Genomic DNA, 72,089 nt, shown 5'->3' with positions numbered 1-72,089 from the left:
GAAACGTACGAGCCTGTGATTAGGCAATCTTAGTGTCTTTGAAAAAGTCTTTGACGGAGAAAATTTTAAGCAGAAACCTCTGCGTATGTGTGTGTGTGTGTGTGTGTGTGTGTGTGTGTGAATGATTAGCTTGATTAGTTCATGGCAGATTCATAGTACATTTGCGTTTGACCTCAACTGTACATTTTCAGCATTTTAGCTAAGCAATAACAATATTCATCACCTAAACCCTGTTGTACACTTTGAACACTATCCATTACTGCACATTGAGGACCTGTTTGCTTCATTAGCAGGAGGACAATCTTTTAGCAAATTGGACTTGCCACATGCTTACCTACAAATGAGGGTCGAGGAGAAGTCCAGGAAGTAGAGGTCTTCTTGGGTCCAAAGAAATTAACCGACCCAAACTGGACCCGACTGGACCCGAATGTAAATGGCACCGACGTGTGTGCAGTCTGCAGCCCCGCACGCAGCAGTCAAACAGAAAGAAACCACGCTGGTCTCGCAACCAATTTGGTGAGCTGCTCTATTTGTTTTACTTTGTTATTTGAAGATGACACCCAGGTAACCGCTCAAATGTACATTGACTGACATGTCTGTCTCAACGTAAATTAACCTACCGCCAGCCAAACAATGTCGCAAGTGCTCTTGCTAAACAGAGGAGAGGTTTGAAAAGAACATTGACGCACCGCGAAAGAGTTAGGGTTTTCGGGTCCGTTCAGCAAAAACACATAGTTTAAATTACTAGAGACCCGATGCTGCTAATATTGTACCCAACCAAAATAGTTTTTTTTTGGCCAAAATATATTTTAAATATATTGTAAATATATTTTAGAAACGGTGAAGCTTGTTTAAATATATTTTTGAACTTGAAAAAATATTTATATTCAACTTTTATATCTCAAAATTTTAAAATGTATTTCAGCAAATATATTTTTTGGCCAATTATTGTATATTTTAAAATATATTTCTAGAAATATACAAAACTTGCCAAAAATATATTGATATGACATATATTTTCAACAATATATTTAAAAAAAGTATTTTGAGCAAATATATTTTTTGGCCAATTATTGTATATTTTAAAATATATTTCTAGAAATATACAAAACTTGCAAAAAAATACATTGATATGAAATATATTTTCAAAAATATATTTAAAAATGTATTTCAGCAAATATATTTTTTGGCCAATTTTTGTATATTTTTAAATATATTTCAAAATATATTTTGAAATATATATTTTTTGCCGTATGGGTCGCTTCGGCGCCAGCAATAGACCAAATATTACAGGGTTGGCCTAATGCTCATTGTTACCTGGATAACATTTTGGTTACCGGGAGGACTGAAGCTGAACATCTTGAAAATCTGGATGCAGTCCTTGGGCGACTGGAGCATTTTGGCTTGCATGCTGAAAAACACTGGGTGACATAATTGATGCAGAAGGTTTGCTAGCCTGACTACGTCACACTGTAAAAAATTTATATTTTAAAAAATTGTGGAAACTGAAAGTTAAGTATTGACTCAACATATTGCTTTCAAAAAATTCTCCCCAAACAAAAATATGCATTGTGGTAATTAAAACAAAGAATTGGCTTAAAACAAAAATGTATATTCACAGAACATATTAAACTCTGCACAATTTATCATGTCAAATGAAAAATCTGAGTTGACTGAACATAGTTCAGCCAGAAAAGCGTATGGGAATGCACCTGAATTTAATTGGCTTCAGTGTGGATGTGTGGGAGTTGATGATCGACAGTTTCTACAATAAAGTTATGGTAAGTACTTAAATATTTACATTTAAGTCATTTTTAAGTATTTTTAAAGTCATTTTCTAGTTAAACTGAGTGAAAATCGGAATAATTACAGCATACAAACAAAAGCATGTGATGTTTTCTCCTCAGTGTAACGCACCGAGCAACGCTTCATTTAGTGAGGAAATGGCAAGGTCACTACAACTTTCACAGTGAGTATATTATATTTGTATTTCTTATATAACATATTTGTATGAAAACTGTTAGCTTTTTTTATTAAGAGCCGCTGCGCCGCGCCCACACGTGCACACATAGACATGAAAGGCTGCTTGCAACCTGCGCCTTTCTAGAGAGAAATTGTCGTGTTTTTTAAATAAATGAATATATAACGAGTGTGGGGGCATCTGTATTTGGCCTGGACTTCACGAAAAGGGCGCATTCTTTACATGTATTTGACTGTATGCAGCACTGCGCAGACAAATCAACATATGACATCAAAGTTCCGCGAGAGCCATTCAAAAGCTTATATCTCACGTTACATTGATCTCATGTGCCAATCGATCTGCGCCGCGCATGCTGCCGTCGTCATCTTACGTCAGGAAATCCACAAGGGTAGATATGAATAGGACGCTCTCTATCAGCTGGTGTTGTAAAGCTGCTGTTTATACTCAACGGCGCAAGTCTCAATAAGTGCAGGGACACCGCCCAAAACGGATGAGATGTTTAAATAATCAGCGCGTTGACCTTACTGTAAGTAATCGAATATAAAACCAACACAAAGTAGCTTAACATTAGTACCTATAGGTTTGCTTGAAAAATTCATCTCTTAGAAAATTAACCATAGTTTTACAAGTGTTTGTGTTGGATAACCATATAACCACACATTTACCATAGTCGCACTAAAGGATATTTTAAGTGAAACTATAGTAATGAAAAATTTCCAATACCAAAATAACTGTACTTCTATATTAAAACTGTTTTATTTTCATAATGTTGAACAGAAAAACGTCTGCTATTAGCTATATTGCTATGTTCAGAAGTGTAAACTTTGAGGATATTCTATATTGATCTGGTTTTATTTATTACATTGGCTTCATTTGGTACATGAATGCTCGGTGATAATTTTTTACTTCTTACAGAGTAGCAAGGCTTTGGTGATTTACACACGTGACATGAAAATGGGAATTCGTGAAACACTGAGCAGTTGCTGTGTTAACATGTCATTTTCCCTGTATACTGTTCTTTACGGTAAACGGTGTTCATGTTACTTGGGTACTAGGTTGGCGCATGCGCAGTGTGTGGGGGTGCGCATGCGCAGTATGTGGTTGGGCACACAGTGTTGTTGTTTTGCACGGTGCTCTCGTGTGTACCGAGTGGTATACTGAATAAAGTGAACCATTTGAAATAAACGTTGTGTTTATTAGAATTAACATGGTAGCAGAGGATGGCTGCTAGTTATAAAGTTCCGCCGAAGTTTGATGAGGCCAGGCCGTACGAGTGTTGGAAAAATGAAGTCAATATCTGGATGCGGGTCACTGACCTCGACAAGAAAAAACAAGCCCTTGCTGTTGCTTTGGGGCTCGAAGGAAGAGCTCGGGAAACGGCGATGGAAATACCTGCGGAGGACTTGGACAGTGATAACGGTATGGAAACGTTAATGGCAAAGCTTGACGGAATATTTCTGAAAGAGGAAAAGGATCGAGCATATGAAGCCTATTCTTATTTTGATAGCATAGCAAAGAATAGTTCAGTTTCCATGTCGGACTACATAATTGACTTTGAACAGCGATATAACCGGATGAAAAAGTATAATATGACGCTTCCTGACGCTGTCCTGGCTTTTAAGCTATTGGACACGGCTTGCCTCGACGAAAAAAGCAGAAAGTTAGCATTGACGGCTTGCACCGAGTTAAAGTTTTCCTCCATGAAGTCGGCTTTAAAACGGATTTTCGGAGGAAAAATTGCGATAGGCTCGTCACATGGAATACAAGTGAACCAAGACACGGCGTTGTTCACAGAACAAAGACCACAAGGAAGAGGAAAACGGAACGCTACGTTGCAAAGTGGGCAACTAAAACAGCCGCTACCGGGGACAAATCCACTGGATAAATTCGGTAAGCGATCCAGATGTGCTATTTGCCAGTGCACATATCACTGGGCTAAAGACTGTCCACATAAGAAAACTGATCAAGTAAGAATAACTGAAGATGCAAATGTAGAGGAATGTAACATTACATTGTTTACAAAAGCCTCGATGTCCGACTCAGAGATATTCATGACTGAATCGTTGGGATCAGCGATTATTGATACTGCTTGTACTCGTACTGTTTGTGGGGAGAAGTGGTTGCAAAACTATGTTAAAGACCTCACCGGGGATCAAGTGAATCAACTGATGCAGACAGAAACCCCCAGTTGCAGGCCATTTCGGTTCGGAGATGGGAATTTAGTGTATTCAACGAGAAATGTGAAACTACCAGCTAAAATAGGACTGACAAAATGCCAAATTGATACTGAAGTTGTTAAGGTTGACATTCCACTACTGCTGAGTAAAACATCCTTGAAGAAAGCAGGGACCATTTTGGACATGGAAAAGGACAGTGCAGTGATGTTCAAACAATTAATTCCTCTTGAATTTACTAGTTCTGGACATTACTGTGTTGATATCAGAGACAAAGAAAACACAAAAGATCAAACTGAAGAGGAAATCCTAACAGTGACAGAGAAAATGTGACCAGTCACGGAAAGTAGGGACACAAGTCGGATCTGGGGCATTTTGAGTTATTCATAGATTCTGAAAGTGCAGATTCTAAGCTTTCCAACGATGTGTAACACATGGAAATCTGATAAGATTTGGAGAAGTTGTGGCCATTTGAATGTAACACATTCAAGAAAGAGAATGCTGAGAAATTTGAGAAAGAAAAAAGTTAACACTTTCCCTTTTCCCTGGCTGGAGAGACAATAGGGCTCATTTACATCTCATTTAGCTAAGCCATACCCCCTGTAAAGCCGTTTTGAGATACAGAGGTTCTACCATCATATGTAGTATTTTATTACAGAAGTCCGAATGACAAAATGCAAAAATAAACAGGACTTTTAACGTTACCTTTGCGGGGATCACAAGTCGAATCCAGTGTGTTTCAGATGTGTGAATCATCCAATGATTTTGTCCACAAATGCGTATAATCCGTGAAATATAGATATATAGTCTATTTCGCATGAACTTCTGGTAATACAATATAATATACAATCTGCGGACTATTTACATCGTAACATGTAAGGGTATATCAGATTACACTCCGGTATTTACGTTCCGTTAAACACATGAACCCGCCTTCAAAGTTTGTATTTAAAATAGATAATCCAAAAACAGCACCGTCGAAAACGTGAAGTCCTTAAGAGATGTTACCAATCGCTCGCTCGTTCGTCCATCAGCCAATGACTTCATGGAAAATATTGATAGACAAAACATGTAGCCAATTATATAAAGAATACAACGATCTCTTTGTAACTTCTGTGTGTTTGGACAAATAACAGTCAGCCGCATCACTGACTTTATGGGGCACCGCAGTCGGATGACGTCAGAGTACCGCGAGAGCGAGTCGAAATTAAACTACTCCGTAAGATTTCTTAAAGAGCTCTCGCGGTACTTTGGCGTCGTCCGACTGCGGCGCCCCGTGGGGTCGGTGACGCGGCTGACGTATATGCGGTTGACTGTTATTTGTTCCGCCCCAGCTTCTTTTATATTTCTTTTGTTTTGTGCGCCCGAGCTTCATTTACAGTCTGGGGAGACGCACGCTATAAGTTTGAAAAAAATAAATAAAACTCAGCAAACATGTCTTAAGGGACAGAGCAGCCACGTCACTACAGTCACGTGACTTCACCCTCGAGCCGGAAGAGAAGACAATGCTGAATAAAGTCTTATTCTTGCTATTTTTGGACCAAACTGTATTTTCGATGCATCAACACAATTTTACTGACCCACTGATGTCACATGGACTACTCTGATAATGTTTTTATTACCTTTCTGGACATGGAAACCGTACATAGATTTTCAATGGAGGAGACAGAAAGCTCTCGGACTAAATCTAATGTTAAAACATCTTAAACTGTGTTCCGAAGATGAACGAAGGTCTTCCGAGTTTAGAACGACATAATGGTAAGTCATTAATGACATTATTTTCAGTTTTGGGCGAACTATCCTTATTCAGTAGTCACGCTGTTCCCTTTGGGGGCGGAGGCGAAAACACAAGCTTATCCAGTATGTAAATATACACACAGACAATGACGCCCCCCGCTGCACGCTAGAATCTCCGGAAAACAAGCCTATTTTAACCGCAAAATGTACGCTTTTAAATATACATAAACTGCTATCTCAAACATGGAGAGGCTTCTTCGTGATCTCAACTAACAGATTCTGCAATAAAACGAAAATCACAAATTTTGAAAAAAAAAACTTTGTTTCTCATTTTCTCGAAACTTGTGCTGCCGACTTGTGTCCCTGGTTTCCGTGACGGGTCACAAATGTCTTCAGATGAGAAACGTAAAGTCCTTTTAAAGCTCCATAAACAGTTTGGTCATGCGTCAGCAGACAGGCTGCAGAGGCTAATACTTAGTTCAGGAAACAAGGATGAAGAATGTTTTACTATTTTACAGCAAATAGTAAATGACTGTGAAATTTGTCAGAAGTACAAAAAAACAAAGCCAAAACCTGCTGTGGGGTTGCCCTTAGCTTCTGAATATAACGAGACGGTGGCAGTGGATCTGCACGAGTTGGAACCGAGTGTATGGTATCTTCACATCATTGACCATTTCACACGTTTCAGTGCAGGAAGTATTGTGAAAACAAAAAAGTCATCTGAAATTGTGAACTCATTCATTCACACTTGGATTAGTGTCCATGGCGCCCCCAAAGGTTGTACAGTGACAACGGTGGAGAATTCAACAATGAAGAGATCAGAGACATGGCTGAAAACTTTAACATTGAGACAAAAACAACAGCAGGTTACAGTCCCTGGAGCAACGGACTGCTCGAGAGACATAATCAAACACTTACCGAGATCGTCCAGAAGGTAAAACGAGAGAAAGGATGCGACTGGCAAACCGCCCTTGATTGGGCCCTCATGGCTAAGAACAGTATGTTGAATGTTCATGGCTACAGCCCGTATCAACTTGTGTTTGGACAGAATCCTAATCTTCCTTCTGTATTAACTGACAAACCACCTGCTCTAGAAGGTACTACTGTAAGTGCTAGAGTGGGAGAACATATTTCTGCTTTACATGCTTCTAGGAAAGCATTCACAGAATCAGAGTGTTCTGAGAGGATAAGAAGGGCATTGCGGAAGCAACTCAGACCTACAGATGATATGTATGTGACAGGAGACAAGGTATATTACAAGAGAGCAGACTCTCCTGAGTGGAAGGGACCTGGAGTAGTTATTGGTCAGGATGGAGCTGTTGTATTTGTAAGACATGGGGGGACTCAATCCAGGCTCTGTAAGACAAATACACAGGATCAGGGATCTCAGGATAAGAATACTGTACCAGACAACAGACAGATTGCAGATGAAAAAGGCAGATTAAACAATGCAACAGAAAGCACAGATAGCGAACATGAAGAAATAAATGACAGGGAGGTTAACACTGAAGAAGTGGTTAATCCTAATATGACACAAACTGAAACAGAACACGAAAGCAACAGTGACAGGGAGGTTACTACAGATAAAGTGGTTCATCCTAGTATGACACAAACTGAGACAGATCACAATGTCTGTGTTAAGCCTGTTTCTTATGCCTGTGTAAAGATAAAACCAGGACAGACTGTAACATTTATGAAACAAAGTGGTGGAGGTTTACAGAAAGCCAAGGTTCTAGGCAGAGCGGGCAAAGTTTCTGGGAAATACAAAAACTGGTTTAATCTGCAACATATTGAACATGATGGTAGTGATGGGCAAAAGGAGACAATAGATTTGTCGTCTGTTAATAATCTTCACATTGAATCAACTGATAGGGAGGCTGATGTACTTATAACAAAAGACATGTCATTTAACACAGCCAAACAGGATGAAATAATGAACTGGTACAAAAACAATGTGTTTGAAGAAGTTGATGATGCAGGCCAAAAATGCATATCTACCAGATGGGTCTGTAGTCTTAAAGAAACTCCCAATGGTATTGTGCCCAAAGCACGTCTAGTAGCCAGGGGTTTTGAAGAGTTTCATGTTCAAGAACTGCAAAAAGATTCCCCGACCTGTGCTGCTGACTCCCTTAGACTATTGTTGGCAGTAATCTGTCAAAATAAGTGGCAAATCCATTCTATGGACATCAAATCTGCTTTTTTACAGGGCATGCAGTTGTCTAGAGAGATTTATGTCCGCCCACCTCTTGAAGCAGGAAAGGAAAATATTCTATGGAAATTAAACAAGTGTGTTTATGGCCTTGCAGATGCATCACTATATTGGTACAACAAAGTGAAAGAAATCATGCTGAATACAGGTGGTAGGATGTCTCAAGTTGACCCAGCAGTATTTTATTGGGTGGATGAACAGTCTAATGTTACTGGATTACTTGCATGTCATGTTGATGATTTTCTTTGGGCCGGCTCACAAAGCTTTTCAACAGATGTGATACCTATACTAAAGTCTGCATTCCAGGTTGGACGTGAGGAGCATGGAAATTTCTGTTATGTGGGTATGAACTTTCTGACTATTAATGGTGTGGTTCATGTACATCAACATAGTTATATTGATAACCTACAGCCTATTCAACTACAAGCGGCACGTGCAGTACAGAGAGATGTTTCTCTTAACGAGACTGAAAGAGAGCAGCTTCAGTCAAAAATAGGTCAGATACTGTGGGTTGCAAAACAAACCAGACCAGACATTATGTTTGATGCAAGCAGCTTAGCGTCAAATATAAAGGGTGCCACAATTCAGTCTATTCATGAGACAAATAAGGTCATTAGAAAACTTAAGTCTGAAAAAGTCACACTAAAGTTTCAACATTTGGGAAAACGTGATGCTTTGAACTTTGTAGTTTTCAGTGATGCTTCTTTTGGAAATCTCCCTGATGGGGGTACACAAGGGGGAACATTGATTGGACTCACAGGAGAAGGAGGGAAGTTTTCTCCTTTGTGTTGGCAATCTAAAAGAATAAGACGTGTTGTGAGGAGTACTCTGGCAGGGGAAACGCTGGCCTTGTCAGATGGAATAGATAATGCTATTTTTCTAGCTACCCTGTTTTCTGAGCTCACCACTGGAAATGCCAAGCTAAATGCTCCTCCGTTGGTCTGTGTTACGGACAACCACTCTCTGTTTGATGCCCTTAAGTCCACAAAACAGGTCACTGAGAAACGACTTCGACTGGAAATAAGCAGCATAAGAGAGCTCATAGAAAGTAAAGAAATAAAGGAGATACTTTGGTCAGACACAAAAACTCAACTTGCTGACTGTCTCACCAAAAAGGGAGCATCTGCCCTTATGTTACTGAAAGCACTCAGTGAAGGACTGTGGTGCTACTGAGAGCACTCAGAGAAGAACTATGAAAAAAAAAAAAGGAAACACCTGAAAATGTTCAGTTTATATGCAACAACAGTTTTGGGTTTAACTGTGACTAATGTAAAAGAAACACCTGAAAATGTTCAATTTATATGCAACAACAGTTTTGGGTTTAACTGTGACCAATGTTATGTGTTTTAAATCTATGTTTTATTATTTTATTTATTTAATTTTAATTTTGCTTTTGTTTTCTCGTTTAAAGTATAGGGAGATTGTTAACATGTCATTTCCCCTGTATACTGTTCTTTACGGTAAACGGTGTTCATGTTACTTGGGTACTAGGTTGGCGCATGCGCAGTGTGTGGGGGTGCGCATGCGCAGTATGTGGTTGGGCGCGCAATGTTGTTGTTTTGCACGGTGCTCTCGTGTGTACCGAGTGGTATACTGAATAAAGTGAACCATTTGAAATAAACGTTGTGTTTATTAGAATTAACAGCTGATCCATGTCAAGATTCATTTCCAGTGAGCCGGTTGTGCTGGAAAATTTGTGAGACTTCAATGTAGAATGTTTTAGGTGTTTAATGTTTAAACTGTTATGAGGCATTGTTTAAATGTTTAAGTGTTTAAAGTAATTTCATAAGCTCTTTTCTTCGTGTGAGAATGTTAAATTCAAGTGAAATTGTGATTAACATTGGGTGAAGAACTCTCCCCACTTTTATATTGGTGTTTTTGGAGATATTTGTAAAATATATTTTCTAAACTTTTTATTAAAAATAATTATTTTCTAATGTCTACTGTGCAATTGTATGCAGACCATTTCTGTATGTTTACAATTTTAAGGTATTACAAATAAATAAAAAATGAATAAAATGTTACAAAATAGTTTGTGGGTTTCTTTTTCTATTAGGACAACGGGAAATAAACAATTCAGCATGGTTCCTTACCAATATAATTTTACCAATATACATTTTCAGATTGGGTAAATTAAAAAAAGAATGCTACCACAATTTAAAAAAGTGAATTGGGCAAAAAACATGGTTTCTTATTTTCAATTGGCTCAACCTGTTATTTTCCATTGAGCTAATGTTTAAAGATCGCTGCCACAATTGATAAAATTCAATTCACAGACAATCTATTGGCCCAAGTTAAAAATGTCGATGTTACCAGTCACTAGAAAATTTTGAGTTAGGGAGGCAAATTTTTTTTACAGTGCAGACTTTGTACTTCCGCTAAATTTCATTATGCTTCTGTACTACGTCTGAGATATCTCCCATTCTAACCGTTTCCGTTTCCCGAACAAGAAGAGTGTTTGTTAAACATTTTAAAATGGAGATGATGTTGTTGTCATCAGGGCTTTGAACCAGAATTTTTTCCCAATTGGTTCCTTCTGAACAGAAACAGTATTTTAACGTTTCCGGTTTTTGGTTCAACCCTAAAATTGACGTTCCTGAACCGGTTAGAACAAAAAATAAAGTTCCCGAACCGGTTAATAACATTCCATGTCAGCTGTGGGACATACAAATAAGTAGGCTGATCATTAGGACATTAAACTTAAATTATAAGTCTACATAATTTTCCTTAAGTCTCTATCTTGTCATCAAAAATTAAAAAAGGCTACATTATGTAAGAGGCATAACTGTAATTCTGACATGCCTACATTTGTTGAGTGCACTTAAACAAGCGCACACTAACAGATGGAGGACGAATTCCAAACTGCGTTTCGGGAAGAATATGCAGCATAAACAGTCGCTCAACATAAACTGAAAATTACATTGTTTTTCAGTGCTTTATTCAGCAAATGTATTTTAATGGACTGCAGTATGAGACACAGTAGCACAACTCTCTCTCAAGTTTATACATCAAGAGTTCTGATCTTTGAAGGGCGGAGTTGGACCAGACACATTCAACCGCATCTGCTAACAGAAAATTGCTCACTTTAGCGTCTTTTAGTGGTTAAATTGTTTAAAATCATCTAAGTGTTAATATTTGCAAGCCTTTGAAACACGTGCAAATGATCAACTTTCACCCTATTTAAATTTGCATATTAATCCGCAAATCGCATGTGAGCCAAACCGTGGGTCGTGATCTGTGCGGATCACGGATCAACTGCGATCCGTTACACCACTAATAAGTAAAAAAACAAACATCTTGAGATACTTGGTAGCCTCCAATATTTACCTCTTATGATTGAGCATTAGAGACTTGGGCTTGAGTAGGCTACTTGCTATTGGCAAGCTTCTCATTTCCCAATTAATTTATCAACCGATCATCAGCGAGAAACTGTGTGCAGCACAGCTTGGCATGCACAATGATCGAGAAATCATGGAGGGGAATTTCATTGTTCAGAGTTAATGGTGGAGGACGTGTGGGCAAACATTCTTTGGTGACATTCCTAATTAACCAGAAAATAAGGTAGGAAGATGTAATTTACATATGGTTAGGGCTGTCTGGTGGAAGAGTTTGAGAGGAGAGAGGGGTGTTCCTACACTTAGACGTGAGTGGAAGGACACAGTAAGGATAGCGTTCAACTATCACTGGCCCGATCTACATTACATAATCTGCGAAAGTCGTTTATAGCCATGTTTACTCTGGTATTTCATTTGATAGCTTTATTTTCAAATCATACGTGTGTTTTACAGCAGAAATTCGATGTGGATGAGCCGGCACATAACGCACGTCATAACCAAACGTGTGATTGGTTTACGTTTACTCCTCTGATATTAAACTTCAGAAAAGCCCCTCCTACGAGAAGTTAAACAATTGTCAATTATGCCCAGCCAGACTCTGTCTATGAAGCGTAGCGAATTAGCAGAGGATGGTATTACCAGACTAAAAGTTTGCACAAGTCCCCTTAAAAATAACATGCAATTGTCAATGCGCGCATTCCATCAAACATCACACAGCTAAGATAATTTCTAGACCTCTGATTGCCCTGCTGTATAAAGGGAAAAGCTTGTAGTGATGACATCAGCAGGAAGAACAGTTTAAGTTTTGTTGAACCTTTTCCACCATTATGGACTGCCTGAAGTCCTGGTGAGTGATAATGGACCAATATTTGTCTTTCAGGATTTTGAATCTTTTCTGACAAGCTCTGAAGACATCTAGGGGCTCTTCTACTCTTCGGTGATGGCTGGAAACATCCGACAACTAGAGAGTCCCCTTGTTATTTTTGTGACGACAACTGCGCACATGTTTGGATGTTTTGAAACCCAGTGTGGCAGCTGTCGTGCAACTGTCACAGACCTCCCAGGTCCTCCACCGAGCTGGTCATTCAAGGCCAAGACAGTTTGACACTTTTCTGACAATAATAATACCCAAACACTATTTTGTGTAAAGTTGCATCTGACCGCCCAAATAACAACGTATCCAATGATCTTGAAGCTCTTACTTCTAATCATCTGCTCGTAAAAGGAAAGCCTGCTTTAACACATGGTCTTCTTGAAAAGACACATGTATGTAAAAAAGCTGCCAATATATAGTACAATATATAGCAAATCTTGTTTGGACAAGGTGGATTCATCTATCTGTATCAACCTCTTTTGCAGAGGCATAAAAATGGATAAAGGAAGAACAGCCTTTTATGCATGTTGACACTGTACATTAGAGATGTAATCCAACTGCCCCTGCACCATGGGCAGACTGGCCATCTGGCATACCGGGCATTTCCCTGTTGGGCTGTGGTGCTATTTGGGCCAATAGTCCTAAGTCCGGGACTTTTTATCTATATATTATTGTTTCTGACACACCCATAAATCCAGACAGTTGATCAGCAGCCCCATTGACATTGGGTTGGCCCAATCACATCGTTAAGCTTAAGCACCAACCCCTTTCGCTTTGGTCCTATCTTGGCCAGGACACTCCAGCAAAAGAAATTTTAATCTCAGTGAGTTTTTATTTCCTGGTTAAATAAATAAAGGATCTGTCGGCGTAATGCATTAAAAAATAGTCAGTGCAAGAGTTGGTTTCCTAACCACCGGCCCTTGACACACGCTCTGTAGTTACAAGGCTCACCTTAATTAGCTGCTTCAGGTGTGTTTGATTGGGGTAGGAGCTAATCTCTGCAGAGACTCCGCCTGTGTCCGAAAACTCTAAATTGCTGCCTTCTGAGGCAGCTTTCCAAGGCATGAAGGCATCAAGGCATGTCCAAATTCAATGTTAGGTTTACTTCCTGTTTCCTGAGATACTTATTCGTGGGCATAAAATAAGAATGTGACTGGTCGAGCCTGGTCAAGTTCGAAAAAATAAAATTGCGACCAAGGAAGCGACTGGAGCACAAATTAGTGTAAATAAAGGTAGATTTTCACTTTTTACACCCTTTAATTGCATTTCTAGTGAGAAATTAGTATTGTAGTTTTCAAATATGTGATTAGTTATAACAAAGGCGCTCTCTGTTTATATTTCAAACATGCTGCCTTTGAAGTGTGTCCGAACGTCTTTCTCTGAGCTGCCTCCATGCCTCCGAAGTAATTTCCTCATGAGGCAGCGAGGCAACAAGTCACTGCCTTGATTTCAGAAGCAGGATTGGAGACCCCTGCCCAATAAGATGAATTCTGTTTAAATATCCATTACTGTGATGGAGTGGTAGAGTATACTTTTTGAACTGTTATTAAGTTACACTTTATGAAGTATTTAATTTGTCCCCTCTTTATAATCCCTGTTAACTTATTGCATGGCTTAAGGTACATTGTTCTGTTCTTAAAAGAGACATTTAAGTAAGCATTGTGTTTGACATTTCAGAAGATGAACATTCTTTACGTTTAGCCAGAATCCTAATGTGTTCCAATTTAGGTCATTGTCACTTTGCAGTTCGTACAGTTCTTATTGTCCTACTGTGTACCGGTAGTCAGCAAGTATGCATTTACGCATTTCAAGCGTTTTTGCTCTCATTTTGTCTCAAAAGTCAAGTCTCTTATATGCATCACATACATCTTATCGGTCTTCTCCTTGTGTTTGGCATAGCATCATTGGTATGTATATTTTGTTTTTTTGTGAGATTGTCTGGAGGAATTCTTAATTATTTTCATCAATATTTCAAGTTTGTAAAATTATTTTTTTTACAACGGTTTGATTTTACTATGACTATGCAAATGCTAGCTTTAGTTGCACTATAAAGGTGTCATAAAGAAGAAAAAGAAAAAATGAAGAAAAGTCTAGGTGGCTGTCAGGATATTAAGTAAACATATCAAGGATGGCACATAAGTTGTTTTAAAGAGTTGCACAGTTGGTATATAAATTCAAGAGACCAAAAAGACCGAAAATGTGTGCATTATCGAATGAGGGGCCGGTCTGGTCCAAAATGCCAAGACCAATTCAAGACCAAGCTTCTATTTTTGCCGGATGCCAGAAAGCTCCACAGCAATACGTCATAATGGGCGGAGACAGGACTACATATCGCATGATCATATGTGAATTTGCAAGATCTTGTGGGTCCTCGAGACGTTCAGCAGTTGTTGGAAATCCGGGGACAGTTAGGGATTGTAAATGGACAATACAGTTATTGACCGTGGGTAAAAGCTTGCAAAGAATAAGTAAGATAATTATACAGTCTTGTTCAAAACAATAGCAGCACAATGTGACCAACCAGAACAATCAAGGCTTCCAGTACATTCCTTCATTGCTACGTGGCAAACAAGCCACCAGCAGGCCCAGCAGACCCCCAGAAAACAAACGAGACCCAGCACCCACGACACGCACGCTCCCAAGGCTGTGCAACTGGGCAACTAGTTGAATTAGTTGAAAGGGGTGTGTTCAAAAAAACAGCAGTGTGGCATTCAATCACTGAGGTCATCAATTTTGTGAAGAAACAGGTGTGAATCAGGTGGCCCCTATTTAAGGATGAAGCCAACACTTGTTGAACATGCATTTGAAAGCTGAGGAAAATGGGTCGTTCAAGACAGTGTTCAGAAGAACAGCGTACTTTGATTAAAAAGTTGATTGGAGAGGGGAAAACCTATAAAGAGGTGCAAAAAATGATAGGCTGTTCAGCTAAAATGATCTCCAATGCCTTAAAATGGAGAGCAAAACCAGAGAGACGTGGAAGAAAACGGAAGACAACCATCAAAATGGATAGAAGAATAACCAGAATGGCAAAGGCTCAGCCAATGATCACCTCCAGGATGATCAAAGACAGTCTGGAGTTACCTGTAAGTACTGTGACAGTTAGAAGACGTCTGTGTGAAGCTAATCTATTTTCAAGAATCCCCAGCAAAGTCCCTCTGTTAAAAAAAAGGCATGTGCAGAAGAGGTTACAATTTGCCAAAGAACACATCAACTGGCCTAAAGAGAAATGGAGGAACATTTTGTGGACTGATGAGAGTAAAATTGTTCTTTTTGGGTCCAAGGGCCACAGGCAGTTTGTGAGACGACCCCCAAACTCTGAATTCAAGCCACAGTACACAGTGAAGACAGTGAAGCATGGAGCATGATATGGGCATGTTTCTCCTACTATGGTGTTGGGCCTATTTATCGCATACCAGGGATCATGGATCAGTTTGCATATGTTAAAATACTTGAAGAGGTCATGTTGCCCTATGCTGAAGAGGACATGCCCTTGAAATGGTTGTTTCAACAAGACAATGACACAAAACACACTAGTAAACGGGCAAAGTCTTGGTTCCAAACCAACAAAATTAATGTTATGGAGTGGCCAGCCCAATCTCCAGACCTTAATCCAATTGAGAACTTGTGGGGTGATATCAAAAATGCTGTTTCTGAAGCAAAACCATGAAATGTGAATCAATTGTGGAATGTTGTTAAAGAATCATGGAGTGGAATAAAAGCTGAGAGGTGCCACAAGTTGGTTGACTCCATGCCACACAGATGTCAAGCAGTTTTAAAAAACTGTGGTCATACAACTAAATATTAGTTTAGTGATTCACAGGATTGCTAAATCCCAGAAAAAAAATGTTTGTACAAAATAGTTTTGAGTTTGTACAGTCAAAGGTAGACACTGCTATTTTTTTGAACACACCCCTTTCAACTAATGCCCCAATTGCACAGCCTTGGGGGCGTGCATGTCATGAATGCTGGGTCTTGTTTGTTTTCTGGGAATCTGCTGAACCTGCTGGTGGCTTGTTTGCCACGTAGCGATGAAAAGTATACTGGAGACCTTGATTGTTCTGGTTGGTCACATTGTGCTGCTATTGTTTTGAACGGGACTGTATATCTGTACCTAAATGGTCAATATTAGGACCCATTTGAGGGGTGCCGTCCCAGTGACAGCTTTTGTACCTTTTGTTCTGAGAGTGTAGGGCCCAAAATTTATTCAAGCCCAGGGGCCTCCACCCTGGTAAGTCCTGCCCTGGGTGTTTGTACATAACTTTTGATATTTATTGCATGTCAACAGACAGCAAGAGGTTTATCCTGCACTACAAGTATTATATTTGTAAGAAAAGTAAACAGTTACACCATATACAGATGTGGCTTTTAAAACGCGCATTTTCTCCCGCAGCATTCACCAATTCGTCTCGCAGCATTCTGCAAGTGCTTTCGGGGGGCTACTTTCCCTTTTCCCTTAATGTGTTTCGCTTCACAGAATGTCCACCAGGTGGCGCATAAAAACATTGTCATTGCTGTTGTTTCTAGAAGTTAATAAGGGCATTGCTGAATATTTTACATTGCTATTAAAACAGCAAAGTGATATGTCAACCCCTTCTTGCCAGCATAACAGCGCATACAACTATTAAGATGACTGTACGTGCAATGCGCATTTATAGTAAGTGCAACAGAGAATTAAGTGTGAGCCTAATATTTAAAACGGACAGTGGGCAAGCCTTATGCTTACAGAATGCAGCTTCGGTGGAAGTGGGGCAGCAAAAATGTGGATTTTGATTTAATTTATGCTTCACATTGTATTAACTCCCTGGGGTCCAAAAACGCAGAATTAACTTAAAATACTCCATCATTAATAATCATACACTTACGTGTTATACATCATTTGAAACTGTGAAGGGTCTTCTTTAATTTGTGTACATTCACAATAACAACAAATCTTTGTGTTTTTGTCAAATAATGAAAATAAACAGGGTGTGCATTCAGACATTTCTGTCTCCGCTAGCTGTCTCTCAAAACACGTTACAAAAATCAGCTGAAACTCCGCGAATACTCGTCACACAAACAGCACTGCAAACTGCAGGCTTCGGAATGAGAAAGCATTGTTTACAAACGAGGACACGTGTACTCGTATAATGGCGCATAAATCTCTACATACCGTGCAGTTTAGACATAGTGATTCACTTTCGTAATTTTTCACACACTATTTTGTGTGAAGTGGAATCTGACAATCCAAATAACAACCTATCCAATGTTCTTGAAGCTGTTACTTCTAATCATCTGCTCGTGAAAGGAAAGCCTGCTTAAACACCTGGGGCCTCATTTATCAAGTGTGCGTATGCACAGAAGTGTATATGTCACCACTAGGGGCTGGCTGTGTTTGACTAAGCCACGCCCCTTTTTAACTCCCACCTCGAGGAGGTCCCCAAAGCCGACCCAATGAGCAGACAAACACGGAGACAGGTGAGTAAAATTTAAAACAAGCTTTAATGAATTTTTAAATACTTAAAAGGACTGGGGAAATTGGGGAAGGGAAATTTAAAACTAATGGCTTCTTCTACTCCCTCCAGGGGACTACAGCCACGGATGACAGGGATGGAAACAACAGGGGTGCCAACCACCATCAACGGGGGCAAGGGGGAAACGTCAGGCTTCCGCCTGGACCCTGCTGGCCGTGGCGCCCTCCTTCTTCTCTCCTGGAGGCAGACAATTTCTGGTGTGACTCGTAGGGATCTTTCCCACTGTTCGTACCCAATGGCTCACTCTCGCCTTCTTCTCTCTCCACAGGCGGCCACTAGGACGACAAAGACACTGTTACTGACTTTGAAAGGGGTCTCACCGGCTCCGCTGCTTACAGCTTCTGGGTAAGTATCACGTTCACAGTCGGCTCTTCACTGATTCACTCTCGTTTCCCTCTCTCTCTCCACAGGTGATCGCTAGGACACAGAAACACTGTTATTGGTCTTTGAATGTTTCTCACCAGCTCCGCTGCTTACAGCTCTCTGGGTAAGTATCACGTTCACAGTCGGCTCTTTACTGGCTCTTGCTCTCGTTTTCCTCTCTCTCTCCACAGGTGATCGCTAGGACACAGAAACACTGTTATTGGTCTTTGAATGTTTCTCACCAGCTCCGCTGCTTACAGCTCTCTGGGTAAGTATCACGTTCACAGTCGGCTCTTTACTGGCTCTTACTCTCGTTTTCCTCTCTCTCTCCACAGGTGATCGCTAGGACACAGAAACACTATTATTGATCTTTGAATGGTTCTCACCAGCTCCGCTGCTTACAGCTCTCTGGGGAAGTATCACGTTCGCAGTCGGCTCTTTACTGACTCTCTCTCTCTCGTTTTCCTCTCTCTCTCCACAGGTGATCGCTCGGACACAGAAACACTGTTATTGGTCTTTGAATGTTTCTCCCCAGCTCCGCGGCTTACAGCTCTCTGGGTAAGTATCACGTTCACAGTCGGCTCTTTACTGGCTCTTACTCTCGTTTTCCTCTCTCTCTCCACAGGTGATCGCTCGGACACAGAAACACTGTTATTGGTCTTTGAATGTTTCTCCCCAACTCCGCGGCTTACAGCTCTCTGGGTAAGTACCGCGTTCACAGTCGGCTCTTTACTGTTGGTCAGCAGGGGGGCGAAGGTCACACACCACCTCGCCGGGTCGAACGCTACCCTATTCCCACTGTCCGTAGGCCGATCGAATCCCGGATAGGGGCGCCCTTTCGTAGAGACCACGGGGGCAGCGGACCCGTTCGCCTCCAACTCTGCGACAATACAACACGGGTAAGCTTACACCACAAATGCTTTTAAGATGTTACTCACAGTCGTTTCTTCTGTAGGTCAGCAGGGGGGCGAAGGCCACACACCACCTCGCCGGGTCGAGCGCTGCCCTATCCCCACTGTCCGTAGGCTGATCGAATCCCAGATAGGGGCGCCCTTTCGTAGAGACCACGGGGGTAGGGGACCCGTTCGCCTCCAACTCTGCGACAATGCAAACACAGATAAGCTCACACCACCAATGCTTCTAATATAATACTCACAGTCCTCCACAGCTCTTGGCCTGCGTCTCTTCTTACTCGTAGAACAGCACACCGTGTATAATAGCAATGAGGTCTACGGTCGTTGGCCCCTCCGTCCTCCCTCCAGGGAAGAGAATGGATGGTGCGGGGTTTCTCTGACAAGACACACAGCAACCCACAGCAAATGCACAGCACCACTCTAACGTGAAAAAGCTTATGATATGTAAAATCTCACTCACCACACTGCAAGTGCAACACCACAAGGGAAACGCCCGGTCTCTTCCACTGTGCTTGGGGCTAACGTAGAGGCGATGACAAAACGACCAGACCAAAGTCGCGTCGCGGTGGCTGTATGAAATGTATGCCCCTAGCGGCTCGCCCACCACGCTAATGATAGGGGTAGGGCCGCCTTCCTAATCCTGGAGGATTCCAATGAATCCCACAATGCAAGTTTCTGCTAGTTGTACTACACCATGGGTATACTCACAGCGGATAGCCTTTGTGTACGTTGTGCAATGTGATTAAATCGCTTCTCGCTTTACTCCTTCCAAATTACTAGTTGGACCGGAGTTCCTTCTATACCCGTAGGGTTGTTTCTTAAATCCAGCCGGTCCACCGTAACGGCAACAAGAGAAAAGGGAAGAGAGAGAGATATATCCAGTCACCACGTCTAATAATGAGCACAGCTCCGTTCCTCAGCACACACTAAGCACCCCAACTGTCATCTAACTGTGCCTTTTGTACTTCTCCTTACACTCCCGTTATCCAATTACCCGGCGATCTCGTCAACTAGGCACAGCTGTGTTCAATCCGCTGATTACAGCCTTCGCAAAACTGCCGGATGTCCGGTGTTTCCATTTTTCCGGTCGGGGCGGAAACATCCGGGCGGAACCAACTTCTTCAATTTTTGGTTCCGCCCTGAAAAGTCGTCACCTCGTGACATCCTCCCCCGCCAATACATTCCAGTCCCTGGAATGCCTTTGAGTAGTCCACTCACCATAGCGGGAAGGGGGCCGGCCGCGGTTCTCCCGTTGGGAGCGTCTTACAGGGGAGTCAGGTGCAGCGGGCTCGGGCACAACCTCAGGTTGTCTTTGTGCAGCCAGGGGTTCGGCTGGCTCTGGTGCTGGTCCTGGCTGCCTCTGGACGGCTGGGGGTTCAGCTGGCTCAGGTGCAAGTTCTGGCTCTCCTGGGGCGGCTAGGGGTGGTGCCACCACAGGTAAACCTGGTACCACAGCCCATCCTTCCATCCAGGAGGCCGTCGGTGCCGGCTCCGCAACTACCTCCTCCGTGACCTCGGGAAAATTTGGACAAGGGCGGATCATGTTTCGGTGAACAACCCGTTCCGGGCCGGCCTTTCCTTCCGGCCGGATGGTATACACCGGCTGGCCCGGCCTCTGCTGCCTACAGACTACATACGGGGTGGCCTCCCAACGGTCGCTCAGTTTTCCTTTGCCTTGTCGCCGGTTATCTCGTACCAGGACTCTCTCTCCTGGCAGCAAGGGGGCTTCTCGGGCCGTTCGGTCGTACAACCGCTTGTTCTTTTCTCCGGTGGCCCGTATTTTCTGGGACACCTGTTCATAGGCAAAGTGCAGCCGTTGGTGGTGGCGCCCTACCCATTCAGTCACGCTTCCTTCTTCCTGGCTCGCGGCCGCTCCCAAGACCAGGTCCGTCGGCATCCGCACATGCCTGCCGAACATCAGATAAGTGGGGGCATACCCCGTCGTACTATGGATGCTGTTATTATAAGCTTGTAAGAGGTTCGGTAGAGCACTCACCCAATCACTCTGCTTGCGTTGGTCCAAGGTCCCTAAGAGCCCCAGCAGGGTTTGATTAAACCTCTCGCAGCAGCCGTTTCCTTGAGGGTGGTAGGACGTCGTATGGGTCTTCGTGCACCCATACAGCTGGCATAATTCCCGGATCACCTTTGATTCGAAGTTTGCCCCTTGGTCTGAGTGTAAAATTTCTGGACATCCAAACGTTTGGAAGACGTGCCGCCATAAAGCCGTTGCGGTGGTACTTGCCGTCTGATCGAGGGTGGGAATTGCCCACGCATATTTCGTAAATAGGTCGGTGATTACTAAGATGTTCGGATAACGGTCCTGTGGCCGGCCCAGGGTCAGGAAATCCATCGCCATGATGTGAAGGGGGGCTTTGGCACATATGGGTATCATCGGCGCTCGGGCCTCTCGTCGAGACTTGAATAACGTACACCTGGGGCAAGCTTGGACCAAGCTACGCACTGATGCTTCCAGCCCCGGCCAGTAGAAGAACCTGCGTAGCAGGGATACGGTCCGTTCTTGTCCCTGGTGTCCCAATTGGTCATGGTAGGCGGACACCAGGGCTGCTGTTTGGTCGGCGGGCACCACGATCTGGCGCACCTCCTCGCCCAGCTTCGGATCACTTACTTTTCGGCAAAGCACCCCCTCCTGTATCTCTAGCTTGTCCCACTGTCCCAGCAGTCTCCTTCCCGTCTCTGTCTGGGTCAGCCTCTCGGACGACGTTGGTCGCCGGCCTTGCTCCACCCACATCTTCACCTGCCATAAATCCTGATCCTGGGCCTGTCTTTCCTTCCACCGGCAGGGGTCCCAACCCCAGCTCCCGGGTACCGCCTCCTGCTGGCCTCCTGGTGCTTCCACAACCCCTATCAGGTAGCCTTCCCCCTGGCCTTCCTCTTCTTGGCCATCACAGCCACCGGGGCCGTCCACCTCTGGCAATCGGGACAAGACATCCGCGTTCGTGTGTTCCCGGCCGGGCCGATACTGCAGTTGGTAATCGAAGTTGGCAAGTTGTGCCACCCAGCGCTGCTCCACAGCCCCCAACTTCGCTGTCTCTAAATGAACCAGAGGATTATTGTCTGTAATCACCGTTACCTTAGCACCCCAGAGGTAGTCCTTGAACTTCTCGCTCAGGGCCCACTTCAGGGCCAGCAGTTCCAACTTGAATGAGCTATAGTTCGCGTCGTTCCTCTCTGCTGGGTGGAGGCTTCGGCTTGCGTAGGCGATCACCCGTTCCGTACCCGCTTGTCGTTGGGCCAAGACTGCTCCCAGCCCCAGGTTGCTAGCGTCTGTATACAAAAGAAATGGCTGGGTAAAGTCTGCATAGGCCAAGATGGGAGCCTGTAACAATTCCTGTTTCAACCTCTGAAATGCCCCTTCACAGGACTCGTCCCAATCAATAGAGGGCGACCCCCGCCCCCGGTTTCGCCCTGTGCCGACCAGTAGCTGGTTAAGGGGTTTGGGAATTTTTGAAAAGTCTTTTATAAACCGTCTGTAGTACCCCACAAACCCTAGAAATGACCGCACTTGCCTCACAGTCTTGGGTGCACTCCAGTCTCTCACCGCGGAGACCTTCCCAGGGTCTACGGCCACCCCAGCAGCGCTGACCACGTGGCCCAGGAACTGGACTTCCCGCCTCAACAGATGGCATTTGTCGGGTTGCAACTTCAGCCCATATTTCTCCATCGCCTGGAAAACCTCTTCGAGGTGTCGGAGGTGGGAATCGAAATCTGGGGAATACACAATTACATCATCCAAATATACCAAGACTGACTCCATTAACTGACCTCCCAGACAGCGCTGCATGAGGCGTTGGAACGTGGCCGGAGCGTTACAGAGCCCGAAAGGCATCCGTTCCCACTCGAATAGTCCGAACGGGGTCGTAAAGGCGGTCTTCTCTCTATCGGCCTCGGCCACTGGCACCTGCCAATATCCACTGGCCAGATCCAAGGTGGAGTACCAAGCGGACCGTGTGAGACCGGCAAGGGAGTCTTCAATCCGGGGTAAGGGAAACGCGTCTTTCTTAGTCACCAGGTTAAGCTTCCGATAGTCCACGCAAAACCTCCAAGCTCCTGACTTTTTCTGCACAAGTACGATGGGGGCTGCCCAGGGGCTACTGCTTTCCCGGACGACTCCTCGCGCCAGCATACCCTGCAGTAGTGAGCGTACCTCTGTATACAAGGTGGGTGGGATCGGCCGGTACCTCTCTCTACTGGGTCCTGCATCTCCAGTCGGTATATGGTGTTCCACCACCTTCGTACACCCATAATCCTCCTCGTGTCTTGCGAATACATGTTGCCATTTCTGAAGGAGGGCTTGGAGTCTTTGTGTCTGCGCCTGTTCCAACTCCTCCCCTTGCAGGGACTCACCTGCCAAGTGCCTCGGCACGTCCCTCCTTCTGTTGTTCGAAGGGGCTTCCATCTGGGTCAGGGCCACCTCGATGACAGTGGGGCACACCTGACGGAACCTAACGTCTCTCTCCTCCCTCACCTGGTGGGGCGCAACCCCCGTTAATCGGGCCAGCCGCTGGTGTCGGTGTAAGTATACTGGGTAGGGGTGGTCGTTTCGGACCTTCACAGGGACCCTCCCCCGGCGGACCGCCGCTAGGCCTCGGGCTACTTCCACTTGGGGGCAATCGGCGTGAGGTTCGACCAATACCCATTCTTCGGGGCCAACTCCTCGGGGGGCTACTCTCACCCACACCATGGCCTCACTCCTAGGGGGAATAGACAGAGCAAATCGACACATCACTCTTCCTACCTCTTCCCGGCCTCTGCGGACCTGGGTCATCTGGACCCGACGACAGTCGGCCACTACTTGCTCCCATAGGGGCCTCTCGACAGGGGGGATCCTAGGGCCGGGCTTAGCCCGAAATAACTTCTCCCAACATTCGGAGAGGACGTTCATCCCTAATAGGGCTCGATGGGCACCCAAACATCTGTCCTCCACGATAATCACTCCTTTTTGGGGAACCAACACCCCGTGAACTTCTAAGTCCGTCAGCCGATAGCCAATATAAGGGATCTCTAGGCCGTTGGCGCCCCGCAACGTCAGCCAGGGGGCCTCCCCTCCTTGGGCACTCTGCTTCCCAAATACTTCCTGCGAGAGACTTTCCGCAAACAGTGTCACTTGAGAGCCCGTATCTACTAGGCACTGTATTGTCTTGCCACATACCTTCACCTCCGCCACAGGGCTGTGCCCAACCATCTGGTCTCTAGAATCCTCACGTCTTCCAGGGTCTTCTCTGGGGGTCCCGGCCACACGACCCACTGTGGCCGGTCGTCTTAAAAACCCCCCTCCGATGCCCTGCGAGGCCCACACTGGCGACTGTAATGCCCCGGTTCTCCACACCGATTGCAGATTGGCCGCCCTTGGTCATCCCACTCAAAGCGGGGCCGGTTCAAACGGTTCGGGCGTCCCGGTGGCTCTCGGCCCCTCTCAGAGTAGACTCGCTCTCGGGGTGCCGGCCTCGGTTCCTCTCGCGCCCTACTTTGGCGAAGTTCTCCCAAGAGGGTCTTAGATAGCTCCGACATCTGCTCTCGGACATCTTTCAACAATTCCACCCTCAGGGCTTGCTTCCAGTCTGTATGTTCAGGTGGCGCTGCTGTGTTTCCACTTACGGCTGCACACACGGGGGCTTCGGTTACTTCGGCCTCATCACCCTCCAGGGCTAGCGCCTCCTTCTTTAGATCTTCGAAGGTCAGCCCGGGGTCCCTCCGGAACTGGACCCTCAGACTTTGCCTCACGGGGCCTTCTTTCATCCCCAGGAGGAACTGGTCGCGTAACAAAGCTTCTCCATCTCCTAGCCCATGGTCGCGTCGGGCTTGCAGGCGAGTGAACTGCTCCCGCAGCCTGAGGGCGAAAGCTCGAATAGGTTGTCGGGGGCCTTGTTTGCAATTAAAAAATTGTGAGCGGAGGACAGCTACGGGGGTATGGTCGCCATATTGTTCAGCAAGGAACTGGAACACAGTCTGGGCGGTGGCTCTGATCGCTTCGGGGGCGGCTTGTACCTCTCGCCGTGCTTCTCCTTCTAGGGAGTTTAACACAAATTGGAGCCGCTGGGCGGCGCTAAGGCCCTGCAGGTCGGACAAGTACTCCAGCTGGGCCTTCCATTCGGTCAGGCGTACCTCCGACTCGGCTCCTCCATATCTCTGGACCCATGGACTGCCCATGATAACGGGTGTGGCACGGGGTGGGGCTGCTGGCCCCGCGTTGTCAGTCATTGGGTGACCTTGGTTACTCAACTCGAGGTGGGATCCTGCCGACTACGCCAAAATCTGTCACCACTAGGGGCTGGCTGTGTTTGACTAAGCCACGCCCCTTTTTAACTCCCACCTCGAGGAGGTCCCCAAAGCCGACCCAATGAGCAGACAAACACGGAGACAGGTGAGTAAAATTTAAAACAAGCTTTAATGAATTTTTAAATACTTAAAAGGACTGGGGAAATTGGGGAAGGGAAATTTAAAACTAATGGCTTCTTCTACTCCCTCCAGGGGACTACAGCCACGGGTGACAGGGATGGAAACAACAGGGGTGCCAACCACCATCAACGGGGGCAAGGGGGAAACGTCAGGCTTCCGCCTGGACCCTGCTGGCCGTGGCGCCCTCCTTCTTCTCTCCTGGAGGCAGACAATTTCTGGTGTGACTCGTAGGGATCTTTCCCACTGTTCGTACCCAATGGCTCACTCTCGCCTTCTTCTCTCTCCACAGGCGGCCACTAGGACGACAAAGACACTGTTACTGACTTTGAAAGGGGTCTCACCGGCTCCGCTGCTTACAGCTTCTGGGTAAGTATCACGTTCACAGTCGGCTCTTCACTGATTCACTCTCGTTTCCCTCTCTCTCTCCACAGGTGATCGCTAGGACACAGAAACACTGTTATTGGTCTTTGAATGTTTCTCACCAGCTCCGCTGCTCACAGCTCTCTGGGTAAGTATCACGTTCACAGTCGGCTCGTTACTGGCTCTTGCTCTCGTTTTCCTCTCTCTCTCCACAGGTGATCGCTAGGACCCAGAAACACGGGTCTTGGTCGTTGAATGTTTCTCACCAGCTCCGCTGCTTACAGCTCTCTGGATAAGTATCACGTTCACAGTCGGCTCTTTACTGGCTCTTGCTCTCGTTTTCCTCTCTCTCTCCACAGGTGATCGCTAGGACACAGAAACACTATTATTGATCTTTGAATGGTTCTCACCAGCTCCGCTGCTTACAGCTCTCTGGGGAAGTATCACGTTCGCAGTCGGCTCTTAACTGACTCTCTCTCTCTCGTTTTCCTCTCTCTCTCCACAGGTGATCGCTCGGACACAGAAACACTGTTATTGGTCTTTGAATGTTTCTCCCCAGCTCCGCGGCTTACAGCTCTCTGGGTAAGTATCACGTTCACAGTCGGCTCTTTACTGGCTCTTACTCTCGTTTTCCTCTCTCTCTCCACAGGTGATCGCTCGGACACAGAAACACTGTTATTGGTCTTTGAATGTTTCTCCCCAACTCCGCGGCTTACAGCTCTCTGGGTAAGTACCGCGTTCACAGTCGGCTCTTTACTGTTGGTCAGCAGGGGGGCGAAGGTCACACACCACCTCGCCGGGTCGAACGCTACCCTATTCCCACTGTCCGTAGGCCGATCGAATCCCGGATAGGGGCGCCCTTTCGTAGAGACCACGGGGGCAGCGGACCCGTTCGCCTCCAACTCTGCGACAATACAACACGGGTAAGCTTACACCACAAATGCTTTTAAGATGTTACTCACAGTCGTTTCTTCTGTAGGTCAGCAGGGGGGCGAAGGCCACACACCACCTCGCCGGGTCGAGCGCTGCCCTATCCCCACTGTCCGTAGGCTGATCGAATCCCAGATAGGGGCGCCCTTTCGTAGAGACCACGGGGGTAGGGGACCCGTTCGCCTCCAACTCTGCGACAATGCAAACACAGATAAGCTCACACCACCAATGCTTCTAATATAATACTCACAGTCCTCCACAGCTCTTGGCCTGCGTCTCTTCTTACTCGTAGAACAGCACACCGTGTATAATAGCAATGAGGTCTACGGTCGTTGGCCCCTCCGTCCTCCCTCCAGGGAAGAGAATGGATGGTGCGGGGTTTCTCTGACAAGACACACAGCAACCCACAGCAAATGCACAGCACCACTCTAACGTGAAAAAGCTTATGATATGTAAAATCTCACTCACCACACTGCAAGTGCAACACCACAAGGGAAACGCCCGGTCTCTTCCACTGTGCTTGGGGCTAACGTAGAGGCGATGACAAAACGACCAGACCAAAGTCGCGTCGCGGTGGCTGTATGAAATGTATGCCCCTAGCGGCTCGCCCACCACGCTAATGATAGGGGTAGGGCCGCCTTCCTAATCCTGGAGGATTCCAATGAATCCCACAATGCAAGTTTCTGCTAGTTGTACTACACCATGGGTATACTCACAGCGGATAGCCTTTGTGTACGTTGTGCAATGTGATTAAATCGCTTCTCGCTTTACTCCTTCCAAATTACCAGTTGGACCGGAGTTCCTTCTATACCCGTAGGGTTGTTTCTTAAATCCAGCCGGTCCACCGTAACGGCAACAAGAGAAAAGGGAAGAGAGAGAGATATATCCAGTCACCACGTCTAATAATGAGCACAGCTCCGTTCCTCAGCACACACTAAGCACCCCAACTGTCATCTAACTGTGCCTTTTGTACTTCTCCTTACACTCCCGTTATCCAATTACCCGGCGATCTCGTCAACTAGGCACAGCTGTGTTCAATCCGCTGATTACAGCCTTCGCAAAACTGCCGGATGTCCGGTGTTTCCATTTTTCCGGTCGGGGCGGAAACATCCGGGCGGAACCAACTTCTTCAATTTTTGGTTCCGCCCTGAAAAGTCGTCACCTCGTGACATATATTATCAAATTGCACTTCTACGTAGAAATGTGTGTAAATACGCACACCTCGGAGAATGCTTACGCACAGAATCTAGTGGTAGAATAGCGATACTACACAGGATCATCTCCAGTGAGTAAAGAAGTGTGCATTTATTATCCACAAAAGCATGTGTTAAAAGTGATTCATGTCAATATGGTAACAGCAAACCAGTGTTGAAGTTAATGATTTATTTGTGATTTGTATAAATTAAAGCTCTATTTGTGATTTGTATAAATGAAGGCTCCGACAAATGCTTGATACAGTGGCTTATCTTGCATTATTGGAAGACTTGGAAAATCATCCATTCCGCCGGGAGCGCGTTTTTAAAGATCGCGCCGATGATGCTGGTTATGCGACTGTCAAAGGAAAGTTCTGTCGTTGTCTGTCCTCCTCTAGTTGCACCTATTTCACGTCGGTGTGCTGTGACGCGTTTTTTTTTTTGGCTGATAATTTCAAACCACTTTTTTATTTCTGGAAGTGTTCTCTCCTCACACCCAACGGAATTAACCGCACTGGTAACATGATGTTCCCATGCAGATTTGTTTTCTTTTGTTAGTCATTCCTCCCGCACTAAGTGAACCAAATAGGATGTGTTATTAAGATTTAACCTCATCCACCAGTAAAGTAATTTCTGTGTCTGTAAAAATCCTCTTTTTCGCTCTCTTTGCCATTATTGCGGTAAGGGAAAAAGCAAAACCACGTGACTTATAAAGGGAAGTGTTGTCACCACGGTTCATTGGAGGCGTTTCGGAATGCACATGACCATGAACGTGCACGAGCATGGTGCTTAAGAACAAGTGGGATTTATCATTAAGGATTACTTAATGCACAATAAAAAACATGTATGTTTAAACTTATCCAGCTGCATGGACTTGTCACACATTAATACTCACACCTGCTACCAAAGCAATGACTTATTGAGAAGTTGTAATATAACATATTTTCTCTTTAAAAATATTGAAACTTTGTAAGCTCAAACTAACTGTGTATATAGTTTCTCATATTATTGAATCACTTTGCTGTTTTCTTCATTTTTGTAAGTTGTTTTGGATAAAATGCCTACTTGTAAATGATATTAAAATACTGAAATAAGCCAAGATTTTGCAGCACCCACTTTAGAGATCACTGATATGATTTGTTCTTTATTGACAAAATTCATTAAATTAATTATAATGGATTAAACATTAATTCTGTGGAATATGGTTTCTCTGGACCTGTAGGTCACATGAATTGATTTTAACTTTATTTTACTGCATCAGTTACGTATCAGGACAGACAGAGACCTCTGCTGTTCTACTGTTTAAATTTACTGCAGCTACATTTATTTAGGCTATTACTCCACATAAAAAACATTAAATGTTTTTATGATAATATTGATTCACACACACTTCACTCTTAATTACAACTACAAATGTATTCAGATCAGTGATAAATGTGAACTCACCTGCTTTGGCTGCAAATGTATAAAACAGAAGGATGAATTGTAGTGTAGGCAGAATCTCAAAGGTCACCTCAGTAAAAATGTCCAATACATAAATTAATGCATGTTTTATCCTTCCAATCACGGCCACTCCAACTGTAAAATAAATATTGATATTGATATGATTTAATATAATTTATTCAATATGTCACTGATATATGATCATATATGAAAAAATATTACTACAGATATACTTACTGTAAATTATTTTACCTAAGCAGAACTGAAAGATTATTGAATAGAGGATATAGATCAAGACCATGTCAAATACTGCAAAATTCAGAAGTTTCTCCCAAGTATTTGTAAAAAGAGCTGAAGAAAAGAGAGAGAGAAAAAACTGACTTTAAATTAATACAGATCACAAATTACAAAAAACAACTTAATTGTTTTAACAATCCTTTACATCACACTGTAATTCTGAAAAGTTCAATTTTTACAAATACATTATTAAAATCAAACGTTTTTAACACTAAAAAATGCACCATGAACTAGCACAAACAATTATACTAGCATTAACTAACAGGAACTAACCATGAAAAATATAGTTTTTCATCATTTATTAATCTTTGATAATCCTTTTTTCTGATGTTAACAAATTTAACCTTATTGTAAAGTGTTACGTAATGTATTCATTATAATGTTTATTGAATGTGTTGGAATTGTTTACCTGAATAAACAACAGCTGTCAAAACAAAATATTCTGCAACATAATTGTTCAAAATAAGTTCTTTAATTATGCCTATAAAACAAAAATGTTGTCATTGTTCCATTTATAATAGTTTTGACATTTTTTGGCAGATTTATATTAGATTAGATTTTTTTGGCAGATCTCACATTGAAAACAGATCGAGAGTCTAAATATCTTTTAATTCATTTCACATCATACCTTTAAACACATTATATATGGAGCCGCCCAGAGTAAAGTGAGAGGTCTGAGTAAATAAAGAGCACAGCAGCAGATCGTCTCATTCACAGATCCTAAAACACAAACACAGAGTAATAATGACTATCATTCAATAGCTGCTTCTTTACATGAACAATTTTTTGTCTAACTAAAATAAGAAACAGGAAATATTTTGAATATTTACAGAGACGTGTATTGAATATACTGATTGATATAGTGATTAGAAACACTGACCTTCAGAAACACCCCAGAAGATAAAAGCAAAGAACATGATGAGATTTGGACAGAAGTTTAGACACATCCGAAGACGATAAACTGAATCTGAAGTTAAAAACAGAGAACAAGAATAAAAACATTTTCTCTGCTTTTATGAGTGTCAGTTACAACAGAAGACAAATCCAGATACATGATGGGCATTTTATACTAGCAGAGCTATGATTATTACAGCTAAAACACATTTAAGTATAACATTACATCTCCTTACATCACATCTCCAAATCTAAAACAAAATATAAAAAAATGCAAACTATTTTTTTTTTACAAATTTATATTTAACATAAATAATTTTAAATTATATTAAGGGTTTATAAAAAATATATTATAAAGACATTTTATGCAGGACATTTTATGACACATGCAATACAGTACTTCAACAAAACACACACATTCCCCTGGTTATCATAAGTTTAACTTATTTTTTTTTTAATTCTTCTTTGTAGAGCACTTTGGTCAGCCTGCATGTGGGCTGTTTTAAATGTCCTCTAAGAATAAATAAATGTAACAAGCGAGACGTGTGATTAGAATCCAACAACCAATCAGGCAAACAAAACAAAAGGGCAATCCAAAAAGCCAATAAGACCTGGATTATAAGGCAGTGACAGACCTGGATCATGAGGCAGTGGTGGTTTAGACACCTTGGCAACGTCCTCTGTGTACTCTGCCTCATCCATCCTCCTAGGTACTACCCCCCCAAAAATACTCAAGGGATTACCCATCTTGGGAACAGATTTTGACATAGAGGTTGCCATCTTGGCTTTGGTGCCAGACATGGCGGGGAGACGGCCATCTTGGCTGTGGCGCCAGACATGGCGGGGAGGCGGCCATCTTGGTTGTGATATTGCAGGCATGACATGAGTAGACTGTAGCATAGCAGCAATTACGTGATCAGGCTTAGCAAAAACAGGCACTGGTTTAACAGGAGTAACGTGACCAGTCTCTGGCTTGAAAGATTTGGCATCAACAGGTATAGCAGCATTAAACACTGCACCCACAAAATCCGCCAATGAACAATCACAGTCCAAAGCAACTCTTTTACGTAATGTGAGGTTGAGTCCCATCCAGTACCACACCCTGAGGCATCGTTCAGGGCAATCAGCCTGGGACGCCAAACCTCAAAACTTGGCAGTAAAGACCTGAAGATCCATGGTTGTTGATGGAGTAAACAAACTTTTGTTGAATTCAAGTTTGTGGCAAAGTATTCTGTAACGAGCGAGACGTGCGAGGAGAATCCAAGTGCAGAAGTTTATTAACAATCAATCAGGCAAACAAAACAGAAGAGTAATTCAAAAAACAAGCGTAATGGCAAAAACAAGCGCAGTGGGAAAAACAAGCGTAATTGCAAAAACAAGCGCGGTGGCAATGAACGCAGTAAAACTGACAATACTTTGCAATGATTTGAATGTTTGACCATGCTTTATACCAAAACCACCAGGAAGTAAACAGTGAAGAAGAGACACACATTTTTAGAATGTATATGTATAATATTCAAATCTGCAGTGAGTCAGTAAAGATAGCACCTATTTGAACATTTGTTTAGAAAGATTTGAACGCGAGATCCAGATGCGGCCAGCGGGCATCAGTGTTCGCTTTAGAGGTCTTCTTGGGTCCAAAGAAATGTACCCGACCCAAAATGACCCCAATTATTTTTTTAAGAAAGCCCAGAGTCCAACCTTAACCAGTGAAATTTTTTAAACACGACTGGACCCGAATGTAAACGGCACCGACATGTGTGCAGTCTGCAGCTAACAAATTACATTTACTTCGTTACATGTACTTGAGTAAATGTTTTGGGTAACTAGTACTTTTAGGGGGGGTTTCCCGGACCAGGATTAGCTTAATCCAGGACTAGGCCTTAGTTTAATTAGGAAATATAACTAGTTTTAACAAACAGGCCTTACTAAAAACACTACCTGTGTGCATTTTGAGGTAAAACAAAGGGCACTGATGTATTTTAAGATATGTAAGTGCAAGTTGTTTTCAGTTTGGGACTAGTCTAATCCCTGTCCGGGAAACCGCCCCTTAGAGTATATTTAAGGATGGGTACTTTACTCTTACTCAAGTACATTTCTAGTGAAAGAAACTGTACTTTTACTTCGGTACATTTGGTGGGGTTACTCTGCTACTGTCAAATGGCAATAATTTATACATTAAAAAAGTCTGTATGGCTTGTTCGAAAGTCTTGCGAGCTCTTGAAGAGGCTGCGTGCGTAGCGAGGGGTGGATATGCAACACCCTTTAGCACGCGTAAATGAAAGCAGAGAAAGATGTGAGAGAGTTTCTAAAAGAAACAAAACTAGCGAGAATACTTTAGCCCAATTAATAATTATTATTATTTTTTGTATATACACATTTATTTTTGACTTCCCAATGTGATCACACCTTAATCCAGTAGATGGTGGTAAAACACAAAGATTATAAGCTGCCAATAAAATTCACTGTAGAGGAGAAAGGTGTGTGCGAGCTATCGGGGCAGATCACATGTGGCCTCAAGTTCGCTCTATGTTTTCATATCAAGAGGTCAAAAAGAACAGTTTCATAATGTGATGCATGCTGTGTGCACCAAAATGCATATCAGCATTCAGGAATTCAAGCTCCAACCTGAAACCACACGTAAGTGTCACAACGATTTGAACACTTAATTCTATTAATTAACTAGTGTAAAAACAAAAACACAAATAAAAATGGGATTGGATTTTATTTAAATCCTACCTAAAGAATGTATATAATATGGGTAGAACCGGGGCAAAAGTAACGCAGGATGAAAGCAACAAAGTGATTTTCTCCGAGCCCTGATAACATTTGCATTCCAAACTATGACAGCATCTTAAGCACACAGCCCTTGACAGAGCTGACACATATCGTGTTATTTACTTTCTGGGTGTAGATCCAGAAAGGTTTTCTCAACCATGGTAAATAAATTCCTAAAGCGGTCATCTTTTTTATAACGCATTGTGTTTCTCGTTTCATGTGTTACAATACTGATCAATCTACAGGTTATTTAAAAATAAACTTTTGTCCCGTTGCTAATACTGTTGTATATGTTGAAAATTTATATGATTCTATTTTCATTTAATTTCATTTTCATAGTGTTCAAACTGTTGAAAATTCTTTATTCTCAACAATTTAAGTTTTTACTGTTGGTTGCTTTTGAAACATTTGATAAAAAACATTTTTATTTTACATTTCATATTTTTTTTTACAAAGATAAATTACAAAATATGTTTGCAGTTACATATTAACAAGGTCATATAGTCATGTATATTTAATAAAAACATGTGTTACACAAAATCTATCTTGTTTTGTTGCATTACTTTTGCCTCAGCTTTGTGTTACGTTCATCCCAGCTGACAGGGTCAAAAGTAACAATGCGCTACTTATGTTCAAAGTGAAATTATACTCATTTTACATTTCTTAGAAATTCCACATGGTATTGATAGACCACACTTGTGAGTTATTGACCACAGCAAAAATCTCTCTGTCTAAAACATTATCTTTTAAAAGTAAGTTTTTCTGAAAAATGATACTTTGCCCCTGCTCTCCCCTACTTATTAAAATAAAAGAATAAAGAATGTTTTTAAAGAAACATGTATTATATATTATATTATACAACAGTTCTTTCTGGTTCTCGAATCTGATTGGCTAAGAGCTATGCAATATTGTGCTGATAACGGCACTGTAACCGCTTCACCTTTCGTATCATTCCGCCACCTAGTGAATGGAGGTCCTAAGCCAGGGGCGGAGCGGGGGGGGGGTGGCTTTTGAGGCTCGAGCCCCGAATGTTTTGTCAAAAGCCCCGAATCTTTTCAGATCTGTAAAATGAATTCATCCAGGACGCTAGCTGGCGGCACTCAGCTTTAATTCTCCGGTCCCCCACTCAACTGAAAACGAATAAGAGATGCGTGTTGAAGGCAAAATAACATTCTGAATCTCCCCACTTTCAAAGTGTCTTTATTATTACAGTGCCTTCGTTATTACTGTAAGTGTATATTTATAGTTATGTGATGTAAATACTGTTAAATAGCGTCAACTGATATATTATCTGCATGGCTAACGTCTAACTTACTGTGGTGCTCTGGTAGTCTGCCTCATTGGTCATTGGTAACGTTGTATTTAAAGTACATTTAATAACAGTGAATTAAAACTTTGAAAAAACTTGCTCATTGTTGCATATATACTTTTCTATAGATGGATATACGATTTATATTTTTAAAGACGTCAGAAGTAAGAAGGTGAGAAAGTATATAGTTAGTTAGGTATGTTTTGTCCATATGCATTTGAAATTCGCAATGATTTTACCTCAGAAATACATTGATAGACAGTTATAAAATGTGAATCCCCAATCTCTTACATTAAAATATCCTTATGTGTGATAACTGTCAGTGCAAATAGGAAGAGAGGAGGGTGGAGAGAGATCACAGACAGACAGACAGACAGAAAGAGAGAGAAATGCTTCCATAAGCAGGTGAGAAATTGTTCTGTCAATGAAGTCAAAAATTGTTATTCTTATGTAGCTTTATAGTTACTGGATTAGCCTTCAGCAAACATGTTTGCCTATTTTTGGATAAGAGAAGTTAAAGTATCATTGTCAAAATTTGTTATGTTGCAGTTTCAAAATGACAATACCAGTGTTGGGTAAGTTACTCAAAAAATTAATTAATTACTAGTTATTAATTACATCTTCAATCATGTAATTAAATTACTTTACAAATTACTCCAAAAAGTATTTAATTATTACTAATTACTTTCTAAATCCTATTTAGTACATAGGAGAGGCTTGAAATGGCTCGAAGAAACAATATATAAAAGTACATCAATTATTCTGGTCCCACTTTAGGGTTCATTTCTCTCTATTAATTAACTATTAACTACTTTTGCCTCAATATACTCCAACTACTGCTTATTAATACTAAAGTAGTTGTTTATTTTAAGTATTTGTAGAAATGGGGAGGGTTTAGGGTGTAGAATAAGGTTTTGCAGAATCAGGCATTAATGTGTGTTATTTAAGTAGGCCTACTAAAAAACAGTCAACATCTCAGTAATATTAATGCTAATAATCAACCAGTTAATAGTGAGAATTGTAAACTAAAACCATGTTAAATCCACTAAATTAAATTACAGTAACAAATTACTTAGTAACTAGTTACACCCAACACTGGACAATACAGAGAACACTTAGATTAAAAAATAGTTTATAAAGCTGCCGTAAATGGAGAAAAAATATCAACAGGGGACCAAGCTTTGAAACCCCTAGATTTGGGCTAAGCCCCCAATGTCTACAATGTCTGGCTCCGCCCCTGTCCTAAGCAGGCTCATCTCTGAATGGAAAAACACAGACGCCCTGATCCATTACACATATGTGCAATGTATACAGTAGGTGGCAGTAATACTCCCAAGGAGTGAGCAGCCATTAAACGAAAAGAAGAAGAACAGACGCCCTGTTTTGAATCACTCTCCGTAGGTGCGTTCCATTCGACCGTAAGTGGACTGCGAAGTGGACTTCACAGGGTATTCCGCCATCTTAAGTGAGATTCCAATCCGAAGGGAGCGAACATGTTCAGTTCGAAGGGCACTGCGCATGGCATAGGGAATCAGGGAACATCAATACATCACTTCACAGGAAGTGGAGAGCGATAATCACCCAACTGTCATTGCGCGCCTCACGTAATCGCCAATCAGAATGGTCAGACCGCTATTCAATTATATGACAATCGTTTAAAAACACATAAATACACATAGTTAACCAAATAAAAGTTTACTTTCATATTTGCATGACAGTTACAGCAGGGCTTCAATTCTGTTAATAGTCAAGTAATAGCAGCAGTCAATTTAAGTGTATAATAAACATACGTTTTTCATTACGTAGTGGGCTACTCAATGTTTTTTGTTATTGTATAGTGTACATATTTTAAATGTGATAGTAAATAAAAATTAAAATATGAATGTAGTCCTATATATATTTATGTTATATCAATCTGCGCGACCCCGTTGTTGACTTTCTTTGATGACGTTTGAAGGCTGTTCCAAATGAGCGGTTATTGTCCGTGAAGTCCACTTCAACTGATATACCGTGCTCAGGGAGTAGGGAGCAGTGAACACTCCGCAGGGACCCTGTCGAATGGAACACACCTCAAGTGTCTCATTATTTTACTAGCTCATAAATCAGTCTGTGAATCCCCAATCGGAAGTTATTATTCCGTTAAAGATCAGCGCTCTTGGATGTTACGTTAAAGTTAATGGGAGAAATGTCTTGTCACATCGTGTGGACGATTAACACTTGGAAAGAGGAATATAAACACTTGTTTTTTTCAGAACCTATTATCTCTTATCAGAACGCGAAAACACCGTGGAACTGCAGGTAAGCACCGCAGCTTTTAAATGTGGACATTGATCATTTACTTTATCATGACGTGACTATTAAAACATGTTATGAGATATCGCCACTGGTATATTTATAAGCAGCATGCAAAAACATCTCTCTGACACTTATAAAAAACCGTTTTATATAGTACTGACAAGAACAAAGTTTAATAATAATAATCAAGTGCTCGTATCGCGTTAAGAATAAATGAGAAAGCAATAGTAACGTTATACAAGTATAGTTTTATTAACTTTTACCTCGCGCCAAAACAATAACAACACTAAATATGAATAAAAAACAAGTAATAGTTTGATCATGACACCAAATACTGCTGATTTGATCTCATTTTGACGATCATAAACAAACAAGGCCAACATGAGAGCCAGGCAATCCCTGTCAGAGATGTAGCCCAGAGAGGGCGGTGGTCAGCGGGGCGAGTGAACACTGACGTCCGCTCATGCTTTGGTTCTCATACGTATCGAATCTCACTAAGCAAACGTTCAAACAGGCGCTATCTTTACTAATCGACTGCAGATTTAAATATAATACATATAAATTCTCGACTGAACTAATCTTAAAACTACACTTTGTGACCAAGAAACGGTAATATAAAGTAACGGCTTTTCCGTCCATTGAGTTGTTTTGAGCTTCAAAGCAGCCGAAAGTTTTACCTGTCATTCTGGCCGCACTCAAATCCGTGGCGGAAGAAGTAGTTCTCAAACAAAGAGGCTTTTAAAATAACTCCGTTGTTGTTTTCTAGTTTTCGTTTTTCAAACGTGTGCCGTCGAACTGTTGTATAAAAGCAATATCGCTCTCGGAGTCGTGCGACACAGCTCTATATCATCACGGCTGTGATTGCCTCCGGCACTCGGCCTACATAGAGCTATATCACACTCCTACTCGAGCGACATTGCTTAAATAAATGTATAGTTGATTTGCAAAAACATAAAGTTCCATATAAAATTCTAAAATGAGCATTTGTATCAAGCTCCTGTTTATGTTCAGTAATGCATCAGCCTCGCTATAAACTTAAAATTATGGGTGGGAGGTCGTTCTCGTGTTGCGCCTAAGCTGTGGAATTCTTTGCTTTTTTCTATTAGGAATGCTCCATCTTTAACTTATTTTAAGAAATTACTTAAAACACATCTTTTTAATGAATCTTTTTTATATTCTTATAGCTGTTATTGCCATTGTTTCGTGTGTTGTAATCATGGGGTAGTGTTGTTTATTTTATTGTTGTTGTAGCATCTTGAGTGTAAGAAATGTTCTCAAATGTTCAAATGTTCGCAAACCCAACAATGGCTGTTATGTCCCGTACGCGCATTGTGGTTGTTGACAGAAGCGGCGCTACAAAGTATTACCAGTATGGAAGGCCATTTGGTCAAAAAAAAGCATAAATGTTTTCTTTGACCACCCTCCACTTCCTTGGCAGCTGATGTTGCGGAGCATCGGCTGTCAGCCTCTCAATAGCTGCATCCTCTGTGTTATGTGTTAGGCTTGGGCCTCCACGTGGCATCCCCTAAGCGGGGTTCCTTTGTGAGCATTTTCTGTGGGGTTAATCCGACAAGCTCACGTTTTCCCTCAGCAGAGCCCCCTCTGCATCTTCCTAGTATGTCTTATTACGGTCTATTTATGTCAACCCATCAGTTGTTCATATCATATACCACCCATTTACCCCTCCAGGGGTGACTTTTACAGCATTCCTAGCTCCGCCCGGAGATGAGTGCTTCCCAGTTGCTAGTTCACTATCGTGGGTTGTGGAACAAGTAGTGACCGGAAAAAGGGGTTTACCGCAGGAGGCCATCTCCTAAGTGGATTCTGAAGGTTTACACAGGCACTGGAAGGGACAGCTTCAGTGGCGCTTTGGTAGGGATTCCCAATTCGCTGGTCACGCCAAAGTTTGCTGTTCTATTGCTGATAACCAGCTGGGCACTGATGCTCGGTTTTCTCAGCGAAAATAGTGATTTGGTATCGCACCTGCCTCTCTTTAAATACTCAACCGGCAGGGCGGTGCCAGAAGATGCAAATACCTGCATGCCAAGTTCATTAGTGTTTAAGTAGCTTCTTGAAGTAGATTGGTCCCGCGAAGAACTTTCCCAATTCGTCAGTCACAACGTGATGTCTTCGCTCCCTTCCTTCAGGGAACGAGGGTTTCATACGCAACTGAGACGTTCTGTGCTGTGTTTTCAGATATGAAATTAATATTTAGGTTCTAGCTCTAGGACACTACATAAATAATCTTAGTCATGGTAACTGCTAACTGTTTTAGTAGCAGTCATAAAATGGCTGGTTTCTTAAAATATTGTTATTGTAAAATTTTACGGTCATGTCCTCGGTCTGATCAGCCGGGTATTGTTGTCATTTGTGTCGTGTCATGTTTTGTTTTGTGTTTTAGCACATGGTTCGGTTTGAAAGCTTGCCATATGCTGTGTCTAAGTGCTCATCTCTCTCTCCTCGTTACCCCACTGTTTTTACTCTTACCTCATTAGTTTCCCTTTTTTTCCCGTGTTTGCCCTTGTCTGGTGTCAGATCGTTATACAAGTTTGTTTCAGCCACCGATCAGTTCGTAGTATATTGTCTTAGTCATAGTCACAGTTCTTGTCACTTCATAGTCTCAGTCATAATTTTGTCTTGGTTTTGCATTCCACGCTCACCTTGTCTTGTCTCATTGAGGCTCCAGAGGTTTTTCTGCAGTTCACACAATTCCCTGTCCTCTGGGTTTCTCCAGTGGATCTCAGGCACCCGGTGCTTTTGCTGCTGTTTGCGGTCGTCCTTTTCTGTATTGTTGAAACAATAAACTGCTGAAGTGTTGATACCGTGCTTTTGAGTCTTTTTCCATGACATTTAGAAGATATCGTTATCTTGTAAAATAGTATTCTGCCTTGTATCATTTTGTAATGTAAAATAAAAATGTGCATTTTGACAAAGTCATGAAAAAATATAAGGGCCTGTGGCCCAGTAAAGCTTTATGTGTAGCAATGCCCCCAACTTATTTGTATTTATATTCGTCTCAGTGTCATGAATTACTCTCTGAACAGGGGTGCGTTCTCCGATAACGTTGTCTCTTAGCGCGCTACGAAGACTCTTAAGTTAAACCTTAACTACAGGTATACCGTTCCTACGTGTGTTCTCCGAACTATACCTTAGGATGTTGCTTAAGGTAAACCTTCTTAAGTTCGACCTTAGCGGGTGCTGTCCATGGTGGAGGTGCTGAATAGGTTGATATCGATTGCTCGACAATCAATTATTCACTTCATGTAATAGGTTTCGCTGCGTTATGAGATAGCGGTGTTCTTTATTAAATAAACATTTTAGAAATAGTTCAAGTTCAATTTATTAGGAATATCTGGTAAAAAATATTTCAAATTGCAAACAACTAAATTCAACCTTCTATATTTTATATCAAACCCGTGCAAAACCCGCAACTTTATTTCCAAACGTATCATGTTTAAACTGCTCCAATTCATCCGCTATGCCTTGAAAGGATCATTTATATTAGGGGTTCCCAATAAGTGCGTTGCACATGGAAATAAAGTGGGTTGTGCAAGTACTTGGCTGTGCATTACAATTAAAATATGTAAAAACAAACTGCTGTTGTTCATTAGTTCACGGGTTTATTGTGCTTGGACACTGTATGCACAAGCAGCGCGTTAACAATGCGGATAAAGCTTAATGGACGCATTTCTGGAGCCTGTCTGTCTAAATATAACATATCAAATATTATATAATAGCCTATAAATATATAGTATGATTGCTTTAGATTTTAGCTTTGATTAGTTTTAATGTGGAAATTTTGTTGACCTTAGACTATTCAAGCAGTAATCAAGTGCACAGTTTATTTTGAATGTTTATAAAGAATATGGCATGCAGTTGCCTCAAAGTTATAAAACATTAAAAAACTTCGATGGAAAGTTGAATTAACATTAATAATCATAATTATTTTTTGAAATTTTACCCGATTTATTTATGCAGCTAAAATACTAGCCGTTAGACTAAGATTTAATGGATATGAAATGCACAAATTAAATAGTAGGATTCGCTGTATAGCTGCCAGTTTCACCAACTCCATCATCCAAAATATATTTTTTAAATAGTTTCTTAATCCTGTAGCATTTAGTAGTTCGCAGTAGATGTCCCTTTGGAAAACATAATTAAAAATCTAACAACCATCAATGTAATGATGTCTAATTATGTAAATGTTTTATTCTTTAAATATAAAAATATTTGCCTAATTAAACACGGAGTGTATTGCATTTTTTTTTTACAAATATTTAGTTATATAGACTACAATGTAAGCTTTTATGAAAGTGATGGCCCCTAGTGGAGATCATGTGGGATAAGGTATAGCTAAGAGTGCTCCAGACCAACCTTCCGAACGAACGACTTACAGAAGTGAAACGTAACTAAGAACGTTTCGGAAAACACGTATTAGCGATAAGGTACAGCTTAAGGTACAACTTAAGAACGACGTAGCGTTAAGGTAGTTTCGGAGAACGCAGCCCAGAAGAGTATATTTCTTGTAAACATACCTGTATTGTTTGATCTACTGTAGATGAGAGAGCAGAACAGAAGAGCAGATCCACACGCAGTAATACACAGAATCAATACCATTATGTGTAAAACTGAGAAACCTATGACATAAACACACATACACACCAGTTACTTTACAAAAGATGTAATGATTATTGTCTCACACATATCATAAGAGCAGAAATAGAGGATCATTGGTTTTTTAAGCCCCAATGCAGTTTTTAAGGCAGTGCTGCATGAAAGGCACTCCCCTCCCGAGTGTTACAGCAAATCACAGCGCTGGTGCTACATATCGAGCTGCAGTGAGTAATACAAATCTGTCATGGTTCTGCCATCTTGTCCTTTGTTTAATCTAGTCTTGTGGCAGAATCATGACAGACCCCATGTTTTGTGTGGGTTCACGTGGTCTCAGTATTGGTTTACTAGTGTTCCCTGTGTCTTGTCTCTTTTACCCCGCTCCCTTGTTGTTCTCATCTTCATTGTTTAACTCCTGTCACCTGTTGCCCTCATTAGTTGTCCTCTATTTAAGATCCTTGTGTTTGTTGTCCTGTGCTTGTGCATTGTTCCTATATCCTGTAAGTACTCTGTCTCAAGTCCAGTCTAGTCATAGTCAAGTGTGAGTTATATTTAGTGTTTTGTCAAGTTTAGTGTTTAGTGTTATCTTGTCTAGTGTTTAGTGTAGTTTAGGTCTAGTCCTGTTAGTGTTCTCACCCTCTGTTTTTGTATCCTGCTTATATTGTTTTGCCCCCTCGTGGGTTTTATTTTCTGTTTATTATATAATAAAAGTCTTTTGTTAGTACCTCCTGTCTGCTATTGGGTTCTTCCATATATCCATATAACACAAATTAATGCAAAAAATCATAATAATATTAATAATAATAATAAAGTCATAGCTAATTTTCCTAAATGAGTAACTATACAAAATGATACCTGTTTGAAAGATGGGGATGCGCACCTGTCAATCAGCTATTACATAGCAAAGCGAGGACAGAGACGAATGTGCTCATAAACAGGAAATAATATATGGAATAATGTGTGCATCTGTGAATAACTGTGTAAGAATACATTTCCTTTAAATAGAATTTGGTCATATAAAGTTTTAAAAGATAATAATGTTTTTTCCACTGTTGGTTATTTAGACTTGATAGTGTGGTTAACAGCGTGTTTGGGGCATTTACTTCAGAGTTTTTCTCAGTAATGCTGTTTTTTCTGATAACAGTAATACAATTTAAATGTCAATCCTGCTTCCTTGTCTGTTTACTAATTTCATTATGTTGTTATGTTAGGTTATGTGTGGATATTTATTGCCAAACATTCATTGCCGTTATATACTCTCGTCTAATATTCAAATCATTTGGGGAACAATGTGTGCATCTTTGAATAACTGTAAGAATATACAGTTCCTTTGAAAATAATATTTGGAGAAATAATAATAATATTGTGAGGATATTAATTGCCATATTACCGTTGAATACTCTCGTCTATAATATGGAAATCACATAATAGGAAATATATAATGTGGTATACTGCAAAGTTAAACGGCTAATTTTTATTTATAATATATCTGCTGATTTGATCCATTCATGTCCTGACCAGTGTTGGTCAAGTTACTTGGAAATGGTAATTAGTTACTGATTACATCTCCAAGAAAGTAATCCAGTTACTTTACTGATTACTTATTGTCAAAAGTAATGAGTTACTTTACTAGTTACTTTACTAAGTTACTTTTCAAAAACATGATGCACGACCTGAATATGCTATAAAGCAACAGGGCCCGGTTACATAAAGCACCTTAAGTGTAATTTTCCCTTAAGTTCACCCTAAGGGTGTTGCAGAAAAAAAACTTCTAACGCGTTACTGCCCATCACTGGTCCTGATCACCGGGCTAGAGATTTTAAACATCCTTAATCCACAATTACTACTAGTCTATCAAATAGTCTATCCACTTGACGGATCCACTGCATACATACTGCAATAAAGAGGCGTACAGCGGCTTTTTACATCAAAGGCCGACAGGCTATGACATTTTAGGAGGACCCACTCACTGATCCCCCTAAATAAAAAAAAAACCTGGACATAGTTGGACCTGCCGAATAGGTTGAGCACCTTTATATACTCCCGAAAAGTCTCTGGTCCCATGTTAGAAAACACTCTAAAGACACCTTTGACAGAATTATTAGAGTGTTTTATGTCTTAAAATAAAACATGAAAATATCTTGGGCTTGTGTTAACCCGAGATCTCATTTGGGCCATTTAACCAAATTCTATTTAAACAAACCCATTGACATCGGGATGAGGAAGTAAAAGTGCTAAAATGCTAACTCACTTCCGGGTTTTGTCTACAAAAATATGTCATCCCTGCAGGTCTTTATGAATGACAGAATTATCTACACACACTGAATGTCAATACATCAAAACTGTAAAACATAAAATATGCTGCTAAACTCAAGAGCAGTAGTTTGAAGCCTTTCAAATAACAACCTTAAAAAAAATCTAAACAAAATTACACAACCCATATACTACCTGTGGACTCTTGCGTCAAGAGCACCATCTGCTTATGCGAGCAGAGACAGCAATTCACTGAAACAAGAAAGTGGTATCTCGGATGATTGACTTATGTTCTTATCAGTAGCGAACCAGATGACCCGTAAATGGTAAAAACTAGCGCTGACGACTGTGGTGATTTGTTTGTTAAATTTTAGGTCATTATCTAATATAAAACCCAAATTCTTGGTAGCAAACGAACAATATGAAGTGAGGGAACCCAAGTCCACATTGCTTAAAGCAACACTATGTAGTTTTTTTTACCTTTAAATAATGTCTCTAAAATTATTTCAGTGAAAGAACAACTTTTAACTGGACAAATTGTACTGTTGCTGCAACCTGAGCAGCCTCCTAGCTGCTACAAGCACACTCTGAAAGTGGCGGTGGAGGGTAGAGCACAGAGCCCCGCCCCTCCCCTCCCCCTGCCTGCAGAAGAGTGTCTGATACCAGGCACTGTTGCGCTTTTCAACCACATGGGGGAGCTGTAAGTCATTTTACATTAAAACTACATAGTGTTGTTTTAAATCACTTTTCTCAGTAGGGCCAAAAAGGACTGATACCACATTGATAACCAAAAAGATGCATTAGGACTAGATTTAATGGATGTTCCCTTTCAGTCGGTCACTACGACGTCACGTCGTGACCGACGAATTGGGAACCGCTTCGCGGGTGACCTATCTACTTCGAGAACTATCAAAAACGCCAATGAACTTGGCATGCAGGTATTTGCATAATGCCGGCGCCGCCCCGCCAGGTGCGTATATAAGGCACAGGTGCATAATACCAAATCAGCTTTATTGCTTCGAAGCCGGCAGACATCTGCTCTCGAGAAGCTGTTACTGATCTTCGTAGATCCTGTGCTGTGTGGGAAAAGAATATCTCAGCTTGCTGAAGTTGGTTGGGCAAAGACACCTCAGTGGAGGCTCGCAGTGTTTTTTCCACCCTTTCTCTCTCTCTCTGTCTCTTTAATTTAGGACTTGAGTTCGAGTGAGTGCGTTTGCCTCTCCCTGTGTGTTTCACCAGCTCGCACAAAAGAGTGATTTCCCTAAAAGAGCAGCACGTTTGAGCTTTGTGTCTTTTTAAAGACAGCCACTCATTCGTGTCACGGTCGGGGTCGTCTTTTTAAAGATGGATTTCCGTCCGTGCTCCGTTTCTGGATGCGGTGTGTTTATCGCCCCCCAGGATGGCCACAAGCGTTGTCTCTCGTGTTTGGGGCTCCAGCACGCAGAGGCAGCGTTGCGTGATAGTTCATGCCCCGTCTGCGAGGGCATGACTATAGCGGATTTGCGGAGACGGGTGTCGTTCCTCCGGCAACGGCCCCCGCCTTCCCAGTCTGGTGCTGCTAAGGGCGCAGCTACCAGATTGGCGAAGGATGACCTCCGTATAACGGTGCTGGGTCGGTCTGCTGGTTCGTCCAGTAGCTCCCAGCGCCCTGATCCGTTGCCAGCGGAGGTCCCGATGGAGACGAGTGGCCCGTGTTCTACGGTGTCCTCGCGCTCTGTCGAGCCTCCACCTGACGCGATATCCACCGTAACGTCGGAGGGGGGGTTGTCAGCCTCAGACGTCGATCCGGATCCGCTCCCGCCTTCGGGCCAGGTTGCGGCTTCTGCGTTCGACCCTGAGATGGCAGCCATGCTCGCTCGGGCGGCGGAGGCGGTCGGCTTGGAGTGGACTAAACCTAGCCCACCTGAACCGTCCCGCCTCGATGATTGGTTCTTCGGGGGTGCCAGGGCTTCTCAGTCCTCGCCCCCGGTGCCTTTCTTCCCCGAGGTGCATGAAGAGCTGACGCGGTCGTGGAAAACCCCGTTTTCCGCCCGGAACCGGCCGTATCAGCCTTCACCTCTCACCTCTCTCGAGGGTGGAGATGCCAAGGGGTACACTGGTATCCCGTCAGTGGAGCGCCCGGTCGCGATGCAGTTGTGTCCGGCCGGTGTCGCTTCCTCCTGGCGGGACCAGCCTACTCTCCCCTCACGGGCCTGTAAGCAGTCTTCGGCGCTGTCCGGTGCTGCTTACAAGGCTTGTGGGGAGGCAGCCTCTGCCCTGCATGCCATGGCATTGCTGCAGGTTCATCAGGCTAAGGCTCTGAGGGATCTGCACGCGGGAGGTCACGACTCGGCGGAGTTCTCTGAACTACGTGCGGCTACAGATCTGGCGCTTCGTGCGACCAAGGTCACCGCACGCGCCGTCGGGCGTGCGATGTCTACCCTGGTAGTCCAGGAACGCCATCTCTGGCTGTGTCTGGCGGACATGAAGGACGCCGATAAAACCCGGCTCCTGAATGCTCCGGTTTCCCAGACCGGCCTGTTCGGCGAGACGGTCGAGGAGTTTGCCCAGCAATTCTCCGCGGCCAAGAAGCAGACTGAGGCCATCGCTCAGATCATGCCACGTCGGAAGCGTCCTGCGCCTGCCCCATCCACGTCGGCGCCTCAGCCTGCTCCTCGCCGAGGGCGTCCTGCGGCGGCCGCCTCCGTTCCTCCCCGGGGCTCTTCTAAGAAGCGAGGAACCGGTCGTCAGCAGCCCGCCCCGCCCGCTCAGCCCGCTGCAAAGGGTGGTAAAAGAAGATCAAAGCGGCCCTGAGACGGGCGACCTAGAGATGGAGGGGATCGCTCTTCGGGAGATGGTGAAGGCACCACTCCCCCCACCGGAGGAGGGCCGGTTGGGGAATCTTTTGTTTCATTTTTCTGTTCCGCCGACTTTTCAGTCGGCACCCACAAATCCACAAAAAGAGCGAATTCCACTTCCATCTCTAGGTCTTCAGATGAGCTCCGGAGATACGAGAGGGCTCATAACCCCCCCTCGTTCTCCGACTCATCAGAGGAGAACGAGAGCGACGCACGGGCTCATAACCCCACCGCGCTCTCAGCCGGTAGGAGACAGCTACGGGCTCATAACCCATCGTCTCCCTCCTCCTTCGCCAGAGGGTGCATCGAGTGGTGTGAGGTGTCTTCAGCAGAGCCTCCCTTACTCAACCACCCAGCAACGGACTCAGGTGAGTGTTATTACACACAACACTGCTGTCGGTGCGGCCGTTACGCACACACCGGCGATCACCTCCGTTGCGCCCGCCGCGGGTACACCGATCGTGCCTTTAGTCCCTCTCGCACGGTATCTGGGGGCGTGGGAACAGCTTCCCAGCCCGTCGCGTTGGCTTTTACGCACGATTCGTCTCGGCTATGCGATCCAATTTGCCCGGCGTCCTCCCAAATTCTCCGGCGTTCGTTTCACTACGGTGAGAGCTGCCGATGCGCACGTCCTCCGTGCGGAGATCGCTGTCTTATTGGCGAAAGACGCGATTCAGCCGGTCCCTCCAGCCGAGATGAGGTCGGGGTTTTACAGCCCTTACTTTATTGTACCCAAGAAAAGCGGCGGCTTGCGACCGATCCTGGACCTGCGTTCGCTGAACCGTGCACTTCACAGAATGCCGTTCAAAATGCTGAAGCCCAAACGCATATTTCCATGCATTCGTCCAAACGATTGGTTCGCATCTATCGACCTGAAGGACGCGTACTTTCACGTATCGATTCTCCCCCGACACAGGCCGTTTCTCCGCTTTGCGTTCGAGGGGCGAGCATACCAGTACAAAGTCCTCCCATTCGGGCTCTCTCTGTCGCCCCGTGTATTCACCAAAGTAGTGGAGGGGGCTTTAAAACCCCTGAGAGAGAGAGGTGTGCGCATTCTCGCGTATCTGGACGATTGGCTAATAATAGCTCAAACACGTCAGACGCTGTGCGATCACAGAGATTTAACTTTAAAACACCTCGCTCGTTTGGTTCTTCGGGTCAACTGGGAAAAGAGCAAGCTTTGCCCCGTGCAGAGAATCTCTTTTCTCGGCATGGAATTGGACTCGATCGATTTGACAGCTCGTCTAACAGAAGCGCGTGTACAGTCGATTCTGACTTGCCTGAATACATTCAAGAGCAAGAGCGCGGTCCCGCTGAAACAATTTCAGAAGCTTTTGGGGCATATGGCAGCAGCCGCAGCTGTAACTCCGCTCGGACTGCTTCATATGCGACCGCTTCAGCGTTGGCTTCACGATCGAGTCCCGAGGAGAGCGTGGTTGCGCGGCATTCACCGTGTTATCATTACACCTGCGTGTCGTCGCACTTTCACTCCGTGGTCAGACCGTGCGTTTCTCCGAGCCGGTGTGCCTCTGAGACAGGTCTCCAGGCACGCGATAGTATGCACAGATGCGTCAGACACGGGGTGGGGGGCCACGTACGATGGGCTTGCGGCTTCGGGGGTCTGGACGACACCCCAGCTGCATTGGCACATAAACTGCCGGGAAATATGGGCTGTATATCTTGCGCTCGTCCGTTTCAGCAACGAGTTACGGGGCAAAGATGTATTAGTTCGTACAGACAACACTGCGACCGTGGCGTACATCAATCGTCAAGGCGGTTTACGCTCGCGTCACCTGTCGCATCTCGCCCGTCACCTCCTCACTTGGAGTCAGAAGAATTTGAGGTCTCTTCGTGCCATTTACATCCCGGGCACGCTCAATGTAGAGGCGGATGCGCTCTCTCGGGCTGCGCGTCCCGGCGAATGGCGACTCCACCCCATTGCGGTTCAGCAAATTTGGAGACGTTTCGGCAAAGCGCAGATAGATCTGTTTGCTTCCCCAGAGACGACCCATTGTCGCCTGTTCTATTCACTAGCCGACGACTCGCTCGGCGTGGATGCATTGGCACACAGCTGGCCGCGAAACATGCGCAAATACGCGTTCCCTCCGGTGAGCCTCATTGCGCAAACCTTATGCAAAATCCGGGAGGACGAGGAGAGCGTGCTGTTGGTGGCACCGTATTGGACAACCAGGAGCTGGTTTCCAGAACTCTCTCTCCTCGCGACAGCCCCTCCGTGGAAGATTCCCCTGAGGAAGGACCTTCTTTCTCAACAAGAGGGCACATTATGGCACCCGCGCCCCGACCTGTGGAACCTCCATGTGTGGTCTCTGGACGGGGCACGGAGGATATGAGTGATTTACCGCAAGAGGTATCTAACACTATTGCTGCTGCGCGAGCGCCGTCTACGAGACAGGCTTACGCGCTTAAATGGAACCTGTTTGTCGACTGGTGTTCTTCCCGAAGTGAAAACCCCCGAGAATGCCCGATTAGTGTTGTGCTTTTATATCTCCAGCGTCGCTTGGAGAATAGGCTGTCACCATCCACTATTAAAGTCAATATCGCTGCGATATCAGCTCACCATTCACCCGTAAACGGTAGAACAGTGGGTCAGCACGACCTAGTCATTAGATTTCTCAGAGGCGCTCGAAGGCTGAATCCTTCGCGTCCCCCCTCTATTCCTCCTTGGGACCTGTCCTTGGTGCTGAAATCACTCCAGGAAGCCCCATTCGAGCCTCTGCATAGTGTGAGTGTTAAGTTTCTTACAATGAAAACTTTAACTCTCCTTGCTTTGGCTTCTGTTAAGAGGATAGGGGATATTCATGCATTTTCGGTCGATGAATCGTGCCTTCAGTTCGGGCCGGCTGCATCCAGCGTAACACTGAGACCCCGGCCCGGCTTTGTGCCCAAAGTTCCCACCACTCCTTTTAGAGATCAAGTGGTGAATCTCCAAGCACTGCCTTTGGAGGAGGCAGAACCAGCCATGGCTTTGTTATGTCCTGTTCGTGCACTACGTGTGTATATAGACAGAACGCAAAGTTTTAGGACCTCAGATCAGCTCTTTGTTTGTTACGGTGGTCAGCAGAAAGGAAAAGCTGTCACCAAGCAGAGGATGTCCCATTGGATTGTGGATACTATAGCCCTTGCATATCAAAAGCAGAATGTGCCTTGTCCATTTAATTTACGTGCCCACTCTACTCGCAGTGTGGCATCATCTTGGGCACTGGCTCGCGGTTCCTCGCTAACAGATATTTGTAGAGCTGCAGGCTGGGCGACACCTAATACGTTCACAAGATTCTATAGTGTTCGTGTCGAACCGGTTTCCACTCGGGTTCTTTCTACTAACTAGTTAAGAATGCCGAGGGTCGGCTCGTGTGTCGGCTTGGAGCCTCTATTTTGGTGCTGCACATTTGCACCATTATGGAAGGCCATCGGGGCAAAAACGTCTAAAAAACTGTTTTTGCCTCTCCTCCACCGCCCTGATAGCTGGTGTTGCGGAGCATCCGCTGTCAACCTATCACTGATGTATTCTCTGTAAACCTGTGTAGGCTAGGCATCCACATTTGTCCCCTACGTGGGGTTCATTTGTGTGTATAGTCCGTGGGGTTCTAATCCTCCACGTTTTTCCTTAGCAGAGCCTGCTCTGCATCTCTCAACATACCATGTATTGTTCAGAGACTTTATTTGAGCAACCTGTCGGTTGTTTCATATATTTTATGTCATCCATTTAACCTTCTTAGGGGATGGCTTCCGCAGTGTTCTAGCTCCGCTCAGTTTAGACGCTTCTCCCAGTTCGCTGCTTCACTATCGTGGGTTAAGGAACAGGTAGTGACCGGCCTTCTGCATTTCGCCTTAGGTTCCGCCCCTTATGTGGAGGGCGGAGGGCTTTTGCAGGCACTGGAAGGGTTCAGCTGCAGTGGCGTTTTGGTAGGGATTCCCAATTCGTCGGTCACGACGTGACGTCGTAGTGACCGACTGAAAGGGAACGTCTCGGTTACGTATGTAACCCTCGTTCCCTGAAGGAAGGGAACGGAGACGTCACGTCCCGTCGCCACAGTTTGCTGTTCCATTGCTGTTCAGGCCGGGCACTGTTGCTCGGCTTCTCAGCAATAATATAGCTGATTTGGTATTATGCACCTGTGCCTTATATACGCACCTGGCGGGGCGGCGCCGGCATTATGCAAATACCTGCATGCCAAGTTCATTGGCGTTTTTGATAGTTCTCGAAGTAGATAGGTCACCCGCGAAGCGGTTCCCAATTCGTCGGTCACGACGTGACGTCTCCGTTCCCTTCCTTCAGGGAACGAGGGTTACATACGTAACCGAGACGTTCTCAACTCTCTCAGTATTAAACATAAAGTGTCAGGGCCCATGCATACCTGTGAACACACATTAGACTTAATTCACTTGGCCTCAAGTAACAAAGAAATATCCCCCCAGAGCGATGCGAATTCAGATCATTGCCTTGTGTCATCCACGGTACTTCTAGATAGGATTGTTCGGTCCACACCACGCTATCGATTGGGCAGAACAGTAATTTCCACTACTAAAGATAGCTTTATTAGCAATCTCCCAGACCTTTCCCAAATTAAACATTCTGCAGATAACTGTGAAAATATGGATGCTGATATAGAAACCTTGAACAACGTTTGTTCTAGCACGTTGAAAGCTGTTGCTCCCATTAGATCAAAGAGAATCAAGGAAAAAGCGCCAGCACCATGGTATGACCATCATAACGCAGTCCTTAAAAGGCAGCTAGAAAAATGAAATGCAACTGGAAAAGCACAAAGTTAGAGATATGGCATGCTGCATGGATAGAGGTAGATTTAATGGGAGGCGGTCAGTGGTTAGACATTAGCTATGCATCACGTTGAAGGAAAGGCCAGTAGTGATGATTCTGACGAGCTTCACGGCAGCCGGAAATGGGTCAGTTAGTCTCAGTGTCCTTGGCTTCGAAGACGAGACAGGGAAAGAGAAACAAAATCCTATTAGCGTAGGGGCTGTTCGCATGTAATGCAAGTGTCATTCAGTATAGTGGTTGAGAATCTGCTCAGTTTTGGACAAACTAATGATTGCAGCATAAGTAATATTCATTTTAGTCCGGTTTGAATGCTCCATGTCAGAAAAATATTACGAACAACGTCAGTAAAGATTATGGCGACTTTTACCTTCTGTAAAAAGCTCAGGAGAAATTACCTCAGATAATACTAATCCAGTGCGAATAGACCAGCTGTAAATATACAAGTAAATTGCGTCATTTCCTAGTAAATTTGCAGGTTTATTTAAATATAAAAGCGCTTAAAGAAGCATTTACTTGCGTTCTAGGCGGAAAAACAAGTCAATTGCAAGTCAGTTCCTGAATAACACGACACAAACTTTTTTTTTAAAGTCTAATTTACTTTTCAGATGCACAGAACTGTATCTGAAACTGATGTTCTCCACAAACTGAAATTAAATACAGGGTTTCGCATTTTCCTCATCTGTAATGTTGTTTGCACATGTGATATCAGGAAGCAAGGTAATGTGCACGTGACGACGAGAGGTGACGTGCTGCGCAATCGAGTTACTCCTCCCACTTTTAAATGTTTTACTGAGATTTCTAATCCCATTCGAATTGACCATTAATATTACGTTATTAAAATTCCATTATTAAAATTATATCATTATCTACCCCCGTAAAACTAATCCCGTCCGAATAGGGCTTAAGGCAGTGTTCTCCATATGACTTTTCCTACTGGGTACAATGTTGTACCTTTTTGGGTACATTAATTGGGGACCAATTGTGTACCTTTAACAGTTTGCACCCCTAACATTTAAGTGGTAAAAAATGTTCCTTAAAAGGTACACGATAAGTACCAAAAGGTACAACATTTTAATGTGTTGTATGCATAAAGGTACAAAATGAACCTTTGAGAGTACCACTCCAGCAACAGAAAATGTAAACAAAAAAGTTTTAAACCTTTTCTCTTACAGTGCATGTTACTTTTTATAACACATGGCATTCAACCCTAAATCGGCTGCCTTAAAAAAATGGGGTCATAAATTAGGAGTATACACACTTCTTCAGGCACAACTACACCCTTGATTGTTTGACTTCTTGTGACTCATCTGAACCTCCAGCAAATGAAACATAATATGGCTTGGCAAACAATAGTTTGGATTGTTCCTTTGGCATTTCAAATAAATGATACGTGTGAGAAAATCCTTTACCTTCTACCACGCACTGTCTGATCCCTGACACATCTTCTCATAGCAGCAAGGATTGCAGCCATTTCAAGCTCAATTTTTTTTTGGGGGGGGGGGTTAATAATGGCACAAATAATAATCATTCACAAAGTAATAATAATAATAAAAAGCACACATCATTTAAATACTCTACTCCCATAAATTTTGCATCTGAAAGAGAAAATCCTACAATGTATAAGGTCAGTAGTAAAAATAACTAGAGCAAACCTTTTCAATGTTAATTATCCACTGTGTCTTTGGCAGTGGCGGCCAGTGACTTCTCTTCCAAGTGGCCCAAATTCAAAATGTGTGTTCGGAGTGTCATGACAAAATATGTGTTCGTTCATCATGTTAACCATGTCCATCACTGCCTCTTATCAAAATACATGCCGGCTGCACACGCTTCGAAAGGGTTTATGATAAAAAAGGCACTCGCAAAACACTAACATAAAACTAAACTCTGATTACACATGAGATTGAGTATCTGGCAAACGTGAACATCCCTTTTATCATAAACCTCTTATTTTTGACATGATGCACATAGGTTCACATGACGTGCCGATCACATAAACGGGCTAAATACATGTTGTGATGAGCTTCAAATAGTGTGCCATCGGAAAAAGAAGTCACCAGCTGCCACTGGTATTTAGTAAATCACAACAGTTGTTATTTAATGACAAAATGATGGTTTGCACTAGTGCAAGCTGTTAGTAAATCTTGCCTGTAGCTGTATAATACTGACATCTACTGTTGTTTATAAATAAAATCTTTGTGATTCTTTCTTCTAAACCTGCCGTCTTTCTTTCATTTTAACACATAAGACATTTTGAAGAATGTTGACATTTTTTCTACACAAAACATGCAGAATGTGTCAATATTTGTGACACAGACACAGTCCTTATATTGTTAAATTGTCATTTACATCTGTGCATTTGCTTGCAATGTCGATATTTATGTTTTAAAACAAATCTTTTCCGGATGTTTCAAAAATATCTAGAATTACAGTGGCAAGAAAAAGTATGTGAACCCCTAGGAACGAACTGGTTTTCTACAGTGATTTGCCATAAAATGTTATCTGATCCTCATCTAGGTCACAACAATAAACAAACACGATGTGCATAAGCTCACAAGACATAAATAATTCCAGTTTCTTGTGTCTTTTTTGGAAACACCCATTTAACATTCACAGTGCTGGAGAAAAATGTAAGTAAGCCCATGGACTAATTACTTTATTGAAAGCTTTTTTGTCAAAAGCTGGCAAACTGGAGTCCAATTAATAAAATGAGTTTAAATGTGTGGTTTAGTGCAACTTTGATTGATATTAAGACACTCACACATTTTAAGATTGCTGTCCTTAAGAAGCATCAGCTCTTCTGAACCATGCTCTTATAAAGATATCTGATCAAGAGATGTTGCACTCCATAAGGCTGAAAAGGGATACAAAACAATCTCAAAATGTTTAGACCTCCATCAGTCTACACTTAGACAAATTATCTATAAATGGAGACAGTTAAATACTGTAGCTACCCTTCCTAGAAGTGGGCGCACAGTCAAGATGACTCCTAAGACACCATGCAGAATACTCAATGAAGTAAAGAAGAACCAACGAGTAACAGCTAAAGACTTGAAGACATCATTGGAACGGGCACACAGCTCTGTTCCTGAGTCTACCATACGCAAGTCTTTGGACAGGCACAGTGTCTATGACAGTACACCACGGAGGAAGCCGCTGCTCTCCCGAAAAACATTACTGTGAGCCTGAAGTTTGCAAAAGAGCACCTTGGCAAACCCCAGTGATACTGGGAAAATATTTTATGGATTGATGAAACAAAAGTTGAATTTTTTGGGAAAAATTTAAGGCGTAAAAAGGGGGGAAGCTTACCAACATCAAAACATCATCCCAACAGTGAAGTATGGTGGAGGTAAGATCATGATTTGGGCTTGCTTTGCTGCCTCATGGCCTGGACCACATGCCATCATCGAGGGTAAAATGAATTATTAAGTAAAAAAAAAAATCCTACAGGATAATGTCAGGGTGGCTGTCCACCAGTTGAAGCTCAGTAGAAGTTAGTTGATGCAACAGGACAATGACCTTAAGCATTGTAGTAAATCCACCACAGACTGGCTTAAGAAAAACAAAATGCGCCATTTGGAGTGGCCTAGTCAAAGCCCAGACCTTAACCTGTGGAATGACCTCAAGAGAGCAGTTCACAACAGACATCCTACAAAAGCGGTTTTGTAAAGGGGAATGAGAAAAAACTGCTTCTGAACGATGCGCAGGTCTGATTCAGAACTACTGAAAGCGCTTGCTTGAAGTATTTGCTGCCAAATGAGGCTCAACAAGCTGTTAAAAAGGGTTCACTTACATTTTCCTCCAGCACTATGAATGTTTAATGGGGGTTCTCAAAAAAGACACAAGAAACTAGAATTATTTGTGTGTTGTCACCTTATGCACATTGTGTTTGTCTATTGTTGTGACCTAGATAAGGATCAGATCACATTTTATGGCAAATCACAGTAGAAAACCAGTTTATTCCTAGGGGTTCACATACTTTTTCTTGCCACTGTAAATTTTGTGTAAAACTTATAATGACTTAATATTTCTTTCACCTTAACTCTTTCACCGCCAGCAGTTTTTAAAAAAGTTGCCAGCCAGTGCCAGCGTTTTTTATGATTTTCACAAAAGTTTAATGCCTTCCAGAAAATGTTCTTCTTCAAATATATAAACATACAATATACCAAATGAAAGAACAGACCATCTGCTTTCAAACAAAAAAACCCGTTTCATCCTACCTTGAGTAGTTCTTTTGTAATCAGCTTTTGAATATGGGTAGGTTTCTGCAAAAACACCACATTTTGAGCAAAAAGCTGAGATAATTCCATTTTTGTGACGGACGTTTCATAGAGATCTCATTCAGAGCGATCTTTAAAACAGACACGGACATACAGCAGCTTGCCATAGGGCAATACTTCCAGGTTTAAAAAGTTGCAGAAGGGCGCCACCTAGTGGATAATAGCGGTATTGCGGAAAGACGGAAATACTCGTCATTGGCGGGGAAGCGTTTTCTCTTGATTGACGAGATATCTCGTCAATGGCGGGAAAAGAGTTAATTGAACTCATGTGTTACCTGAACTTTCAAAGTATTTTGTTGTCTTCAGCTATTGACTCACCCAGTCTCTCGAGTATTACAGTTGTGTTTGCCGAAAGTTCTCCATTAAACACTTGACAGATGTAAACTCCTTTATCTTCAGTTGTGACTCTCTTCAGTCTGAGAGAGAAGTTTCCTCTGTGGATTTCATCAGTGAAGAACTCAACTCTGTCTCTGTATCGCTCATCTGATGATCCTGATAGAGTTTCATTGTTTTGATAGAGAAGAACTGTGATGGGTTCACCTTTATCTGTTTTCTTCCATGAAACCTCTTCAATCTCTTCAGGTTTGATGTGAGAGTTCACAGAGCAGTTCAGAGTGACGTCATCACCCACAGATGCAGATATGGAGGGACTTGATCCTGACACTATCAAACGCTCTGAAAGAATACATTTAATAGAATATAAATTAACATAAATTCCTTCAAACATAATGTGGGAGAAGTCATGTTTCGTACTCACCAACATGTTTAATTTCCACCACAGTTTCCTCAGACTCTTGTCCAGTGTAAACTTTACATGTGTATTGTCCCTCATCTTCAGCTGTCAGATTGTTCAACAGGAGTGAGAAGTTTCCATGTTTAATGTCTTCAGTGAAGAAATGAGCTCTATCATGATAATCCTGATGTTGAGACTCTGGTCTGATATCTTCATCTTGATACAGATGAATGAGAGTCTGTGAGTCTGATCTTCTCCATTCCACCTCCAGATCCTCCAGTGGTAAGAGTGAATCAACAGAACAGGGCAGAACCACTGAACCTCCCAGAGGAACAACCAGAGGACCAGAGGAACCCTTCACTGTGAAACCTAAACAATTGTATTTTTCAATGAACAAAAGAGTAAAAAAAGCTTGTATTGTAGTGTCTTGTATAAGTTGCTATGTTTGCAGCGCTCCGGTGCTATTTTGCAGCAGCATTTTGAATAATAAATTGTGGAAAATGTTTTAATAATCAGAGGTAAAATTGCAGACAGTGATCACACGGAGTAAAGATGATAATTTAAACACGTAAATTAATGTGACATCCTCAAATCACTTTCAGTTCACAACTACAGAAACCAGCACAACTTTATATTGGACTGACAATATTAGGAATGATTTAGACACATGTAAATAAATTCATAAATAGACATAATTTATATTTGTCAACAAAACCTAAGCATAAGTGTGTCTTAAGGGTGTTTTCACATATGTTGGTGCGCATCGTGGTGCGGCCTCGGAGCGCACCAAAATACATTGTATCATTTTTCAGTTAGTGCGGTCCGTGTTCACATATTTTTTTTACTGTACTCGAAATGCCGCACCGTACACCACGTGACAACGGTCAGCCCTGCCATTGGTCTCTGACAGCTCTTACCGTCTCATGACCACCCCCACGTTTCCACGACAACCAGCCTCACAGGGAGAGCGCAGCTATCAAGATGTGGAGATAAACGATGCACGTCTTTGCGAAGCTTCTTTGCTTTAACGCGAAATTGCGTAGCTGTTCTATTAAACCCTTTCTCACGGAGCCGTTTGCTAAAAAGCCCGTAATGTCACTATTTGTGTGTGGAGGACAGCTATGCATTAATAAAATCAGCTCAAACGTAAAGGAGATAGCGAATCTCTGCAACGGACCAGGACTAGCTTGTTTGTTGTTAACCCACAATATAACACCCGGATCACGTCACAACAGAAGCCCAGTGGCTCAAACATGTGGAGAACTTCCTGTATTTGGTTTAGCCCAAGGTCCAGCAGTGTTCACACCACAGGTGGGTCTCCCCAGAGTTCGGCGGCAGCCGCTCCGAGACCACCTGTTAAGAGCAGTCTCGGAGCGGTCGTTTAGGGTCAGTGTGAACACAACAGCCGCACTCGGGTGCGCACTAAACGACGGCTGCGAGACCGCTCTTAACAGGTGGTCTCGGAGCGGCTGCCGCCGAACTCTGGGGCGACCCACCTGTGGTGTGTCACAAATAGTGACATTACGGGCTTTTTAGCAAACGGCTCCGTGAGAAAGGCTTTAATAGAACAGCTACGCAATTTCGCGTTAAAGCAAAGAAACTTCGCAAAGACGTGCGTCGTTTATCTCCACATCTTGATAGCTGCGCTCTCCCTGTCAGGCTGGTTGTAGTGGAAACGTGGGGGTGGTCATGAGACGTTAAGAGCTGTCAGAGACCAATGGCAGGGCTGACCGTTGTCACGTGGTGTACGGTGCAGCATTTCGAGTACAGTAAGAAAAATAATATGTGAACAAGGACCGCACTAACTGAAAAATGATATAATGTATTTTGGTGCGCTCCGAGGCTGCACCACGGTGCGCACCAACATATGTGAAAACACCCTTAGATCAGAAACAAGTTCAGATTTCATTGTTTAAATACTAGTCGTGCGTTTGTGTGGTTAAGAAAATGATAATTGCAGAGTTTTTCTATCACTTTTTAAAAGAGAAAGAGAAATATTTTACATTACCTTCAGATATTGTCAGGATGGCAGAAACAAAAATAAAGACATGTAAGTCCATTTTCAGTGCTTAATATTTCTGTTCATCTCTCTGGATTGTAAAAGTCTCAGTGCATGTCTGTAAATGAGTCTTCTGGTACATGCAGTCTTGTTAAAACCCGTTTTGTTTTCTTCCTAATAATAAAGAAAGAGTTGTGTGAAACTGAAGCTGATCCAAACAAACTGGTTTTCATCGAGTCGTTAGTTGTGCTTATGTCCTACGGCGTAGCTGCGACGTCGTAGGTTCCACGTCAGTTTTCATTTATAATTTGTGCAAACACACCAAATGATGATGATGATGAGCCAACTGTGTGTGTGTGTGTGTGTGTGTGTTATTTTCAGGCAGCAAATATACTGTTCATAACTATATAGTATATACAATAGTGTTAATTCATGTTTTTTTTTCATATTTCTATATAATCTCTTTTAGAAACTCTTTTATTATATCTCAAACTTGTTTAATTTATATTGTGTGCTCTGTGATTTTACAAATTGTTTTCAAAGTCTTTTATGTCCACCACTGTATGTATGAACACCACTACCCTTCCTGCAGGTCTACCAGTACAGAAAGGAGCCGGTTCTATTGTTAAAATGTCCACTTATCCTCATACCAAACTATTTCCACCTATATCCTCTGGCAATACATACAGATGTGTAAGCTACTGGACGTTAAGATTAAGGAACAGTTTTATTAGAATGATCTATGTCAAACACTAGTTTATTTTATTTTAATATCTAGTATCTACACAAACATTAAATCAATACTGCAGTTTTTTGATACACATACATCATATATTGTATTATAAGTGTCTTTTATTATTATTATTATTTGAATGAAAATCACAGTTGAATTTAATGTGTTAATGAAAAGGAATAATTTCATTGTACATTTATCTATACTGACAATAATAGCTTTAAACTTGAACTGCACTTTTCGTTTGCATATTCAAGGGAGAATAATTTAAAAACATATATTTAATTCCTTTAAAAATATTCTTGAATTTTAGAAGGGGAAAATGTATAATCTTAAAACTTAAGTTATAGGTCTATGATAAAAATAGAAAATAACATAACAGTAAGAAAATGCATGCTATAAGAAACAAGCAAAGTGTAATAAAATTAGTGAGGTTATCTTTATTTCATTTTCGATGTGTGTCTGGTTTAGCTCTGCATCATCTCAATTAAAGCAGAAAAACCTGGGAGAAAATAGGCAAACAAACACCCTAACTGTTACTGGGCTGTGTGAACTGTGCATTTGCAGCACTAATTTTCTTAGCACTGATGTTAACAGGTTACAGCACTAGAGGTCGACCGACATGTTTTTTTCTCTGGCCGATGCAGATTCCGATATTTATTATTCTCCAAGTGTATTTTAGCGGTCACACAATGAGACACAATTGCGCAACTCTCTGCACAGATTTGATCTTCGAAGGGAATGAATGGGGCATAGGGATGAGTACTTCCAATTGGTATTCTCTACATACAGTATGTGACGGAAAATTTGTCGGAATAAATGCGCAGAGGCTAACTACGACAGGTAACACAATTAGAGAAAGTCGGTTTTCACAAAAATAAGGCTACTAAGCTCTCATCTAGTGATCCCGATGCTAAAGAACAATTAAACCTCTAGAATTATATACATGTGTTATCTACATGTATAGCATCTACATTTATGTATAAAAATGAAATAATTGAATTTTAAAAAACATCATTTAAATGGCCTATAATACATATTAATGCAGTTCTACAGTTTTATACTAAATAAAATACATTCATTTCATATTAATAATCCGATGTCTATCGTAGGCTAAAGCGCGTAGGAACGTCCGAGAGAAAATATAGAGTGGAAAATTTATTAAAATGAAATATATGTGATTGCTTAACGCCCACTGGCACTGACAATGTGAGCCCCAACGTTTAGGAATCATAGCCCCCGTTTAAGAGTTTTGGCGCCGGGGAGGGCGGGGCCCATTTCAATTGAAACGGGTGAAACATGGGTAAGGCCGCCTCTGTGTGAGAAGCACATAATATCAATGCTGAAAAAACAATATAACCATTATTCACAAGTTTTATTGGGAATTGTATTGGTTGTAATGGAATATGGCCCAAAACATACTAGTGTTTTGGTTTTTGTTGGTCTCTAATGGTATGTATTGGTTCTATGTATTGGTTCTAATGGAATATGGCCTAAAACACACTACAGTGTAGTGGTTTTAATGGTAAAAGCTAATGGTTCCTATTGGTATTTTAATAGAAACCTATAAGATTTTTATGTAATGTTTTATTGTTTTTTTTTTTTCAGCAGGGATCTACAGATCCAAGCGCAATTATGAATGTCCAATTGTATAGAGAAAATACACAGCATTGGTGTTAAATGATGAATTTGCACATGGTTTGTATTAAAGCATGTGTCACAGGTCGGAGATGCGGACCGCCCCTGTCGCGGGTCGCGCTCCTCCTAGTTCCACCCCGAGGAGGTCCCAAAACCACCCCAATGACCAGACACACTAGAAAGGAGTTATAATTTAGAATATGAAACTTTATTAAACATTAAAATAGGGAGGGAATTAAATGATTAAAAAGAAAGGACATCCCCAGTCCTCAGGGCCTCATAGCAAGAAAGGGGGGCGGGGGCGATCCAGCATATCCCCCTGTATGAAGGTCTACATCCCACACGCCACCATTTACCAACAGCTGGCTCTCTTCACGGCTCCGCTGGCCTCGAATGGCTTCTATCAAGATACATACACAGCACGACAACGCAAGCTGTAAAGTGTATACACACAAATGAAGACGAGACTCACCCACGGCACTGCACACACACTCAGTGAGTTATGGACGAAGCCACCCATGGCCCGGGCCCGCCGTGTGGTAGTTTGGACGATATTTCAGGATGAAGGGGACGAGATGAAACGTAGAGGAACGTGGGGCTTTCCCCTACGGTGATTCGGATACACTGCGGCTCACCCACACTTCTCTCTCTCTCCAGTGGGGCCGTAATGCAACGAAGCTGCTCACAACACAGTAACTGAGAACCCTTCGACATCCACAGTACACAACATAGGCTGTAACGTCACTCACGTATAACTTCTATTTCCAAGATGGATTCCCGGCTCGCCCACGCTTCCTCTCTCTCACCAGTGGGGCCGTAATGCAACGGAGCTGCTCACAACACAGTAACAGATAACACTTTAACATCCACAGTATACAACTTAGACTGTAACGTTACTCACATATAACTTCTATTTCCAGGGTGGATTCCCGGCTCGCCCACGCTTCCTTTCTCTCACCAGTGGGGCCGTAATGCAACGGAGTTAAAACTTCTATTTCCAGGATGGGTTCCCGGCTCGCCCACGCTTCCTTTCTCTCATCCGTGGGGCCGTAATGCAACGGAGCTGCTCACAACACAGTAACAGGTAATGCTTTGCTTAATCATTCCCCATAGGCAGAATTCGGTCCTACTCTCACTTAGTGTGGCTTTCGGCTGTCCGCAGATAATACCGCAACCGTCCTCAGCGTAGTCGTCGTAGCAACTCACTTAGCGATCCTTCTTCACTTCGTTTGTCCAGCTCCAACCCCTTTATAACAGCCCTACGATACAACACAGCAGCACAGACAAACACAAAGCAGCCCGGTTTCTCTCAGTGGTGTTTCGCTTTAAAATAACCCACAACTCCTTCCTTTGGCTTTTCTCGGGCCCGCACTCTTTCCGTCCACTTATAAAGTGATCCCCGGATCAACGGCGCCATCAGCGCTTCGCAGGAAACGTGTGTTGTGATCTGCCTTAGGCGTAGCGAAGCTCGCCCACGCTGCCCTCTTCTTAACCACTGCTGCTCTCTCAAATGTGCTTCTAAGGCTCCTTTTATCTTCCTTTCATCCCTTTCCTCAGCCAATCGATAATCGCTATAATAATTTGCGTCACCTGCGCCTCGTCAGGCTGCATTCGTCACCGAACAGCTGCCGGAAGTCCGGTGTTTTAAGTGTTGGACTTTAAGGCGTCCATCTGCATGTTCATAATTGGAGGAAAGATACGGTATTAAAATTAAGTTATTTATTGATCAGATATGAAAAAGTTTTACAGCGCTGGGTCATTTCAAGCAATGAACAACGACCAGCTTAAAAAGTAACATGCATATTTATAAAATATGTGACATCGATCTTTCTTCTTAGAATCTCCACCCACAAAGGCCGTTCCCCTCGTACATCTGACTCCATCACCACCCAATTTTAGCCTGCAGAAGATAGACACACACACAGCAAAGAAAAAACAAACTTTTCTCCGCTCATCCCTGAGGGCCATACAGCCCGTAACTTCCTCCCCAGTACTCCTCCACTTCACATATGATTGACTTCACATAGAATATAATAATGCTTTCTTAAAAACAAATCATTAATAAAACATTCATTTATTCATCAGAAAACATAAGCTGTAAGATGAAAGTGATTATTATGTAAAACACATTTCAATATCATGACATCATTTCATTATTCGTAAAATTGGTTATATGAATAAGGCACACATTAACTTCTCTAGATAGATAAACACATATTACATCCCTTACTGTAATACTACTTCTAAGCAAAACACTTTAATCATTATTAAAAAACATCTGTCAGGGAAGAAAACACACACACACACACACACAAAGAACAAGCGCAGGAGATTCTGTTCTTCAAGGTTGAGCTGCCATCCCCCCATTAGATTATTTTGTATGCAACCTTCATTTCATTGGTTAATACACATTTATCAAAGACAACATCATATCTTTATTACATCAATTATTCAATGATTAATACTGATTAAGTAAGGAATATATTGCATATTTTATCCTTTGAATATTAAAGCATTAGTTAATACATGGTTGTCTGTCTGCTTTTCCTTTTTAAGCCTCGCTCTTTATCTCGACCGTTGCCACCTGCAAATTCCTCACTAATCCAACCACGACCTTGTAACTTTTGCAAACACAGAGGCTGCTTCCTCTCAGTAACTTTCCACTCTCTCAGACAAACACAAACAATCTTTTACTTCAGCATACTATAATGATTATTGAAAACACTTCTAAATACAATATTAATAAAACATATGACATTAAAATCCCACAATTCCCTCTCTTGACCTCTGAAAGAGGTCACACATTTTCTCCTTCATAATTCTCTAGGTTCTGTAGGCCTAATAGGGGCATGCTGTATGGGGGTGGATTTTCTTTTTTCTCTATTGCAGACACTATCAGCCTGTTACACAGGGATCTGAGACAGGGGATACAACAACATCCACAAGTGACCAGTATGGCCACAAATACTCCAATTGAGACCACTATAGATGTTCATAAATCAAAGGTGTATGATGTCGTTTAATTTTTTGTGTAATTTAATTCAATTCCCCCATATCTCTGTACACGAATCTTGTGATGTAGTTTCGGACCTTTTGTCAATTTTCAGATTACCTCCATTGTTTATGCTAAATATTATGGTGATTATAATTGCAGCTATAACCCCTAGGGCCCACAGAACCTTCCAATTTCCATATAGCTTCATCCCTGTGGAAAAAATACACTTATGCCTATTGGCTAATACTCAAATAACAATCGTAAGTTCAAAAAGGAAAAAGGAAATTAAAATGTAAAATTAATACTGTAGAATTGTATAAGAAACTTAAAAATTAGATTCAAAAGGAAACATCGAAATGTAAGATTATATAAGAAACTTAAGAAATTCAAAGGTCAATATAATATGTAGCTACCCAGGTTATAATGAATAAACAGTAATTGTGATGTTCAGGTCCCTGAACACTTCTGTCAGGATTTCCACCACCTTATGGAAGTCCAATTTATCTAACCCACACCCCAGCCGGGGAGTAGATACACTTGTTATTCCTTTTTCCTCACACCAATCTCTCATACATCTGAGGCTGTTGGTAAAATTCTCATATGTTGGTAAATCAGTACAGTTTTGTTTTGTTATTAAATGAAAAATCAATCTGCCGTCGTCCTCATGGGTAACTGCACATTCACCTGTGTGTTTGTTCTGTCTTACAACCTTTTGTGGTTCTGTTGCTGGGCTGGAAAAAATGTCACCTTTTTTATGCACAATTTTACAGAGTGTTTGTTGACTTTATTGTTGGTGTTGTGCGAGTGTTACCCCTGATGTTTCACTTCCTGTTTGTTCTCTCTGTATTCCAGCTGATTTACTTTCACTTTCACTTTCAACACTCTCCCTCTCTTGGACCTGAGTCCTCAGGTCCACACCGATTTCTGTGAGAGACCTGCTGGGAGAATCACATGGAACACAAGAAGAGAGATGGAACCAGGTGTCGCCTTTGACCTGTAGCTCGACACCATGTTAGGTTTTTGCTTTTACTCTCGGTGGCCTGGACCGTCTCGGTTCGGCCCAGCACCGTCTGAACACCTTCACTTTCACTCAATCATCATTTGTAACAGCTTGGTCGTTGTACCGGTGTCGTTTAGCCTGTCAGGAAAAACGTTTAATCATAGCAGTTAGTTTGTAGAAATAAACATCATTAGTTAGTGGCAGGATTGGATCCTACACCAAGGCGTTCCGTGGGCCTGGAAACTGTCGACCTGTAAGCAATTCAAAGGATGTGAAACCAGAAATCCTGTTAACAGAAGAGCGAATAGACATTAATGCAATAGGTAATACCTCAAGCCATGTTATTTTTGTCTGTGCACAGATGTTGTCAAGTCAAGTTTTAATGTCAAAGTCAGGTTCATTATTTCAGCTTTGCTCTGTCATTGGGGCGATGAGCAGCCCCGAAACTATATGTCAATTCCAGTGCGTGTTTGTCAGTTTGTCAGATCTAACTTTGTCTTGGGAAACCATGGTTGGGGATATAAGTGGTTTATTAGGCAGTTGACAACAACCACTTCATTAGGTACCTTCACAGCCTGTATTATGTGTCAGGCTTCGCTAGCATTTATTATAGGCCGGCCTTTCCTGGTTTCTAACCCACCTATCTGCCATATGGCAGTTCCATATATACTGCACCAATCACATATGCAGAGTCACTATAAATAATCACCCTCTCTTCACCAGTGTAGTGCAAGGCTTTGATAACAGCTATTATTTCAGCTCTCTGTGCTGACTGTTTACAGTTCAACCTACCACTCAGTCTTGTTACAAAATCATTCTCAACCTGTTCAACAACTGCAAAACCTGCCTTTAGCGTACCATCTGATGCTCTAAAACAAAGCCATCCGTAAATAGCGTAATTAGTAGCGGGTAGTTGGCAGTGGTGTTGTAAACAACTTAGGTCTGATTTTGTTTGGCCCTTTTTGGGTTTGTTTGGTTTTTTTTTTTTTTTTTTTTTTTTTTACTATCATGTGGCATCCCCTCAGTAATCAGGTCAGTCAAGTTTACACCCTCATGGACATAATTTCAGGTTTGGTTGGCCAGGATTTTTTGGTAAACTTTATCTAAGACACCGTTTTATATATTGGTACATACCTTATTATCTATTGTTTGTTGTTTATAAGGCCCAAAAAATAAATATATATATATATATATATATATATATAAAAAAAAAAATAACATAAGTCTCTGGTCCTGGATCAGACATAAGGCTCTATCTCTCCATAGTTTAATTAGCCATTCATTTGTGCCCCATCCGTCCGGGGGCACATTACAACATTGACAGGTCATTGTAATTTCTAGGTCCCTTTCTATTATTAACAAGTGTGTTGGAGGAATACAGAAATGTGTGCAAACTAGACTGGTTTGCTACCTTGTAGGGTAGTGATTTGTTGATAGTCACTTTTTAATTTTACCAGAAACCCATTATCTCCACCGTTGTTGAAACTTTTTTTTTTTTTTTTTTTTTTACGGTGGACTATTTAGGCCCATTATCCACTAGGGCTCTAAGTGGTCCATGAGAGGTCCAGCCATTCCTTTCATGGTGGGTTCCTGTGTGCCCCGTTATTCATCCGCATCACTCCCTTTGGCCCCATGTTGGGTGCATAGGCGCCATTAAATCTGGTTGTGATGGGTTGTGTGGCGCTGGTGGTCCCCTGGCAAAACCACCATTTCCACGCCCGCCACCTCCTCTATTGGGACCCCATCCCCTTGCATTTGGTGCGTTAAGTGGATACCTTACACCGGAATATTGGGGCTGTGACCCATTTTGAGGGCATCTTCTGGCCCAATGACCTTCTTGTCCGCACACATAACATGCATTCCTGACAAAACCTCCAAAACCTCCCCGTTTTGGTCTACTACTCCTTCTTGGCCCTCCCCTTCTCTGTTGGTTATATCCTTCCCACGGGTTTCCTGTATAGGATGGGCCTTTATATGGATCTATGGGCTGATTGGGATATTGTACGTTGTCCGGGACACTAGTTGTCATAGCTACTGGTGTTGGTTGGGCCTGCTTGGGCATTTGTTTCTTTTTTGTGTTGGCCTGTTTAGTCTGTTCTAGCTGCAGTTTCAAAAGCTTATTCTTAATCTTATCTACCTCTACAAGTTCTGTTTGTGTGATTTGTTTATGGCCCTGTCTGTGTAATACACAAGATCTCTTTCCCATGTTGTTATCATTTGTATTTCTCTGTAATCTTAATAGAGTTGTGATTATCTCTCCCTGTGTCATAATTGTTTGTTGTAATCTTTCCATTTTTCTTTTCAGGGCCTTTATTTCATCAAATTCAACATCTAGTTCACCACTGTTTACTGTTAACACCGGCTGTTGCTTTGAGATCGAAACAGACTTTTCCTCATAAGGAGGAGGTGTGTGCAGTGAGGGGTATAGTGACTTCACTTGAGGAGGAGCCATGGGTGGGGCTGAGGGTACTGGCTCAGTGCCTCCTAGTTCTACTTCCTGTTGCTCGCTCACAGCACAACTGTCAACTTCCCCTTTTCTCTTTGTAATCGTCTCGACTTCAGCTGCAACAAAAGCGATTCTCGTCCCCTTTCTCAAATCTGTTTCTGAGTCTTTTACAGTTGGTCCCTTTCCAAACTACTTGCCTTTTTGCCATTGCACATACACTGTTAGGCAACCATACTCATCACATTTTTTTTTTTTAATTTAGCCATTTTCACACAATTTACAAGCATTCAAAATTTCAAAAAGCACAACACGTCACTCTTTTCTAGCAGAAAGATATATACACCAGTAGTTTTCAGGAGTTTCACCCGCAATACAAACACAATACAACTTTCACAGAAATGTCACAAAAATAACAACAATATATCAACAATACTATTCACATTAAGACGTCACTTCTTCTTTCCAGTATTCGTGGACCTTACATCCACGGGCTGCTGTACACCCCCTACAGGCTATACAACCTGAGTCGGTATTTTATAATACCTAATGTATTAAAGGAATCCTCAACCTTTTTAATTAATTCTGTTAACTTACACCGCCATTAACAGTATTCTTGGACCTTTCATCCAACGGGCCTTGCACCCCTTACAGGCTACAACCTGAGTCGGTATTTTATAACACCTAATGTGTTAAAGGCCTCCAACCTTTTTAATTAACTCTGTTAACTTACACCGCCATTAACAGTATTTATGGACCTTTCATCCAAGAGCCTTTCACTCCTTTTGGCTACAACCAAGTTGGTATTTTATAACACCTAATGTGTTAAAGGAATCCTCAACCTTTTATTTAATAACAAAATTCAAAGATTTCAAAAAGTTTTTCACTCTGATCAATTTACAAAAATGTAAATTTGTAATTCAGTTCGGATCTCCTTATCAACACAAGTAATTTGGTATATCCAAATAGCAGAATTCGATAAAACAGGCTTCTGCTTACCTTATTTTAATAGAGCGCTCTTTTTGTGTTGAAAGGGAGTCCTCGCTTACTCTGGTTTCTTCAATGTGAAACCCTCCTTCCGCTCACTCTCTCCTTTCCCTCCAACGAACGTCGGGGTCACCAATTGTTGGACTTTAAGGGTCCATCTGCATGTTCATAATTGGAGGAAAGACACGGTATTAAAATTAAGTTATTTATTGATCAGATATGAAAAAGTTTTACAGCGCTGGGTCATCTCAAGCAATGAACAACAACCAGCTCAAAGAGTAACATGCATATTTATAAAATATGTGACGTCGATCTTTCTTCTTAGAGTCTCCACCCACAAAGGCCGTTCCCCTCGTACATCTGACTCCATCACCACCCAATTTTAGCCTGCAGAAGATAGACACACACAGCAAAGAAAAAACAAACTTTTCTCCGCTCATCCCTGAGAGCCATGCAGCCCGTAACTTCCTCCCCAGTACTCCTCCACTTCACATATGATTGACTTCACATAGAATATAATAATGCTTTCTTAAAAACCAAATCATTAATAAAACATTCATTTATTCATCAGAAAACATAAGCTGTAAGATGAAAGTGATTATTATGTAAAACACATTTCAATATCATGACATCATTTCATTATTCGTACAATTGGTTATATGAATAAGGCACACATTAACTTCTTTAGATAGATAAACACATATTAAATCTTTTACTGTAATACTACTTCTAAGCAAAACACATTAATCATTATTAAAAAACATCTGTCAGGGAAGAAAACACACACACACACACACACACACAAAGAACAAGCGCAGGAGATTCTGTTCTTCAAGGTTGAGCTGCCATCCCCCCATTAGATTATTCTGTATGCAACCTTCATTTCATTGGTTAATACACATTTATCAAAGACAACATCATATCTTTATTACATCAATTATTCAATGATTAATACTGATTAAGTAAGAAATATATTGCATATTTTATCCTGTGAATATTAAAGCATTAGTTAATACATGGTTATCTGTCTGCTTTTCTTCTTTAAGCCTCGCTCTTTATCTTGAATGTTGCCACCTGCAAATTCCTCACTAATCCAACCACGACCTTGTAACTTTTGCAAACACAGAGGCTGCTTCCTCTCAGTAACTTTCCACTCTCTCAGACAAACACAAACAATCTTTTACTTCAGCATACTATAATGATTATTGAAAACACTTCTAAATACAATATTAATAAAACATATGACATTAAAATCCCACATAAGCAAGTCGTCCGGGCGGAACCATCATCAGCGGAACCAAAGACTCCAACTTTTTGTTCTGCCTCCACCAAAAAGTCAGACGGTGACACATGTTAAAACACCACATAGACATATAAACAACAATAAAAAAGTCACCACAGTGGGACTTTAAAAGACACCAGAATACAAGACAATGGCATCTATTCCAGCAAGTGTTTTGGACCGATGCCCATTTTGCTTCCGGCACCCATGTATTTAAGTAAGAATAAAGTTAGGTATTTGTACAATATTAGTCATACTCTGTTACATATGTAACACGGGTGAGAATTCAGCAATATATGAAACAGAGGGAAATTAATATAATTTTCAAATAATTTTAATTCTAATAAAATGCTAAAAGTTGTAAACAAAAAAGCTGATTAAAGTCATTGTAGTTTAAAATAATAAATAATAAATTGATTAAAAATGACTAAATGCTTAAGTGATGTAATCAGTCTAAGCCGAGACTGCGTGTGATGTCATAGACGTGAGACGCAGAGCAGTGAGAGACACGCATTGCTGATCGCGAGAGAAACACCAAAGTGAATCTAAGGCAAATATCTAAATAATCCTTTCTGATATTCAAATAATATGATGCATATTATGTTGTAGACCTATTATTTAACTATATTGGGTGATTTTTAGAACGGGATTATTGGTATTGTCGCGGATGATTCCTGATTGAGAACCCCTGTTAAAAATCCAATGCGGGTATAAAAGTGTATGAAACCCCCCGGATTTGGTGAGTTTCAAACTAATATTGTTCAAACTATTGAAAACTTGAATGGTTTATATGTTTACTGAAGTTCTATATTCCAATTAAGCACTTAAATGCTGTTTTGCACATGATGACATATTCTTGTATATTTTATATATGTTGAATGATATAGAAAATGATTTTGTGTGTGAAATAGTTTCTGAAGAAGTGTGAAATGTAATATAATATTCCATTTGAGCACTTAAATGTTACACAGTACATGATTACATCTGCTAGTATGTATATATGTTGAATATGAGATGTTAAAGGGTTTTGAATACTATTTTCATATAGATAGTTAAATGATGAACGTATAGTGTATATTGTGATGTTCTAAAGAATATGGTGTAAATGCTTTTGAAACTTAAGATGCTGTTTGTATAAACAGGTCAGGTTTTTTTGTGTGATTGGATCAAACCCTTCATATACCGTGATGGCGAGCCTCCCAACCGAACTGTTGATTTGAGAGAACTGCAGACGGAGAAATCCTTTGCAAACCCTTGGATTAGTGTTTACTACTGATCAGGTGGAATTCATTTCATTGTGTATATTCTGATCGGAGGGAAATCAGATTTTCCTTCATTGATTTTTTTGCACTACTGACTATTGAAACACAGTTCTCATCTACACTGAAGGACTTTTGCATACGCTAACATATCTTTTCATTCGGATGACAAAAGGACATTCATTTATACACAGACTGAGAAGATATTGACTGATATTGCTTGATTGTTCAAAGAGTTAAACTGTTCTAATTGAACTATTGTGATGATGTACTTTTAAATGATGTACTTTTCTTTATTTTGATTGTTTTATTTTGGGAAATCTTTTCTATGAGTAAAATATAAAAGGTTGAACAGGAGAACACTAAAACTCAAATATAAGAAAAGATCTTATTAAACTGAAAGTTAGTGAAACTAAATATCTATAAACCAAAATAGAAACTAAACAACTTAAAGATAAATAAAATAACTAGAAGCAAATAGAAAGTAAACTATTTAAATAGTTAAAAGAGCTCAAAGATAAAAGAAGAACAAAAGAACAATTACTTCATTTGTTTCACTTATTTTATTTTATTATTGTTGTGATTGTTACATTTGTTTCCAGTATTATTTTGCACTAACAAAAATACAATTCAGTCGTTTCTATGTATTATCTGTGTCCTTGTGTGCCTTAATTACTTACCCTCCTGTAACGAACCTAATCACTGGTCCAATATCAGGTATTTAGAGCAACCTGTACCTGTTTTAGAAACTGTTGTTACAGAAGTGGCGAGCCAGCAGCCAGGAGTGGTATAGTTTGTAAAGTCTAAAATTTTAAAAGGCACAAATAAAAAAACAATCAAACTAAGTGGTGCAAATAGTCAAAATGGAAGTAATCGAGCTTGAAAACGTTGTAATTGAAAATGCAGTAATAATTAGGGGACTAACCAACACAGAAATTGATGAAGATCTAACTGACTTCCTGAACAAATATGGTAGAATCCATAGACACCTTACCATAGACGATCCCAAATCGCCTCACCATAGAGAAGTAATTGTAGAGTATGGCAGTCATTCTGCAATAATGGCTCTCAAACCCCTGTTGCCCTACATTTTCAATAGCCCACACAACGTAGCTTACCACATAAAGCTTCTAGCAAGTGTTTATGCATCAGCAGTAACTGAGAGTGCTACAACGCATTATTTTGCTGAATTGAAGAGGATAGCAAAGCTCAGTGGGAAAACTTTCGACGA

General features: G+C 42.1%; 1 protein-coding gene and 1 long non-coding RNA gene across 2 annotated transcripts; both read right to left on the bottom strand.

The window, feature by feature from the left end:
- Window positions 1–31,198: 31,198 nt before the first annotated feature.
- On the bottom strand, window positions 31,199–58,664 carry LOC129426133 (uncharacterized). Its single transcript, XM_073856702.1, has 6 exons — window positions 58,531–58,664; window positions 56,547–56,891; window positions 56,108–56,464; window positions 41,549–41,650; window positions 39,674–39,796; window positions 31,199–31,644 (listed from the first exon to the last, which is right to left on the bottom strand). Exons 1-6 carry the CDS (start codon window positions 58,580–58,582, stop codon window positions 31,199–31,201), a joined length of 1,425 nt encoding a protein of 474 aa, XP_073712803.1. The 5' UTR covers window positions 58,583–58,664.
- Window positions 58,665–65,863: 7,199 nt separating this feature from the next.
- Window positions 65,864–69,578, bottom strand: LOC141351198 (uncharacterized). The gene is made up of 2 exons (XR_012359436.1): window positions 68,148–69,578; window positions 65,864–68,014 (listed from the first exon to the last, which is right to left on the bottom strand). It is a non-coding gene; the product is annotated as an uncharacterized lncRNA (long non-coding RNA).
- Between the last annotated feature and the right edge of the window lie 2,511 nt (window positions 69,579–72,089).

This window comes from Misgurnus anguillicaudatus, chromosome 19 (assembly GCF_027580225.2).
Source record: "Misgurnus anguillicaudatus chromosome 19, ASM2758022v2, whole genome shotgun sequence".
NCBI classification, from domain to species: Eukaryota; Metazoa; Chordata; class Actinopteri; order Cypriniformes; family Cobitidae; genus Misgurnus; species Misgurnus anguillicaudatus.
Note: the sequence above shows the minus strand (reverse complement) of the source record. Positions and strands in the feature narration are given on the sequence as shown.

Bases quoted from the DNA above. Each gene is read 5' to 3' on its own strand.
- LOC129426133 (XM_073856702.1), bottom strand. From the start codon at position 58,582: ATGGACTTACATGTCTTTATTTTTGTTTCTGCCATCCTGACAATATCT. The intron at 56,465-56,546 runs GTGAGTACGAAA...GTATTCTTTCAG, and splicing joins GGTGGAAATTAAACATGTTG to AGCGTTTGATAGTGTCAGGA. The intron at 41,651-56,107 runs GTGAGTCAATAG...TTTATGTCATAG, and splicing joins TGTAATACTCGAGAGACTGG to GTTTCTCAGTTTTACACATA.